Source organism: Macaca mulatta, chromosome 1, assembly GCF_049350105.2.
Source record: "Macaca mulatta isolate MMU2019108-1 chromosome 1, T2T-MMU8v2.0, whole genome shotgun sequence".
In the NCBI taxonomy this organism is placed as follows: domain Eukaryota; kingdom Metazoa; phylum Chordata; class Mammalia; order Primates; family Cercopithecidae; genus Macaca; species Macaca mulatta.
The window spans coordinates 193,668,889-193,740,977 of NC_133406.1; the positions used below are offsets into that span (position 1 = coordinate 193,668,889).

Below are 72,089 nucleotides of genomic sequence, written 5' to 3' on the forward strand. Positions count from 1 at the left end.
TCATCTTTCGTTTCAAGTGTCTCAGCCTCTCTCTTTGTATCTCACACTGGATGATCCTGGTTTCCTTCACACCTCTCTGCTTGCCTCTTTTCCATCTCCTCTAGAGGTTCACACTTCTCCACCCAACATTTTAAAAACTGGGTGGAGAAGTATGAGCCTTCAGAGGAGATGAAACAGAGTAACACTGTTGGATACATTTAAGGTTTCACTGCCCTGTCCTTCAAAGGAACTGGAAAGACCAGCACAGGTGGTATAGCTCACAGGTCACATGGAGAAAGGAAAGGTGACCTTGGAATTCTCAGTCTGGAGAGAAGGAGGTTAGGGGTAGCCTTTTTTTGTTTTTTTGTTTTTACTTTTGGACTTCATTTCCTTATCTGTATGATAGGACTAGATCCAGATAACCCATGTGGGTCTGTGCAGTTGTAGCATGAATCCGTTTTACCATAACACTGCTTTCCATATCTATCTGTCCTCTCCACCAGATTGTGTGTTGGCCTACCTTTGATACATTTTTGTATCCTGGTATTTCCCAGCATTGGCAGAGGGACAGTGCAACACAGTGAGAGTAAGAACTGGCTCTGTGCTTCCTTACTGAAACTTTCCATTCTCTTACTTCCAGGCTGTTGACTGGAGAAAATGATGGAACCATGTGCCAGTGGCCTTTTGCATGGAACTTACTATGTAAATTCTACTGGTTCCAAAGTCTTTTAACAGCTTGCTTGTCAATGCCCCCAGCAATAACCATAGCAGCTGTTCTGAATCCCTGCCCCTGCCATGACAGAAGAGGCCTTAGGATTCTCTAAAAAAACCTCAGGTTATTCAGCATCGGAGATATAATCTGCCTGTTTCCTCCTCCCATTCTTTCTCTTATGATTATGTGTTTGTGTTCCCAGTTGAATCCCTTCAAAACCAAAACTACTGTGTTAATTAGGGGCAGAATGAAGTGATCACTTTCCAACCTTGATGCTTCCATAAAAATATCTAGGACTACTCAGGAGGCTGAGGTGGGAGGATTGCTTGAGCCCAAGAGGTCAAGGCTTTAATAAGCTGTGATAGCACCCCTGTACTCCAACCTGGGTGACACAACAAGACTGTCTAAAAAAAATAGCTAGGACTGACCATCTATGAAGTTTCTGTGCCTCCTCCCTTCTGGCTCATCCATTCTATTCAATGCCCCATTCATCCCCTTCAGCCTCCCCGGCCATGTGTTTTCTCTCTTACTGCCCCTCTCAGAACCTTCCATCCTTCCTATTAGTGCTACCTCCATGAGGAACAAGCACCAGGCTCACTCTCTTGAGAATAACCATTATTTGACTTTACTCATTTTCTATTTACCAACCTTCCCACCCTCTAGCTTAAAACTTATTCTCTTAATAGACAAAACTCTTGACCTGGGATATCTCCATTTCTTCATTGCCCACTTGCTTTGTAGGTCATTGCTCTACGTTTCTCACCCTGCTGTTCCTTCAACCTCCCTCACCCCTGGTATGTCTCCTTAGTTCAAGTGAAATAAATGTTTATAAAACATTTATTGTGTGCCCAGCTCAAAGACGGGCACCAGGCAGAATTCAAGAAATAAAAACAAAAAACAAAAAAAAAACGTTTAAACCATCATGGTGTTTTAAAGACTAATTAGGAAGATAAGCTGAATATGCAAAGAGATAAGGTAGAAAGCTGTACAGGATTTTTTAAAAAATTTTTTTTTTGAGACAGTCTCACTCTGTCACCCAGGTTGGAGTGCAGTGGCACAACCTCGGCTCACTGCAAGCTCTGCCTCCAGGGTTCATGCCATTCTCCTGCCTCAGCCTCCTGATTAGCTGGGACTACAGGTGCCCGCCACCACGCCTGGCTGATTTTTTGTATTTTTAGTAGAGATGGGGTTTCACCATGTTAGCCAGAATGGTCTTGATCTCCTGACCTCGTGATCCACCCGCCTTGTCCTCCCAAAGTGCTGGGATTACAGGCGTGAGCCTCTGGCCACATGGTAGGTGTATGTATTTATGGGGTACATGAGATGTTTTGACATGGGCGTGCAATGCATAATAATCACATCATGTAAATTGAATTTATTGTGTTACAAATAATCCAATTATATCCTTTGGTTATTTTTAAAAGTACAATTAAATTGTTATTGACTACAGTCACCCTGTTATGCCATTAAATACTAGGTCTTATTCATTCTTCCTATTTTTTTGTTCCCCTACACCCCCAACTGGTAATCATCCTTCTATTCTCTATCTCCATGTGTTCCATCGTTTTGATTTTTAGATCCCACAAGTAAGTGGGAACATGTGATGTTTGTCTTTCTGTGCCTGACTTATTTCACTTAACATAATGATGTCCAGTTCTATCCACATTGTTGCAAATGACAGGATCTCATTCTTTTTTATGGCTGAATAGTACTCCATTGTGTATTTACACCACATTTTCTTTATCCATTCATCTGTTAATGGACCCTTAGGTTGCTTCCAAATTTTTGCTATTGCAAATAGTGCTGCAACAAACATGGGAGTGCAGATATCTCTTTGATATACTGATTTCCTTTCTTTGGGGTATATATCCAGCAGTAGAATTGCTGGATCATATGGTAGCTCTATTTTTAGTTTTTTGAAGAATCTCCAAACCGTTCTCCTAGAATTTCTGACTGTGGAATGAATGACAAATGAAAACAGGGTGAAGTATCAAATGAGAAGCATAAAAACCAAGGCTTTATTTGTTCATGAAATAGATTCCTGTAGGCTGGTGGTTAAAGAAATATATGAGAAACAGACAAAAAGTGTTTTTGAGGAACACTTTGAGAAGAGCAAAAGACATATAGGGCAGGGGATGGTGATGGGGGTGGGATTGGGGAAGATAGATTCTTCTTGCCTTTCCTGTCTCAGTGAACAGAAACTGTGAAAGGAAAATATCCTGGGCCCCCAAAGCACTAAGCTAAAGGGAAAATTCAAGCTGCGAACTGTTTAGAGCAAACCTGCCACCCAATATATTCAATGTCATCCCTCTGCTCAGTGAGATAAATGCGTATCTGATTGCCCTCTTCTGAAAGGCTAATCAGAAACTCAAAAGAATGCAACCACTTGTCTCTCACCTACCTGTGACAATCTGGAAAGTTGTCCCGCCTTTCCAGATTGAGCCAATGTTCAATTTTAGATATGTTGATTGATGTCTCATGTCTCACTAAAATGTATAAAACCAAGCTGTGCTCTGACGACCTTGGGCACATGTCATCAGTACCTCCTGAGGCTGTGTCATGGGTGCGCATCCTCAACCTTGGCAAAATAAACTTTCTAAATTAACTGTGACCTGTCTCAAATGTTGGGGGTTCACATAACATAGGGATTGTCCTAGACTTTCCTACTATGCCTACATCCAGTCATCAACTCCCATCAAAAACACACCCCAATGTCTCTCTCATTTGTTCTTGCTTGTTTGTACCACTGTCTTTGGACCAAATTGAGGGTCAGGCTGCTTATTCTTGTGGCCCAATAATGAGATGCAGATGAACTGAGGAGGAAGAGAGTTTTTATTTCTGTAACTGGTTACAGGGAGAAGGCCTAGGAAATATCACCAGAAAAACTCAAAATTACAAAGATTTTTCAGAGCTTATATGCCTTCTATAGAACTCTTGGTGGGCTTTTGTTACATTCCAGCCTTTGTATAAGGGCACTGGCTCTATCAGTTTTTAATATGTAACTTAACCAGTCAGTGCTGAAAGAGTTGTTACAGAGGCCTATGTTAGTAAGATCTGACTTGCCACAATCTCCACTGTCAATTTCTGCATGATTTCTATCATGTTTGTATATTTAGTCATCATGAGAATTTCAGTGAGATGGGGTGTAGTAATCTTTCTGGCTACACCCTGCTGAGAGGGAGTCAACATTATGGAGCGCTGAATGCAGCGTTGGAGTGGAAGAGGTTGACCTGTTCCCAGTAGTACTCCCTGTTTCAGGGGCTTAGAGGCAATACCTGCTGAAACATAACAATATGCAACAGCAACACATATAAATAGGTTGCTGCTGTTTTCTTCTGAAGTTTAAGTTTAAGTAGTCTTCAGTCTGCAGGGCTTTAATAAAGCAAGGTTTAGGTTTCAGTGACTTCCAGTTAGGAAAAATGGGGAAAAAGGAAAAAATTGAAAACATTATTTTAGAGACTTGTAGCCAGAAAAATCAGAATTCAACCCAAACTGTAGAAAATAACAAAAACTGAAAAACATTAGACAAGACTAGAATCTAACAACAAGTGCACTATAGTTTTGAAACATAATTTTCCTCTTTCCAGTCTCCCATTTTTACTAAAAACAAATCATGGTAAGACTGGTTTGTTTTATTGTACTTGACCTGGTTATTTGTATAAAGTGCAGAAAGAAGAATTATTTTTTTCACATAAGCTCTTTTGAAATTGGCTTTGATGGAACTCTGTTCCATACAAGGAATCTTAGATAAGACTTTTTTAGCACCAAGCTGTGCTGTTGATTTGTACCCTTAAATACCTACGAGTTGAGTAAATTTCTCTCCTTTTGGGGTTCCAAGATAACTTGGAACCTGTCAGAAAGTGACATTCTTTACTTACCACAGGTCAGAAACCCAGTACAGGGACTGTGGAGACAAGGTATGAGGCATTTCCTCTAGGGAATTTTATTGACTTTACAAGTCAAATTTGATTTCTTAAAGGAAAGCAGGCTATTACAGTCAAAGCCTTGGTAAAATAACTAGTTTCTCCAATTGTGTCTGTTGCAAAAGAAAACAGATTCTTATTGCCCTTATGCAAATAACTATAATTAAGAATATTCACAAATGGTTTTCAGATTCTGGAGAAATCAAGTAGAGAGAAACAAATATGTTCCAAATTTTGCTCATAGTAGTATACTTAGTATACTTTGCTTAATTGTTAAAAGCTGTTCATAGCTCAAAAGAAAAGTTTCCTTGACTCTGAAAAGGAAAACAAAAGATCAACAACATTTTAAGCAAAAAGTCAAAAAGATCACTTCAGTTTTTTATTAGTTTATGCAGTTAATTCTTGTTCTGCTTGATATCAATGAATATTTTATTTCTTCAAGAGTTCTGAACATTTTTCCTCTATTCAGATGTTACAATCTCCAAAGTTATCAGAAACCTGCATTCAAGAGCACCTGTTAGAGCTTCATAGCTGATTGCAAAACCACCTTCTAAAGAGGACCAAAACAAGACAACAATTGTTTATGGATGACAAAAAGTTTTAGGGTAGCCATAGTTAAAAACACAATTGACAAGGAAATCTGTTACCTCTGTGGCACAAAATAATTTATCATAACAATTATAATTATTACTGATAATTTACACTAAGATATAGCAGAATTATAGAAGTTTCCCATAATTTGGAACACATACCAATAACATATTTATACAAATATTGCCCAAAAAAGCCAAACACCATTTTATATTTGACAATGCTTCCTGTATGATTTTGTACCAAATAAGCCAAATTTTATGTTTACATTTGGGTACTATTAAATGTTAAGCCAAATTTTTAATAAAACCTTATAGATATATTTACCCAATTTTAATGTTTGACCATAAGGTAAGATTTCCATAAATCTTTTGTAATCCTTTACAAAAGATTCTTGTTAAAGAGCAGGTTAATGCTCTAAGAGAAACCTGCTGTGCATTTATTTTTATGTTCAATTTATGGAAAAACTGAAAAATACCACTTTAACATTAGCCAATATGTTTACACATAGAATTTCTTTTACAATTAATTTTCTCATAAACCTTCTGCAACTTGCTTAAACCCTTAGCTTTGTTTTATCTAACTTAAAACAATCCTTTAACCTTTTAATTTAGGCAAAAAATCCACATTCCCACACCTTCTTATAATCTTTTTACCAAAAGTATGTTTTCCTTTCTTACACATCTTGCATGTAAAACTATTTTTTTAGTAGTCTCAAACACATGTTACACTGTTAACTCTCAGCAACCTTTATTTTTGGTGAAAACTTTGGTAAGTTTGGGATTTTAATTATGTACTAGATGTGGAGCCTAGGACCCAGACAGGAGTGCAGATAAGGTCTGACTCTTTCCAGCATCAAATTCAATGTGTCCCAGGTCTTACCTAGCCATAAACCAGGCAAACTGTGCAGTTAAAAATCACAGTGGCATTCTATGAAGCATTTAGGAGGCCTAATTACCTTTAAATTGTACAACAATTTTACATAAATTATTTCATGACTTACACAGACCATCTACGACATGCTTGGACTTCTTGACTTGTTCTAACCATCCCTCTTTCTAAAACAACCTGTCATTTTATTCTAGCACTAAGTTTACCACACAAGATTCTCTTTCATATAAAATTATTTTTCTTTAAGCTTTTTTACTAAAAAATACCTTTTTATTTTTTATAACTTTCTTTATATCTCTCTTATTTCCTGGTTCCTTTTGCCTTGTTTTCTAGATAACCTTTAAATAAGCTTTGAATTAGACAAAAATTATTTACCTTTAAAAAGGGATACCATCTTAGAAAGAATGTTTTCCCACAATATATTTTTATTGGAAAATATCCAAATAAATATCTATTATGTAATTTAATATAAGTTTAGATTCTAAATTATGACAAGTTTATTTGTGAGTATTTATTCCATTGCATTTACCTCATTAATTTAATTGTTTACTTAGATTATTTATGAAAACTGTGATAGCCATTATTTAAAGTTATGAAACTGCCACTGCAAAATTATAACTGAGACAGTGAAAAGGTTCTGACCTAACTGACTTCATCTTGCTTCTAACCTCCAGGAAGTTCTTGTTCATTAACTTAGTTTTTATTTATCTTTGAAACAATATGGTAGCAGTCCTTTCCCAGAACAAACCTCCTTCATGCCTGTGGACTAGACTGCCTAAAGCCACAAGATTGGGAGTTATGGCATTTTACCAAAGAATTTAAGATGTATCTATATTTATTAAAACAATATTAATGTTTTATCTATTAAAAATTACAAAAGCAAAGATCATTCTGTTTGGGGCTGAGTTTATAGTTTTGTAACCTCTATGCCAAGTTTTGACACCTTATAGTATTTGGCAGGGATAAGTATGAAGTTTCTCGATCAACAAATGCAAACAAAAATGTATGCTGGCAATTCCTAAGACATTTCTATTATTACTTTACCAATACTTTTAAAGTCAGCTTATTTATTAAAGATTTTACTTAAGTCACATAATCTTAAAAAAGCATTCGACTAGTCTTTTTTCTGTTAAAGTATTTGATTTAAGCACCTTTAATTTTCCTTAATCCAATTAATTAGAGCTTTTTTATATTTTCAGTAGTGAAACATTGTGTATACAACACATAAATACATAGACATATTAGGCATGACAATAGAAGTACATTTTATAGATGCCCTAGATCTGCATATTGAAGGAAACAACTTTTAGGTGAAAAATCAGATGGCAAGATTTACATCTCAAAGTAATGAGAAAAAGCCTGCTGGTGCTAGAGGGAGATTAAAGATGGATGCCAGATCAAACATAAAATTATAGAAATGTATTATAGGACTATATTAGGAGATCAATTTTATTTAGACAGGGACTGCCTATCTTTTAACTGGATCTTTGAGCTCTGGCCAGAGCCCACACTGAATCTTGGGTTTTCAAAAAGGGAGAATTACTATCAGACTAGACCATGTGATGCTTTTACAGTGCATTAAACTTTTTTTTTCAAACAAAGACATTTCTAAGTGTCTAAATGACACCTTTTTAAAAAAAAAAAAACCAAGAGTAGCCTCTGTTGCAACAGCTGTTAATAAGAAAAACACAATTCAGACAACCGAGAAGAAAAAAACTTTTGCTCAAAAAAGACAAGGTCCCAGAAGAGAAAAAACAAAACTATGAAGGCCTTTTAATACAAACACATGCACATGCACACACACATATACACATCTTAGATGTTACCTTTTAATTAAGCTGACTTTTAATCATTGAGCTCCTTTAAAAAAACCTTTTTCCTTCCCAGAGGGCTCCCAGCAGGGATGGACCTGACACCTCTTATATTCAAGCTTACATGGTATCAAAAGAGACAAGACAGATACACAAACAAGTGGAGACAGAATTCAGACAAACACCAGGGGGAGTGCATTCAGGCAGAACAGACTCAAAACCAACACAAAACCTGATCTTAACCAAAATGCAAAGTGGGTGTATGAGCAAGCCTTATTGCTCCCCTGGCAGTACCAGACAAGTGGCTTAACAAGCCCAGATAGGAAAGCAACAGACTCCTGGCATACAATCCAATTAACTAACCCTTCCAGCACGTTCACCCCGATCTCCAGTCTTCCCCAACAGTGGGAGGGACATGCAATTTTTCACATGGGACAGCCCTCAGAAGGGATCCCTGGGAAACTCTCACCCAACAGCTGCTGGGATCCTCCTGAAGACTGTTTCATCACAAGCCGCTGACGGTTGAAAACAGCACCGTCCCAGTGGCTCCTGGCTGCCTCACCAAATTTGTTCCCAGACCAAACTGAGGGTCAGGTTGCTTATTCTTGCAGCCCAATAACGAGACGCAGATGAACTGGGGAGGAAGAGAGTTTTTATTTCTGTAACTGGTTACAGGAAGAAAGCCTGGGGAATATCACCAAACTCAAAATTACAAAGTTTTTTCAGAGATTATATACCTTCTAAGCTATATGTCTATGTGTAAGTGTGCATTCATCTAAAGACATATGTGATTAACTTCTTTTAATCTATAACTGAGATCTGAGTCCTGAAGACCTTCCTCTGGAGCCTCTGTAAATTTACTTAATGTAAATGGGCCCAGGTGCTGGGGTGATTACACTTATCTTGTCTCCTGCTAAATCATGGAGGTTTGTGGAGTTCCTTTAGACCCCCAATAAACTTGTTTGTGGAGGCCTGGGGAGTTTCTTCAGATTCCCAATAAAACTTGTTCAATCCTAAATGGGTCCTGATAAGAATTCTTTCATTATCTTGTCATGCTTCAAAGCCCAGGAAATGCCTAGGCAAAACTCTTGGTGGGCTTTTGTTACATTCCAGCCTTTGTATAAGGGCACCGGCTCTATCAGTTTCTTAATATTTAACTTAACAATTCAGCCAATGCTGAAACAGTTGTTATGGAGGCCTGTGTTAGTGAGACCTGGCCTGCCACACCACTGCAACACCCCAGTCCAGGCCACCATCATATCTTATCTGAATATTGCAATAGCATCAGAACTGATCTCCCTAGTTCTAGTCTTACCACTACCTTCCCCATCCCAATTTATTCTCATAAATGTTAAGGTCTCAGGACCTAGTGTTAGACTGCCTAGATTCAAATCCTGACACCATTTTTTACTCTCTGATGTCCTTGGACAAGTTGCATAATCTGTGTCTCAGTTTTCATACAGGTAAAATGGAATAATGGTAACATCTACCTTGATTATTATGAGGAAGAAATAACTGAGTGTATATAAAAATACTTTAGAATTGTACTTGGCACTTAGTGAGGATACAGTAACTATTTAACTGTCCTTATTATATTTCAAGTAGCTTTCAGAATAATCTACTGGTTAGCTATGTCATTTTCCACCTTAAATCCTTTCAGTGGATTCCCATGGCCTTAAGTAAAGTCTGAATTTCTTTACTGGGCCTACCAAGCTCTCATGATCTGACTTTCAACCTATATGTGGTCTTAGCACCCATCCTTCTCTCTGAGACTTGAAGCTCTAGCCATGCTAAAGAGCTCCCACAATCCAGTTAGCTCAGGCCGTTTTACTTTCTGTTCATGCACTCTTCCACCATGTAGAATGCCCTTTCCCACCTTGTCCATGTAGAAGACACTTTCTGACATTTTAAGACACAGCTCCATTAGACCCTAAGCCACATGAAGGCCGGGCCAGGTTGATTTTGTTCAAGGCCACATCTCCAGGGCTCAGGGCGATACATGGCACATGGTCAGTTCTCAATAAATATTCACTCAGCAAATGAATGAATGGATAAAAGCATCTCCTCAGTTATAAAACTTTTTTCACATTTTCTCCTCACCTGCATCTCCCCTAGCCTGGACAGATTTCGTTACTCTCTCCTTTGTCTGGCAAGGATATCAGCATCACTTTCTGTGATAGCTACCTTAAAAGTACTTAAGTGACCCTTGTCTCCCCTGTGCATTGAGCTCCCAGCAAGTGCCCAGCACAGTGCCTGGGACACAGTAAATGTTCAGCCCATGTTTACTAACTGAGCACATGAGCAAATCAGAGAGCAGTAAATCTCTGGAACCCCACATTGGTGGGCTGCATTGCTATCCTGGGATACAGTTCCACAAACTTCTAGACTTTTATCCCCATGGTTCCATTGTCTTAAAATTCATTCATTATTAAGTAATAATATACTTCCACATTTTAATGGATCAAAGACATAGGTTGCCATACTGAGTTATCATAATTTCAGTCAAAGGTTACCTTGCACTGCTGTTTGTAGACAAATGTATGGTTTTCTTTGGGCTGTGTGTAGGATTGAAGCAGCCCCTCAATGACCTTCATTTCTTGTCTCTCGTGTCTGACATGGAAGTAGCCATCAGATGAGCATTGGTAGAGGCACAGGCCTCCTTCTGGGAGTCTCATGGGGCTTATTTCCATCTAGAGGCACCACTATCCATGTTGATGGGATTTTTTTGGTATCTCCAATTTCCTGTACTGTAGCCAAGAAAATTCAATTCAGTAGATATTTGTGCAGGAATGCCAAAAAAGGAAGGAGGCACTGCTTTGTTTTTGGTCTCCAGAATCATATCTTTGAGTTGTAGCAAGTATCAAAAGTTAGTCTTTGGCCAGAATAAATAATTTTCTAAATTCCTTTCTCTCCCATTAGCATGCCCTGTTGGAGTAGATTACAGAACTTTATTCTCCACCAGGGATAGCAAAAACACAAGCAATAACATAAGGATATTTTCTACCACATGAAATGCAGGTTGTGGGGAAAACCCACCTCTTGCAGCCTGGTGGACTGAGGCAAAAAGTGGCAGAGGTTGGGTCATCAAGAGAGTATCTAATTTTTCCCCTGTAGGCTAAAATCCTGGGATTGGGGTTTAGATAGAGTGAAGGGAAACTTGAGAGCACAGGGGATTTTACCTTGCGTCTTTTTTTGGGGAAACCAGAGTGAAAATGGCAGTGAAGCAGAGAAGGCCTGAACTTCAAGCCTCTTTAACACCTTCAAGCCTCTCTTAGGCTCCTAAATATAGTGCAGAAGTTCCAGAGTTCCTCTGTTATCCCTGGAAGCACATGGAATGGTGCTGGACAGGGGCAACTGGCCCTGGAGCAGAAGAGTAACTGCATGGAACTGTCCAAGCCTCAGAGGGAGTCACACCACCAGCAAGAACCTGGGTGGGAATAGGTGAGCCAATGGGTCCCCAGGCTCTGACCCTGCCAAGAGAACTCACTAGAAGGTCACCAACCACACATACTATTCCTCAGTCCCATGAAGAACCCAAGGACCAGACCAGGCAAGATATCACAAAGCTGAAACCAGCTCTGGGGCAGAGCATGGATCTGAGGTCTTCAGCCCTATCACCATGAGATCATATGAGGGCCACCATACAACCATCATAATTTGGGGAGGGAATAGGGCATAAAGGAATAATATGCAAAGCCGAAATGCTATGAGTTACGCAGAAGAGGCTGTGTAAGCCAAAGGATTCTGAGACCCTGTCAAATAACAACATCTAGTTGAGGGTTGGAATTAGGTAGGAAGTAGGGAAGTCTGGGAAAGAAGGAGCAGAAACACTTGTTGCGTGTGGCTTAATGGAACATGCAAGGGGCCAGGACAAACTTGGTCCAGATGAAGTCACCACCCTCGGAGCCTGCCTTAATCACTTACCTGACAAATATAATCTGACTCCAGAGAGTGGAGCATAGGCTTAAGGAAATGGGGGCGGCGGGTGGGGAGGTAGGGGAGAGGCAGTGATAGGGAGAACAGGGAATTGTAGCAGAGATTGGGTTTATTGTTCAGGGCTGTCAATCAACACCTAACATATCCCTGTCTTAGCCTAAATCAATGAATAAATGAATCAAATGTGGGCAATGCCTATAAAGATTGCTGGGACAGGGAGGTGGGGGGAGACAGCAGCTTGGGAAGTCAGGCCTGTTAGGTCCTACTTCACCACCTAATAGATTACACATACTAAAACCATCACTTCCAAATTATTTTTACTACATTTTTCTGTTATCTGTACTCGAGTTTATGTCTCTGGCATCTAGAGGCAGCCCTTCACGGGCATGGGACCCGAGCAGCCACACGAGGCTGTGAACCCAGAAGGGCATATGCTCGGTTTAATGCTCTGTCATCTTAGAATTTTTAATAAAGTTTTCATCCCACATTTTCATTTTGCATTGAGATTCATAAATTATGTAGCAGGCCCTGACTCTACCTGTATAGTGGAATTACTAGATAATGGTACGCTACTGTGCATATCTTCCCCGTTCAGTGTTCGGTGCCCTCGTATTGGCAGCTTGAACCAGCTCATGGTGGATGTTGGTACACGCTGGGAATCAGGGTGGAAACTAGTTGTAAACCATTTACCGGAACACCACTAGGCAGGCCACAGGATAAAGGAATAATGATCGTACACCTCCCGCAGCCTCTACCCCCTGGGAATTTTGGTAGAATGCGAGAATGGAAAAGAAAATCTCTTGCACAGCCATTTATTAATTTTGATAAGGAAGAAAAACAATGACCTCAGCTTTGGTATTATTTTACAATATAAATTCAGATCCCGTGACTGAAAACTGTTCTACTTAAAAGAGAACGCTCCAGGAACGCAAAAGCAGTTGGGCTGAACCAAGCGTGCGTGCTTTGGTAACGGGCTAGAAATCCCGCACGCGAGCCTGCCTCCTCTCCCCAGGCCTGAGCTGCCCCTCCCACTGCCCTTCCCCTCCCGCGAGTCAGAAGCTTCGCGAGAGCCCAGAGAGGCGGTGGGCTGCGCGACCCTACGCCAGCTCCCGGCTGGAGAAAGCGCACCCTCTCCCGCGCCCCCGGAAGCCGCCGGCGTTCGGCGCTGCGCAGAGCCATGGAATTCTCCTGGCTGGAGACGCGCTGGGCGCGGCCCTTTTACCTGGCGTTCGTGTTCTGCCTGGCCCTGGGGCTGCTGCAGACCATTAAGCTCTACCTGCGGAGGCAGAGGCTGCTGCGGGACCTGCGCGCCTTCCCAACGCCCCCCACCCACTGGTTCCTTGGGCACCAGAAGGTAGATGGGAGGGAGGAGGGAGGAGGGAGGAGGGATGGGCGGAGGAGGGTGCGGCAGAGGAGCCCGACCTGCGGAGAGACGGCTGCTTCCTTCCATCCCTGGGGACCCTCAGGCTTGCACTGGCCTTTCCAGCCCGGCCTGTGGCTCTCAGCATCATTTTTCCTTGCTCTGGAGACTTGCTTTCCCGCAGCCCCACAGGGAAAGGTCACTAAAGAGGAAGCCTTGGGGGCTGGGAGAGACCTATTTAAAGAACCTGAATATGGAAAAAGAAAGCGACGTGTACCTCAGGTCTGTCTCTCCCTGCTTCACCAAACCTTCCACATGTGTTGCTTTAAAAATAGCATGTTATTCTAAATAACTTATTAATTGCAGAAAATATGCAAAATCGATCCCAATTGTTGGCACCCTTAGTCCATTTTAACCAGAGACAATTTTCTTTTCCTAAGATTCTTGTGAAGTAAGGAGCAGCCCCAGCCAGCCGCTCAGGAAATACTGATTGATGGAAATTTGTAAAGGGAGACTGTTAGCTTTTGGTCTCTCCTGTCTTTTAAATCCACTCCCACCCTAATTGAGGTTTTTATTCATTCAGCCGACTCTGAGTGGCAATTGTGTGATAGGTACTAAGATTACAAAGAGAAGCTAAATGCCTTCGCTGCACCTCCCAAGTCAGGTGCAGACTTAGGCCACAGAGAGAAAATGAAAATTTAAGGCAATGGGTGCTTTACTGGAGGCCCAAAGACAAGGGAATATCCATTGCAAGAAAGTGTACATCTCCGCCTAGAGGAGGAAGGAAAGTCTGTGAAGGATTGAGCAGTCTTAAAGGATGGTCGGGTGGTGTGGGGAAGGCATTCCAGCAGAGCTACTGCACGATGCTTTGGTTTCCCCCACTTTCTAGTCTTTCTTATCTAAAGCAACCACTTTCAACTCTTTTATCGTTTTTCTCTGGTATTTAAATCTTTATTTGTAAAATAATATTACTATATTGCATCTATTACTTTAATAAGTTTAGACATCTGCTGTGGTTTAGATATGGTTTGTTCGTCCCCACCAAGCCTCCTGTTGAAATTTGATTCCCAGTGTTGGAGGTGGGATCTGATGGGAGATCTTTGGGTCATTGGGATGGATCCCTCATGAATGTCTTGGTGCAGCTGTCTCCTTCATAAGTTTTCACTCTAAGGGCCCTCTTCACCCCCCAGAACTGATTGTTGAAAAGAACCTGCCACCTACTCCCCTCTCTCTTCCTCTGTCTCACCATGTGATTTCTGCACACAACTGCTCCTGTTCACTTCCACTATGAGTGGAAGCAGTCTGAGGTCCTCCTCAGATGCAGGTGCCAATGCCATGCTTCCTGTACAGCCTGCAGAATTGTAACGCATATAATCATCTTTATGAATTATCCAGCCTCAAGTGTTCCTTTACAGCAACACAAATGTACTAAGACAACATCCACCTATGAACTTCTTTATGACAGGCAATCACACCTCATCTTCCACTGTCCCAATAATTATATTGTATTGTATTTTTTAGTTAAATAGAAAAACCTCTATTTGTATTATTTTTATTATGCAAATGTTATTTACTGCTGATCTAAATGGTCCTCTTGCATTTTATTTATTTTTTCATAGAACTTTCCCCCACCTCCACAATATTGTTAAATTCTTCCTTTTCTAATCTGCTTCATTTTTCCATATCTGTCAGTATTTTTTTTCCAAATGCTCTAATAGATCTGTCAAACACATCTAAATAATATTTCCAAGAATGCAAACATGCCAAATAATCTGTTCGTTTTTCTGGAGATATTTTTCCCACAGACCTCTCCTCCTTTTCCAGTCTGGACTGGTTGTTCTTTAAGCTTGGTATGGAGATACTGTTCTAGGACTCCCCATTGTTGCTGTCCTGTGTTATGTATCTCTACTGTGTCATGGATACTATGTCATCTGTTGTTTCCATTGAATTGTTTTGGCATCCTTGTCAAAAATCTATTGATCATAAATGTCAAGGTCTATTTCTGAATCTTCAATTTTAATCCATTGATCTGTATGTCTGTCCTAACTCACAGACAGAGAGAGTAGAAGGATGGTTACCAAAGGCTGGGAAGGGTAGTGGGGAGCTAGGAGAGGAGGTAGGGATTGTTAATGGGTACAAAAAAAATAGAAGGAGTGAATAACACCTACTAGTTGATAGCACAGCAGGGAGGCTATAGTCAATAATAACTATACATTTTTAAATAAAGAGTGTAATAGGATTGTTTGCAACTCAATGGATAAATGCTTGAAGGGAGGGGATGGGTACCCCATTCTTCATGATGTACCTTTTTCACATTGCAAAAAATCTCATTTACTCCATAAATATATACACCTACTATGTATGCACAAAAATTAAAAATTATAAATAAATTATGTGTCTATCCTTATGCTATTACCACACTGCCTTACTGTTGCTTTGTAGTAAGCTTTGAAATCAGGAAGTATGAGTCCCCCTACTTTGTTATTTTTTAAGACTATTTTGGCTATTTGGAATCCTTGGGTTTCTATATAAATTTTAGAATTAGCCTATCAATTTCTACAAGGAACCAGCTAGGGTTCTGCTAGGGATTACATTGAATCTGTAGATCAGTTTGAGGATTATTGCCACCTTAACAATATTAGGTCTTCTGATCCATGAACACAGAAAGCCTTTCCATTTATTTAGGTCGTCTTTTTTTTGAGACAGAGGCTTGCTCTGTCGCCCAGGCTGGAGTGCAGTGGTGCAATCTCGGCTCACTGCAACCTTCGCCTCCCGGGTTCAAGCGATTCTCCTGCCTCAGCCTCCTGGGCAGCTGGGACTACAGGCACACGCCACCACACCAGCTAATTTTTGTATTTTTGGTAGGGATGGGGTTTCACCACATTGACCAGGCTGGTCTTGAACTCCTGACCTCATGATCCACCCACCTTGGCCTCCCAAAGTGAATGGATTACAGGGGTGAGCCACCACGCCCAGCTTTCTTTAATTTTTTTAACGATGTTTTTGTATTTTTCAAAGTACATTTCATTTTGCATTTCTTTTGTTAAATTTATTTCTGTTTCATTCTTTTTGAAGCTCTTGTGTCTTAATTTCATTTCAGATTATTTATTGCATTCATAGTGTTTTAGAGTCCATATTCCCTCTTGACTGTCACTAAGTTATTTTTTCTGTTGAGAGGTTTCTATCAGAATTTTGCAGATTAGAGGTGACAGGCCTATCAAACTAATATTACCAACCCTCCCCATTTACTCAGATCTGGGTCCTTGTGGTGATTCACCTAAGTCACAAGGAAATCTAGTCTCTAAGGCTCAAAAGGTGAAACTATTTTACGTAGTCAGTAACATTTTATTGCTACATAATAACTGTACGTATTTATGGAGTACCTGTGATATTTTGATACGTGCATATAATGTACAGTGATCAAATCAGGGTGTTTAGGGTATTCATCACTTCTAACATTTATTATTTATTTGTGTTTGGAACATTTCATGTCTTCTCTTCAAGCTCTTCAGAAATATGCAATAAATTATTGTTAACAGTGCTATTGAACACCGCAACTTATTCCTTCTGTCTAAAGACAGTAACATTTTAAGTATAGTCGTAAAGTTACAGAAGGATAAAGTGTGTGTAGGGAAAATTCCATACAAGATGAGAAATTTCATTCCTTACTCTTAATAATACAGGTCTTCTCACTATTCTTCAAACATGCCAAGGATATTCCTCCCTCAGAGCTTTGAACATGCACGTCTGTGGTTGTATTACTCTCCCTGCAAGTTATTCAGGCCTTTGAACAAATGTTACCTCCTAAAAGACGCTTGCCCTGACCATTCAGACTAAAATAGGACTTCTAGTACTCTCTATCTCCAGCCCTGTTATTATTATCTTGGCCCTTATCAGTCTCTGACACTATACTGTGTACTCTTTTGCTTGTTCGTTTATTATCCACCACTAACTACAGTATAAAATCTGTGAGAGGGAGGGTCTTTGTTTGCCACTATAAACCCAGTGCATGGTACAGTTCCCGGTGTATGCACCGGGTGCTCAGTAAATCCTTTGTTGAATGCATAAATATATTAGGTGCTGAGAAAATTCATTTATTCAGAGATCAATTTACTACATAGAGTAGGCCAGGTAAGGTTTGACATTTATTCAATAGGTCACTGAATCTCAGCCAACATATGGGACCTAGGATGTATATATGCAAGTGTGTGTGTTTGTGTGTGTGTATGTGTGTGTGTACTTGGATGTACTGCAGAGAGCATCTTTGTAGCTAAGTAGTATAAAGCACTTGGGCTCCAGAGTTAAACTGGAGTTTGAATCCTCATTACTGGTTGCCAGTTGTACACACTTGGACAGATCATTTAACCTAGTCTGTAGGGCTCAATTTCCTCATCTGTAAAATAGGGATTGTAATTATATCTACTTCATAGGGTTCTTGATGTAAATATTAAATAACATAAAACATGGAAAGCATTTAGCAGTGCCTAGTTCATAGCAGTGCTTGATAAATGTTAGCTGTTGCTATTTGGGGGCACTGTGCATTTTCTGAACATTTCTGAACAATGTTTACTAAATATATGTAGTACCCATTTTCAAGTATATTTAGATGCTTCTCTGGGGATGAAAAAATAGAAATTAAATATAGTACAGGATTCACAATAGTTTTCTGTCCTTTTTGTCTAGTCAGGAGTTTAAAAAGTATAATGAAATACTTCCATGTGGCTGGGGTATTTATGAAAGTTTTTTACCTAAACAAACAATTGTCATATTAGTTTATAATTTCCATGAGGGCAAAGGCCTTGTCTTTCTTACATTTCTCTGTATCTCCACCACATGGTACATGTGATAGACACTCAGTAAATACTTGTGTGTTTATTGTTTGTGAATGAATAAATGAAAAAATATTCACATTGTTGAAAACCACTATGGATGGTGGGCGCTTATCACTGGCTTGATTATGGCAACATTAGCAAAAAAGAGTGCAGTATTTTAGAAACTAGATTTCAAGAGTCTCAACCTTTCAGTGGCCTTGAACTATCCAGAGAGCACTTTATGGGTTAAAATTGCTAAATGATAACAGAGAAAAATGGGAGCCAGAGTTGTCCACCTCTCCTGAGGATGAGAACAAACAATCCTGCAGCAGATACCGTGTGATTGGTTACATGAGGAAAAATCTGGCAGCCTTCAGATTACTTTGCAGCTGGGGACTCCCATCATCATGCTCAAGTGTATAGATGGGCACACCAAAACACACACGCGCAGGTGCCCTCCACTTTACACAAGAAGCAAATGTAAATGAATCTTGTTTTCAGTGATTTAGAGAAACAATGTAAATGACCCGTTACTCATCTGCTTCTAAAAGCAAAAAGTCCTTCTTCGGTGGTAGTATTTGCACTCTCATTTGTAAATGTTGGAAGCTGAAAGTTTTGTATTTGAGTTGGCTTTAAGCTTCACACATCTGTGTAAACGGACCTTCTGTTGTTGGGAGGAGAATTTGGATTTTCTTTGTAGATAGAGTTGGCAATTTTTTAGAGAAGCATTTACTACTAAGTCATGAGAAATAATCAGTGGTGCATAATTAGAGAGGGGAACAGGGAGAAGAAATGGTGAGCTGGATGTAGGGTCATGCCCCATTTAGTAACTGTTAGTTTCCCACTTAGGAGATACATCTTTTAGCTTCCAGATCCCACTCCAGTCTGAGTGTGTGATGTTGGCAAGTGAGGCAGAGAGTGTGACTCAGCTTACCCTCTATTGGGACAAGAGTTCACAGTAAATGTCGTTCAACAGTGACTTGGTCTGGCGGTACAGGTTATATTAATATTGAGAAGATAACTACACTAACTTTGTTTAGAGAATTATCCCCCAAGTTTAGAAGTTCCAAAGAAAGCATGTTATGTCACTTCCAGAAAAGTCTCAGGCTCCTCTGCTTGTGTGACCTTATCACTTGAATTCAGCTTGTGTCTGTAAGAGGGGACAGGTCCAGCCTGGCTGGCTGTCTAATTACTTTTACTTTTTTCACTGCAGTTTATTCAGGATGATAACATGGAGAAGCTTGAGGAAATTATTGAAAAATACCCTCGTGCCTTCCCTTTCTGGATTGGGCCCTTTCAGGCATTTTTCTATATCTATGACCCAGACTATGCAAAGACATTTCTGAGCAGAACAGGTAAGAAGAGGGGGAAATCTCTGGGACCTATTCCTCCTAGAAGTGAAATGCTTAAAACCCATAGGCAAGATTCCAAAGCAAAGATTGGTTGGAGGTCTTTAAGAGACTCAGGAGCAAGTATGGGGAGGTGACAGGTTTCCTACCAATACTGAAGGGGATTCCCATGTCCTCCCCAGTCCCTTGTCTTATTCAGGACTGCATGGGCATGTTGAGGTCAGTGTAACTTAAAACCCAGCTGGCATTACCAGACTTGCCAGGCAAGGCTTCCCTTGCCTTCTCTGGGTTTGTTTTGTTTTGTTTTGAGATGGAGTCTCACTCTGTCGCCCAGGCTGGAGTTCAGTGGCGCGATCTCATCTCACTGCAAGCTCCGCCTCCCGGGTTCACACCATTCTCCTGCCTCAGCCTCGAGTAGCTGGGACTATAGGTGCCTGCCACCATGCCTAGCCAATTTTTTGTATTTTTAGTAGAGATGGGGTTTCACCATGTTAGCCAGGATGGTCTCGATCTCCTGACCTTGTGATCCGCCTGCCTCGGCCTCCCAAAGTGCTGGGATTATAGGCATGAGCCACCGCGCCCGGCAGCCTCTGTGGATTTTATGACTTCACTGTCAGCAACACTTCCCATTCCTACCGCTGGTTTCCAGCATAAGTCTCAAGAGGGTGGGAAATCAGCAGTAACTCTACCTCTGGTGGTTCAGTATGTAAGCCTGAATGTTAGGTCCTTAATTTACCCATCAAACCTTTTGATTATGATCCAAATTTTAGCTTTCCTCTCCACATATTTCTTAACTACGTCCCCTTTTCAGGTATGAGTCATCTACCTCCCCCACCCAATCCTTTTTTAAGGCTTTCATTGAGGATTATTTCATAGCATAATACTAAAATGTCCAGTTTTTGCCCTGTCAACTTTGTAAAATGAAGGTTTTTATCTTTCAGTGTTTCCTGTGCATTGTATCCACCACTCCTAATGAAACCTAATAAAAGAAGAGCATTGTCCTGACTATCTCCATGTTTCCAGTCCCCCTGCTCTGATTTGTCTCATGTTCACCTGTTAAGGACAAGAACAGTAGAACACCTCCACTTTGGGGTTCACAAAAACACCAAGAGGCATTGGCACCTCAGTACCTGGTGTCTGCTGGCCTCCACTCTGATCCTTAATTTGCCTTCTGTAAAGGATATATGTTGTCCCAACTCTGGTTATGGAAACTTTGCAACCTTCAGGCAAACTCTCTTTCTGTTGGAGGAAGTGTAAACGAGGGAAGAATCAGGGTTTCTGTACTTGCCTGCCTCATAGGGCTGTTCTCTGAAACTGAGCCAGGACTAACACAGGTCTTTCCCTAGGCTGCCAAAGGCAGCAGGAAGTAAGCCCTGGGCTCTCTTTTGCTCACTATTTGTGGTTGGTGCAGGGAAACGCAGAAAACCAGAAAACCGTCACCAACTTGAACTGATAATGAAAGCTCCCTCTAATGATGTCTTTTGTTTCTTCTGCTTGACTCTGCAGATCCCAAGTCCCAGTACCTGCAGAAATTCTTACCTCCACTTATTGGTATGTATGTGCAAATGAGAGGTATAGCCCACTCTCATTCAGAGTCCCCTTTCCATAGTAGAGCATGCCAAAGGAACTGAAATCTGAATTCAAAAGCATAAAGAGTGTAAGGTAGAGCTATACTGTTATCTAGGGGAAAGATTGAAGGAGAGCTCTAAGGTCAACACAACACCACTTCCCAGAAAACTTCTTCATCCATTTCTCTCCCACAAAGTCTTCTTCTCAAGGCAGCAAATATGTGAATCTGTCCCCTCTCTCTTTAAAACTGCAGCCTCGGCCGGGCATAGTGACTCATGCCTGTAACCCCAGCACTTTGGGAGGCTGAGGTGGGAGGATCACTTGAGGTCAGGATTTCGAGACCAGCCGGGCCAACATGGTGAAATCCCATCTCTACCAAAAATACAAAAATAGCCAGGCGCGGTAGCACGTGCCTGTAGTCCCACAACTTGGGAGGCTGAGGCATGAGAATTGCTTGAACTCAGGAGGTGGAGGTTGCAGTGAACTGAGATCGTGCCACTGCACTCCAGACTAGGTGACAGAGCAAAACTCTGTCCACAACCCCCACCAAAAAAAATCTACCCAAACTGCAGTCTCACCACCCCATTCTTGTTTTCTTTATCCTTCTCTCTCGTTTTCTTGGATGTTTTCCTTTCTTTTTGGAGTTCCTTTATTTCCACATGTAAATCAGTAAAATTTTGCTCTAGAGTTTGGCAATATTCTGTCAGCTGATAAATTAAGCTCTTTAATTACATAATTGGTATTTATGTTAAACAAGACATGAATTAAAGAAAAGAATATAGGCTTGTATTAGGAACCACTTAGATTTGAATCTTGCCCCCTCCTGCACTGACTGGTTAAATATGATCTTAGGGAAGCCATTTAATCTCTCCCTATCTTAGTTTCCTCATCTTTGACAATAAGGTTGAGAGTCACTTTGCTGGGCTGTTATGAGGATTAAATGAAATACATATTTTTAGCACTAAATGTAATGGCTACCATTGTATGAGTGACAGATCATGCATCATGAGCCTGGCATGTTGTAAGCACTCAATGAATGGTATCAATTATGTATTAATAAACTTTAAAGTCCTTTTAAAGTCAAATCCTAATGACCAGTCTGGCAGTAGAAGATTGTGAAGCATTAGCCTTAATTAAGTATTTCCACATAGTATCATTCCCAGACCTGCGCTCAAGGAGGGAATATCAGAAGACAGAGTGGACACTCTTGTCTATTTCCTTGTGAATTTATGTTCATCATATAGTTTATGGATTGGTTTGGAGTGGAAAGGAAAGGAATTTACTTGCTGTATTACTAGTGTGAGCTAGGGAGAAGGTTGGCTACCTTAGGTATTCACTTTCAGTTAACCTCCACAGCAACACAGGGAAAAAGGTATTTAGTATCATAGTTCGTTGTTGAGAAAACTAAACCTCACGAAGTTGAAGTCACTTATTCAGTTACTACATAGGTAGCAACTGGTGATTTCAGAATTAGCATGCTCATCTTATAAGGCTTTGAAATTTATTAGACTTTGAAACTTTTTCTCACAGTATTAAATACATCCATCCCAGAAGTAAGCTTCTAAATTCACCTTCATCTATTAAATTGCATTGTATATTAATACAAGTGCTACTTTGATATTCCACTATTTCATGACTGCCTGTAGGTCATGGTTACTCCACACTGCCTGTGTTCCTCATCTCTCCTTCATCTCATCTGATTAAATGGCATAAGGTTTTCCGCCTTTTATTTCTCAAGGGAAAGGACTGCTGGCTCTAGATGGACCCAAGTGGTTCCAGCATCGTCGCCTGCTAACTCCTGGATTCCATTTTAACATCCTGAAAGCATACATCGAGGTGATGGCTCGTTCTGTGAAAACGATGCTGGTAAGTGAAGGGGAAAAGTGCTCTGGTGCATTGCAAAATGCTCCCAGCAATGGACAATATTAGGTTAATGTTTCGTGGGCCATGAAAATTAAAATTCAGTTTCTAAAAATTTAACAAATGTACAAGTACTCATTGAACAATAGGTGTCTAAAAATTTGTTATGTTCTTTGGGTGATAATATTAATAAAAAGAAGATCCGGTCCTCTGTCTTAAATATATTTTGAGATTTTATGGCAGCAAACCAGGTACCAAATGGTGACAGTTAGATAGTAAGTGCTATAGGTGTGTTTCATGGACAGCAGGTCTGTACAAACTTACCCCAAAGTCTGAGGAAACCGAGAGGCTGAAGAAAAAGGCTGACAGATTATTAAAAAGAAACATTCAATAGAGGCTTTCAAACAGAAACCTTGGCTGTTTCACACAGTGGTGACACAAGATGTTGGATCCCTGTGCCATTACCCTCCAGACCCAGGAATTATAGACCATGGGGAGGGGCACACATGCTTCAGAGGAAATTATTAATAGTAAGAACTTGCCCTGAGGGCAAGATTTATTGTAAGTACATGCTCTTACACAAGGAACAATAGATAAACTGGAAATCTCAGAGCATTCCTGGAACTAAAGTTAATTGGAAGTCAAGAAGGTAGATTAGCTTCCAAGATGGAGTTGTGTTAACCTCCGCAAAGTGACAGGCAAGGGTGGCAGAAGCAGCTATAACAGCTTCAGATTCAGAGGAAACTCAAATTTGCCATGAAATATAAGCTGGACTTGAATATGTAGGTAATATGAATGAGAGTATTCAAGGCAGAGTGAGGGAGCATGAACAAAGGTTTGGAGATTGGCATAGACTTGCAATGGCTATAAAGAACCAAGCAAAAGAGAATGTCTGTATTAAAGTTGCAGATGTGAATTTCCTCTTGTAGTTGGTGGAGGATCACTAGGCCCTGACCTACACCTTTCAAAGGGGCGGAAGAACATTATAGGGAAACATTCCTGTGAGTGGTCTCGGATTTACAAATGAGTTCCACTCCAAAACTCTATTTATACAATGGCTTTGATTTTTAAATCTTATTTATTTTGAAATCAGACAAGTTATTCACTAATACACTTTCATCATAGACACTTCAAATACCACAAACAAAAGCAAAGTTTTCCTCTCACTTCATGTGCAAACCCATCCCTGTTCCCATACAAACCACTGTTAACAGCTCAATGATTGGGTTCTCAGCCAAACTCACAGAAGCAGTTTGAACCCGAAGTCAGCCAGGATTGTGGTGAAAACATCAGTGTGAGTTCTCAAGGCAGAGACCCAGAGACTGCGGCGCAAGCTAGTGAGAGAGTAGAGCATCCTTTTCTGATTCTAGCGCTGTTCAGCTGCAGCACAATTTCAGATCCTCCAGTGATTGCACTGGAGCTGCACTGGAGTTTTCTCTCTATTTCTCGGAGCGCTTCCTCCCCTCCTCATTTCTCAGCCACATATTTCTGTGGGATTTTCCTCACACTTCCTTCCTCTGCTGAATCATTCCAGAGTTTCTCAAGCTTGGAAGCCTCCCTCCTGTTCTCATTTCTTCTAAATTCACCATTTGCTCTCAGTAAAACTTACATAGTTGAGATAAAAGCTCTTTGACTAGACAATTTTTTTCTTAGGGAAAAGTTTTTAAAATTCTCTTTGCCTTTGTGGTTGCTGCGTCTCTGAAATTTTAAAAGTTCAGGTTGACCGATAGGTCTTAAGCTAGGGGCTAGGTGCTTAAGACCTATTGGTCAACCTGAACTTTTAAAATATCAATTTATTTGAATTTTTACAAAAAGTATGCTTATTATACAAATACATTTTCAACCAAGGACTTTGTGACAGTTTTAAAATGTCAGGCAAAGCATTTCAAGCAGTATGAGTAGGTCTTTTTGCGGGGAAGTTAAACTAGGTCAGGCTTCGCTGGGGGCAGCTCCCTGTAGCACCTCCTCTCCACACTTGCTCCATTTCCCACTTTTGAATCCAAAATGTTTTTGAAAATGTTCTGAGTTTATTTTAAATGTGGCTATGGTGGTTGAGAGCAGTGGCAGGGCATCTAGCAAGTTTGGAATTGAAGATGGAGGAAGCCCTGGGGTAAACCCCTTGGAATTATGGGTCTTGTGTCAATGATTGTTTTAATGGAACTCTGGTCTGTTTGAAAGCAGAGTTATGGTAATAACTGAAAAGCCACAGATCTTTAACTCAGCCATTTACCATATATGCAGGTTTCTCCATGCTCCTTCTCACTCCGCTGGGTGTATTTTTCCCTTCCTCATGCCCTGAGTAAGCACATAGCTTATTTACTCATGTGACCTTTGGTTCCTGCTGGGTCAGGTTTGTCTGCCTTAAATCATAAAAGCAGGGCCAGGCAGGAGCCTTCAAATGCAGGCAATTTGGTCATGGTGGTGGTGATGATGCTGACCTTGACCTCCTGTACCAGGATAAGTGGGAGAAGATTTGCAGCACTCAGAACACAAGCGTGGAGGTCTATGAGCACATCAACTTGATGTCTCTGGATATAATCATGAAATGCGCTTTCAGCAAGGAGACCAACTGCCAGACAAACAGGTCAGTGGTGGGAGAGCAAAAAAGATATTTCTACACATTTTCTAAGTTGTTTATTAACGCATTATCCCAACTTTCTCTTCTAGCACCCATGATCCTTATGTAAAAGCCATATTTGAACTCGGCAAAATCATATTTCACCGCTTGTACAGTTTCTTGTATCACAGTGACATAATTTTCAAACTCAGCCCTCAGGGCTACCGCTTCCAGAAGTTAAGCCGAGTGTTGAATCAGTACACAGGTATTTGCTGGGTTTGGGTTGCCCACATCCATATGCTGTCATGATTGTACTGTGTCTGTCTAGAGGGATAAACCTTAATGTAACGAGAGAAAGAATCTTTGTTATTAATGGAGCTTTTTTATAGACACTGCTCCAAAGAAATTTGACTTGAGTCCTTTATAAGGCTTTGCTTCAACCATAGCAGTAAGTCTTATCAGAATTTTCATATATATATATATATATACTATTTTTACTGTGGATAATTATTATTAATAAAAATATAGGTAGGCACTTAAGACTTGAAAATATACATGGAATATGGCTTTTTGCACAGCGATTGCAGTAATAATAATGACAGGCTAAAACCATGCAACATAGGAATGGAGAGAGGAACAGCGTAAACATGGACGTGGACCTGAAAGAATCTTGATTCAAAAACAGTTTTAGCAAGCATAAACACAAAAGTTGAAATAGATTAAGCTTTTTAAGCAATTCAACATTACTTGTCATGAATGCCATAGTGGAAAATACTTATCAAGCAGTGAATTAATCCTTCATCAGCTCCACCACTTACTAGCAGTTACTAGTAAGTTACTTACTGCTTTGTTTCAGTGTCATCTAGAAAATGGAGATTAAAAAGCAACCGATCTCACAGGTTTGTTATGATGAGTGGGTTAATATATATAAAGCATTTAAGACAGTGCCTGGCACTGAATAGATGTTAAATATAAAGTATAATTATGTCAAATGTCTTTGCTTCCAGGAATTTTGCAAGACACACCAACATATGCACATTTACACATACATATATGCACACATGCACATAGATATTATAAAGAGGACACTCAGAGAAGCAGGTTATTGACAATTTAAAGCATAAATGGGCATTATAAATAGCAACTATTCCCAAGTCTTTCTGCGTCATGGCACACACAGAAAATGTTAATGTTTGTGTGCTTCATTGGAGTAAAGAGGAATGGATCTGGGGGAAGCTATACAGAACTTTGTAAAAAAAATCTTTACTTTTTAAATATTATACAATTATGATGAAAAAGTAAAATGCAAAGTATTCAGGAAAATAATATTTAAATGTTAAATTTATTCAAAATTTAAAACCTTTTCAATTTTTTTTTTTTTTTTTGAGATGGAGTCTCTCTGTGTCACTCAGGCTGGAGTGCAGTGGTGTGATCTCAGCTCACTGCAGCCTCCACCTCCCAGGTTCAAGCAATTCTCCTACCTCAGCCTTCTGAGTAGCTGGGATTACAGGCACCCGCCACCACACCTGGCTAATTTTTGAAAATTGTTTATTTTTATTTAGTCAAATTTATCAATATTTTATTTTATTGCATCTGGATTTTTAGTAATCACAAAAGCCATTCTCTATTCCAGGGTTTCTCAACCCTCAGCACTAATGGCCTCTTGGATTAGATAAGTCCGTATTGTCAAGACATGTGCATTATAGGATGTTTAGCTACATCCCTGACATCTACCCACTTGATGTAGTAGAGCTCTGATAGTTGTGGCAACCATAAATAACTCCAGACATTATTAAATGTTCCCAGGGCCAAAATTGCCCCCAGTTGAGAACCACTGCCCTGTACCCAGGTTGTAGAGAAAATTATTTATATTTTCTTGTGGTACTCGTATAATTTCATTCTTTTCGTATTTAAATCAGAGATCTAAACTCCATTTAGAATTTATTCCTATATATGGTATGAGGTATTGATCTAATTTTTCCAAATGTTTATCTAGTTGTCCCATCACCATTATTCAAAAGTTTATCTTTTCAAGTGATTTGAGATAACCATCTTTATCACATTCTAAACAGATACATGTACTGGTATCTATTTTGGATGAGAGTATATTTGGATGTTCTCTTATATTCCATTGATCTATCTACCAGTGTACTAGAATCACACTGTTTTAATTAAGGAGATTTTGTGGTTTTTTCCAACATTAATAGACCTTATTTTTAGAAAAGTTTTAGGTTTGCAAAAAAGTTCAGCAGAAAGTACAGAGAGTTCTCATATTACCCATGTAACAAACCTGTACATGTACCCCTGTATCTAAAATAAAATTTGAAATTTTTAAAATAGTAAATAAATATTACCTCTGTTCCATATTTTTGTTTTGTTTTTTTCTTTCAACTCCTTCAATTATAAATATATTGGCATTTCATTTCCTGCCTTCTATTTCATTCCATTTTATTTAATTAACTTTTCCATGAAGATAAAATATTAGACGGAGGAAGAAAAGAATGATTGGTCACTTGCATCTAAACTTGAAATCATCTTAATTTTATTGCCCACATACTGATAGAAACTATGTTTTTGATCTGTGTTGTTATCTTTGGAGCTTTGATCAAAAGTCCCTTTGATGGGAAAATAAACCATCTGTGAAAATGACATCTATTTAAACATCTGGAAATCAGGCAAGATTTGGAGCCATTAACCATTAACCATGGCTTGCTTTATAATTTATTTGACTTTGCTGTCACTTTGGTAATTGGAAACTATTTTTCTACCCAGATGCGATAATCCAGGAAAGAAAAAAATCCCTCCAGGCTGGGGAAAAGCAGGATAACACTCAGAAGAGGAAGTACCAGGATTTTCTGGATATTGTCCTTTCTGCCAAGGTGACTCTTCTAAATTTCTAAGCCTGCTCAAGTGGCCAGTTAATTATGTAAATAGGTGGGTAAGTGAGAATGGGATGGGGAGACAAGAATAAAACCGATTGACTAAGTTTAACCATACTTTGAATTGATGAGTGGCTTCATGCAATTTGAGACAAAGAGAGAATTCTGCAACTCTATCACTAGAGGAGGATTAGTAAAGACTAAACGAAGGATTTGACAAGTTTTGGGGATTGTCATATGGATACATGGATTTTAGGGGATCATGTAAAATGGTCACATGGTTAAACATACAAAATTGTGATGATAAGGTCCTGGGGAATCTGGGAGTTGAAGAGAATTTCTAGGGCCTACTGATTGAGGGCCCTCTTTGTAAGGCCTGCTTTTCTTATCTAACCTTGGTTCTCCTTTATTCTTTGGGCAGAATATGGTTTATATCACGTATTCGTCAAACTGAATTAAAATTTAAACCCCTATTGACAACTGATTTTTTTCCCTAAAATCATGATTGTGGTCGTATATCCAAACATTTATAAACTGGCATCTTATTTAAAATATCTGTATTGTACTTTCTAGGATGAAAATGGTAGCAGCTTCTCAGATACTGATGTACACTCCGAAGTGAGCATGTTCTTGTTGGGAGGACATGACTCCTTGGCAGCAAGCATCTCCTGGATCCTTTACTGCCTGGCTCTGAACCCTGAGCATCAAGAGAGATGCCGGGAGGAGGTCAGGGGCATCCTGGGGGATGGGTGTTCTATAACCTGGTAAGATCTGCACCCCTAAATTTTTCATCCTAGTTTTCCCCCTGAGATTTTGCTTTATTTTTTGCCCTGGTACCTTAGTGACCCTAGTGCCTCAGGATATGTATAGGTGAAACAGAAGAAGTAGGCTACTTTTCTGTTCTTTCTAAAGAGAGCTCCCTATTATTCTCTTTTGTCTTTTGGGCGGGGGGAAGTTTATCCATAAATTCTCTGTCATTGTTTTTCTAATCAATGGTGTGTGAAATGTCTTATTTCTTTATTTCACCTTGGCTGTGATGCATTGGAAATGAGGACTTGATCCCTATGCTGACACTTAGAACTTAAACAGTAGGGTTCAAGTGGAGTTCCTCTTCTGAGAGAGCTGAATGAGTAGCTACATTATCTAAGGCTCATTCTCAACATCTCCCATCCGCTTGTCACCAATTTTATTCCTTAGGATTGATTTTAGACTTCAGACATAATACTAGATGATATATACTATAGCTGAGTTGAGCAAATATGGACTGAGGACATTTTAAATACTGAGACTTTTTTTTATGACTATGATTTATTGTGGGCCCTGTCTTCGATGAGCTCATGGTCTAATACAGGAGACAGGAGACAGACCTCCAGATTGCAGTGTAGCATGATGAGGGCAATGACAGAGATATGTGCTGGCTAACACAAAGACACAGAAGACAAGTACCTACCCTGGCATGGGAGCTCAAGGAGATTTCCTTGGGTATATGACACTTAAGCTGACTATTACAGGGTAAGTAGGAGTTAGCCGGGTGGAAACTGTCATCTCTATTTTGCTAGACTTTAAGTATATCTTGCTGTTAATAAAGCCCAGGTTATGCTGTTTGCAAAGATAAAATATGTTCCTGACATAATCTGGTCAAAGGGACAGGAAGATGGAAATGCTAAGGACAACTCAGCAGCATGACCAGATAAAAAACACCATATTTCATATGCAGAAGTCAACTCAATTGGAACATTTGTAAAACCAAATTTGACATTATAAAAGTATATTAGAGATCTCATTTTATAAGGAAATAGAAGCCCTTTCCTGCCATAAACTAAAAGGTTTAATCTATATAGCACAAAATACAATGTTAAGTAATTATTTTTAATTTTTTTAACTGACAAAAATTGTGCATATACATGTTATATATATGTGTGTGTATATATATGATATACAACATGATATTTTGATATATGTACACATTGTGGAATGACTAAATCTATCAATGGACGTGTTCATTAACTCATACTTATTTTTTGTGATGAGGACATTTAAAATCTACCCTCTTAGCAATTTTCAAGTATACAAATTTTTATTAACTCCGATCACATATTGTACCATGCTTCTCCTAAACTTATTCCTCCTGTCTGACTGAAATTTTATATCCTTTGACTAACATCCCTGTAATCCCCCATTCTCCCACAGCCCCTGGTAACCACTGTTCTACCCTCTGCTTCTGTGAGTTCCATATTTTAGATTTCCACATGTGAGATCACGTGGAATTCATCTTTCTGTGCCTGGCTTATTTCACTTAGCATAATGTCCTCCAAATTCATCTCTGTTGTCATAAATGACAAGATATCCATCTTTTCTATGGCTAATGAATATTCCATTGTTTATATATATGCCACATTTTCTTTATTCATTTATCCAATGATGGACACTTAAGTTGATTCTGTATCTGGGCTATTGTGAATAATGCTGCAATGAACATGGGAATGTAGATGTCACTTCAACACACTGATTTCGTTTTGTTTGGTTATATATACAGAAGTGGAATGGCTGCATCATATGGTAGTTCTATTTTTAATTTTTTGAGGAAACTCCATACCATTTTCCATATGGCTGTACTAATTTACCTTTTTCTCCACATCCTCACCAACATTTGTCTTTTTGGTGATAACCATTGTAATGAGCATGAGGTGATGTCTCATTATGGTTTTAATTTACATTTCCCTGATGATTAGTGATGTTGAGCATTCTTTTATATACCTGCTGGCCACTCATATGTCTTCTTTTTAGAAATGTTATTTTAGGTTTTTCTGATTTTTAAATCAAGTTATTTGTTTTCTTGCTATTGACTTGTGTGAGTTCCTCATATATTTTGAATATTAACCCCTTATCAGAGATATCATTTGCAAACATGTTCTCCCATCCTTTAAATTGTCTCTTCACTATGTTGATTGTTTCCTTTGTTGTGCAGAAGCTTTTTAGTTTGCTGCAAAACCATTATCTATTTTTTCTTCTGTTGACTATACTTCCAGAGTGGTATCCAAAAAATCATTGCCAAGAATAATATCAAGAAGCTTTCCATATGTTTTTTTTCTAGTAGTTTTATAGTTTCAGGTCATGTGTTTAAATCTTTAATCCATTTTGAGTTGATTTTTGTATATGGAGTGAGATAAAGGTCCACTTTTATTCTTCTACTAGTGCATATCCAGTTTTCTCAACAGCATTTATTGAAGATACTGTCCTTTCACCACTGTATGTTCTTGGCACCTTTGTAGCTCAGTTGACAATAAATGTGTGGGTGTATTTCTGGGCTCTTCATCCTGTTTTATTAGTTTATATGTCTCTTTTTTTAGAAACACTGTGCTGTTTTGGTGACTACAGCTCTGTAGTCAATTTCAGATCAGGTAGTACGATGCCTCCAGCTTTGCTCTTGTTGCTCAAAATTGCTTTGGCTGTTTGAGTTTTTTTGATTCCATCAAATTTTAGGGTTTTTTTTTTTTTTTCAATTACTGTGAATAATGCCATTGGAATTTTGATGGATTGCACTGAATCTTTGGGTAGTGTGGATATTTTAACAGTATTAATGCTTCCAATTCATGAACACAGGGTATTTTTCAACTTGTGTTTTCTTCAATTTCTTTCACCAGTGTTTTCGTCTTAATTTAATTGTTTTATTTCCCTAGATTTTGGGATTTGGGGGTAACAAGTGGTGTTTGGTAATGAGTAAGTTCTTTAGTGGTGATTTGTGAGATTTTGGTGCACCCATCACCCAAGCAGTATACACTGTACCCAATTTGTAGTCAGTCTTGTATCCCTCACCCCCCTCCCACCATTTCCCCCAAGTCCCCAAAGTCCATTGTATCATTCTTATGCCTTTGCATCCTCATAGCTTAGCTCCCACTTAGGAGTGAGAACATATGATGTTTGGTTCTCCATTCCTAAGTTACTTCACCTAGAATATTGGTCTCATTTCCATCCAGGTTGCTGCAAATGCCTTTATTTTGTTCCTTTTCATGGCTGAATAGTATTCCATTGTATATACATCCTACAATTTCTTTATCCACTATTGATTGATGGGCATTTGGGCTGGTTCCATATTTTTACAATTGTGAATTGTGCTGCTACAAACATGCAGGTGCAAGTGTCTTTTTCATATAATGACTTCTTTTCCTCTGGGTAGATACCCAGTAGTGGGATTGCTGGATCAAATGGTAGTTCTACTTTTAGTTCTTTAAGGAATCTCCACACTGTTTTCCATAGTGGTTGTACTAGTTTACATTTCCACCAGCAGTGTGGAAGTGTTCCCTGTTCACTATATCCACACCAACATCTATTATTATTTGATTTTTTTATTATGGCCATTCTTGCAGGAGTAAGGTGGTATTGCATTGTGGTTTTGATTTGCATTTCCCTGATCATTGGTAATGTTGAGCATTTTTTCATATATTTGTTGGCCATTTGTACATCTTCTTTTGAAAATTATCTATTCATGTCCTTTGTCCATTTTTCATGGGATTTTTTTTTCTTGCTAATTTGTTTGAGTTCCCTGTAGATTCCGAATATTAGACCTTTGTTGGATGTATAGGTTGTGAAGATTTTCTCCTACTCTTTGGGTTGTCTGTTTACTCTGCTGATTATTTCTTTTGCTGTGCAGAAACGTTTTAGTTTAATTAAGTCCCACCTATTTATCTTGTTGTTGTTTTTATTGTTTGGGGTTGTTTTGTTTTGTTTCAGCTTGGTTTTCCATCTGCTTTTGGGTTCTTGTCATGAAATCTTTGCCTAAGCCAATATCCAGAAGGGTTTTTCTGATCTTCTAGAATTTTTACGGTTCAGTTCTTAGATTTAAGACTTTGATCCATCTTGAGTTGATTTTTGTATAAGGTGAGAGATGAGAATCCAGTTTCATGCTTCTACATGTGGCTTGCCAATTATCCCAGCACAGTTTGTTGAATAGGGTTAATATTTGCTTTATATATTTAGGTGTTCCTATTTGGGGTACATATTTATTTACAACTATCATATCCTCCTGATTGATTTACCCCTTTCTCATTATATAATGGTCTTCTTGTCTCTTTTTACAGTCTTTGTCTTAAAGCCTAATTTTTCTGATAAAAGTTAAGCTACCTTTGCTCTCTTTTGGTTTCTATTTGGATGGAATATTTTTTCCAACCCTTCATGTTCACTCTGTGTGTGTTCTTAAAGATGAAATGAGAATCTGTAGAGGCATATGCTTGGGTCTTGTTTTTTTTTTTTTTTTCATTCATTCAGCCACTCTTTTGATTAGAGAATTTAATTCATTTGTATTCAAGGTAATTATTGACAGACAAGGACTTACTACTGCCGTTTTGTTAATTGTTTTCTTGTTGTTTTATAGATCTTTTGTTCCTTTCTTCCTCTCTTACTCTTTTCCTTTGTGATTAGGTGCTTTTCTCTAGTGATGTACTTTGATTTTTACTTTTTATCTTTGGTTGCTCTACTGTAGGTTTTTGCTTTGTGGTTACCATGAGGCTTACATGAAGCATAGTTATAAAAGGCTATTTTAAACTGATAGCAGCTTAACTTTCCACACTTAAAAAAACCTATACAGTTTTACTCTGCCAACTGCCCTCCATTTTAGGTCTTTGATGTCATAATTTACCTAGTTTTGGAGATGTGTCCCCTGATTTTGTATCCCTTAACAAATTATTGTAGCAACAGTTATTTTTATAGTTTTGGCTTTTAACTTTATACTAGAGACAGAAGTAATTAACATACCACCACTACGTTATTAGGGTATTCTAAATTGACTATGTATTTACCTTTACCAGTGAGATTTTTGTTTTCAGTTTTCATGTTGTTAATTAGTATTCTTTCATTTGAACTTGGAAAATTCATATTAGTGTTTTTTTGTAAGGTGGTTCTAGTAGTGGTGAACACCCTCAACTTTTGTTTATCTGGAGATGTCTTTACCTCTCCTACATTTTGGAAGATAACTTTTGTTCCATGATTGAAATGGCAAAATTGGTTTTTTAATTATGCAAAGTGCCAGGGTAAACAGAATTACTCTTTTTTTTTTTTGAGACCAAGTTTCGCTCTTGTTGCCCAGGCTGGAGTGCGGTGGCATGATCTCGGCTCACTGCAACCTCTGCCTCCCGGGTTCAAGCAATTCTCCTGCCTCAGCCTTCCTGAGTAGCTGGGATTACAGGCACGTGCCACCATGCCTGGCTAATTTTGTATTTTTAGTAGAGACGTGGTTTCACCGTGTTGGCCAGGCTGGTCTCAAACACCTGACCTCAGATGATCCACCCACCTAGGCCTCCCAAAGTGCTAGGATTACAGGCGTGAGCTACTGCGCCCAGCCAGAATTACTCTTATTTATCCTGAGCTTGAGGAAGAAAGAATTCAAAATTAGAATTTCACATTACCTAATGGCCAAAGCCTGCATTCAAAATAAGTAATCCGAAAAACATATAAAAACACAGTAAGGTAAACAGACTATATGCAGTCATTTTATTGAACCAATCTAACTAGGTAGGATGCAAATTTAAAAAAAAAAAACAAAACTTTATTCTTCTCCCACTTACAAACTTTAAACTTGCTTTGTAGAGCAAGTCTCTGGGGAAAAATCCTGAGTGGGTCTCATAGAGTTCTCATTCATTTAAATCACAAGAACAGTCTTGTGTCAGTAATTAAACTGTCTGGCCCAGTGTGGTAATGAAACTTTCAAATGCTTATCCACTTGAGCTTTTCTTTCCATCCCGGCTTGGTACTTCTTTGGGCCTAGAAGCCAGCAATGGGCAAGGGGTTTATCGTTGACTTATTCTTACTGACCAGCTCCCCAATACCCAGCAGCTGCTGTTTCTGGCCCTTCCAGGAATAGTTTTAGGAGGAAAGGGGATAAGGAGTAAAGGGCTGGTAATATTGTGATCATACCAAAGGGCTTGGTGGATATTCCATGCTTCCCTTTCTCTCAAGGAGAGACACCCTTTCTTGGAGACTCTCTCACTAGAACTTTCCAGTGGTGATTCAGGGAACAAGAGAATCTTTGTCCTTAGGCAGAGTCTTTTTCAAGCTGGTCCCAGAGCTCTCCCTCTTGCCAGTTAATTGGTTCAAGGGCACAGTTGCACATCCTTGCCTTGCCTCTGCTACTGTCCTCTGCCTTTCTGTCTGTTCTGAGTTACAGCCTTTCACGTTAGTCCTGTACTCCCCAATCTCCAAGGAGCACAAGTCAAATCATCTAAGTGATTCTCTTGAAGCCTCTTGTTTAAGATGGGGGAAGCACCCTTCCTTTTCCATGGCACTCTGGCATTCCAACAACACTTTAAAGAATTTTTTCTCTCAAAATTCTTAAGCGTCTCCTCTTCAATCCTTCGCCATTTTTTTTGCATTATTACTTTATATGATGAACTAAGAGTTGCAAAACTGGTTTTCAGAAATCTCCTTAGCAAATGTTTTACTGGTAGTTTAGCAGCTCACTTTATAATAAAGATATATGATATATGTATTTGGTTCCTCTGCCTCTGGGGCCTCAGCTCACCCTAAAACAGAGAGTCCCATTTTAAAATTCTGTTACATAGCCCAGTGGCAAATTGGCTTTGACCTGAGGGTAATAATGACCAGGAACAAACATAGAACAGAAAAAAATTAAACTGGATATGATATCTGAGTCCCTTCCCTCCCTCATCCTCACAGGGACCAGCTGGGTGAGATGTCGTACACCACAATGTGCATCAAGGAGACGTGCCGATTGATTCCTGTCGTCCCATCCATTTCCAGAGATCTCAGCAAGCCACTTACTTTCCCAGATGGATGCACATTGCCTGCAGGTCTTTATGTTCTTTTCCTAAGCAGTTCCTAGAGGCTGTGGGATCCTGGAGACCACAGTGACAAAGATTAGTGAGTCTCTTAACACTTGGAGAAATCAAAAGATAATGCTAACGAGTGGCTTAGGTTTAATCACCTATGAGGAGCTCAGAGGATAATGCTTTGATCAGATGTGAATTTCAATGACTTTCCCAAAGGCACATAGCCAGTTGCAGCAAAGCTAAGCCCAGAATCCATGTCTCTGGAATCCAACCCAGGGTCTCTTCCATTATGGGACATCATTTCTAAGATAACCTTTGTTTGACTGAGTTTGAAACCCAGCTGAAATTTCATAGAAAATAGCACCAGTATCTTTATCTGAAAGACCAAGGGGGATCTTTGACCTCATAATCATATCACCTTTATAAATGTGCAACATTTAATAGTTCATATAGAGCCTTTAAACCCATTATCTCATTTTTCCCCTTGGAATCCAGTGTTAACAGATGCTTATACAATGACTTACAGTTTACTGAACACATTTAAATACTTTTGATGTGGCCAGAAATCCAAAGGGAGCCCCAGTGTATAGATGAGGTTAACTGATGTGCAGAGCTAGAACTCGTGCAGAGGCCCTGAGTCTGGAGCCTAGAGCTCTTTGGAACAACACAGGTTTTTGACCAGGGCTTATAGGAAGCAGAGGGGCCATGTGAGATATATTTTCACTTATCTGATTCAATGTTCTGTTAATTCATGTCTTAGGAAGCAAGCCAACAGGATTGCTTGTGGCAAACACCTACAGCCTGTTACTGTAACTTTGCTGACAGACCCAGAATTAATTTCTGGAAACTAGAATTATTTCTGGAAACCAAATAACCCTAGGATTCTCTCTCCTTTGTTTTGTACTCTGTTTCTCCCCAAACCACATGGATATTTGCCAAAATTCTCTCTACTTTCCATATGTGAACGGCACGAGTAGAAATTTGTCACTGTATCTGCATGATGGAATCACAGTTCTGTGCTTTTTTTTTCTTTTTTTGTTTTCCTCTCGAGATGGACTTTTGCTATGTAGCCCAGGATACAAGATAGTGGCATCATCTCTGCTCACATCTACCTCTGCCTCCCAGGTTTAAGAAATTCTCCTGCCTCAGCCTCCCAAGTAGCTGGAATTATAGGTGCACACCACCACGCCTGGATAATTTTTGTATTTTTATTAGAGATGGGATTTCACCATGTTGGCCAGGCTGGTCTCAAGCTCCTGACCTTGAGACCAGCCCTCCTCAGCCTCCCAAAGTAGTGGGATTACAGGCGTGAGCCACCGCGCCCAGCCAGTTCTGTGCTTTAATACCCAAACTGTCTCCAGGAGGAGCTTAATAGTCCATTAAGAGGTATTTAGGGCAGGCACAGTGGCTGATGCATATAATCCCAATATTTTGTGAGGCCAAGGTGGGAAGATTCCTTGAGGTTAGGAGTCTGAGATTAGCCTGGGCAACATAGGGAGACCCTGTCTTTACAAAAAAAAAAAATCACCAGGCATGGTATTGCATGCGTGTATTCCTGCCTACTTGGGGGGCTGAGGCAAGAGGATCACTTGAGCTCAGAAGTCGAGGTTACTGTGAGCAATGCTCACACCATTGCTCTCCAGCCTGAGTGACAGAGCCAGACCCTGACTCTAAACAAAAACAAAAAACAAATATTTAAGTAATTTCCAAACATAGCAGAAAACATAAGCATGGTTTATCACTTCGATATGACACCAACAGCTACTTAAGATAGAATCATGAATTAAGTAAATTGTTGTGTGGAAAGCTAAGGTGCCAACCCAAGCCGCATCTTCTTAGGTGTTCCTCACTGGTGTCATCAGCTACAGCAGGCAGAGCATTGCCAGGAGCTAGCTCTTCCCTTCAAGAACCAAAGTCTTGTTTAAGAGCAGTATAACAGTAGCCCACAACTTGCTGTTTCTCCTGCAATCTCTTTTATTTCCCTCCTTTCTCAGGGATCACCGTGGTTCTTAGTATTTGGGGTCTTCACCACAACCCTGCTGTCTGGAAAAACCCAAAGGTATGATTCTCTCTTGTACGTAAATACTTCCAAGAACTAATGCTGTGCAAGTCACTTTTTGGTAGCTAAGCACAGAAGTGGCTATATAATTAAGGGAAATGACACAAAGTAAACAAAAATAAACATAAAAGCCAAAAGAAATGTAGAACTATTCTATGTTCTTGAAACACTCTTGACGCGTATCAGTGATTTCTTTCACAAAAGCCACTAAGGTTTAAGATCTATTACATGTAATAGGAAGCTGGGGTGTATGTCTCTGTAACAGTTGGCCACATAATCATTTAGGCTTGATTTCTAAGTGGATGCACATCCATTTCTAGGTGGATGTATCTCCATAGTGAAAATAATACCACTTGCCATAGTACTTTTGTTTCCCTGGGTATCAGACAAATCAACTGGGAGGCTGTAAGGTCTGCAGGTATGAAGGTGCACTGCCCAGTGTAGTAGCCACGGGCCACATACGGCTACTGAGCACATGAAATGTGGCCAGTTGGAATTGAGTTGTGCTGTAAGTGTAAAATACGCGCTGGATTTTGAAGATGTAGTACCCTAAAAAATGTGAAACATTTCCTTTTAGTAATTATTTATATTGATTACAGGTTGGAATGAAAATTTTTGATTAAATAAACTCTATTAAGATTAATTTCACGTTTTAAAAATGTGGCCACCAGAACATTTTAAATTACACATGCAGTTCACATTATATTTCTCTTGATCAGTGCTAGGTAGTAGGTGAAGAAATGTGTTCATGTTGTTTTGGGGATGGTGGTGGGCTTGTCCTCTCATTTCAGGTCTTTGACCCCTTGAGGTTCTCTCAGGAGAATTGTGATCAGATACACCCCTATGCCTACTTACCATTCTCAGCTGGATCAAGGTGAGAACAATTTGACGTTGCTCAAAGTATCCAAAGATGTTTACTTGAGAGTAGTTTATTCCTATCAGCTCCTCAGCTCTATAAATTCTTCCAGGGAACCATAGATCTTGGTGCCTATTTGAGCCCCAAAGGATCAGTTAGTTTTACAAAGGACAATCCTATTCTCTGTCACCTCCTTTTTGGCTATGCCTCGAAAGCAGTCCCACAATGTAAGCTACTGCTCATAGGCTCAATGCAGTCCACCTTCAAAGCGAGATAAATAATTTCATGAGTAACTCCAACTGCCACCTTGTTATAGGGAAGGCATCATGTTGGAGCCTCCCAGCTCACATTCTCACAGTAAACAATTTCAGTCTAAAGTTCAAAAGTTTCAATGGCATTAAGTGGAAAAATGTCGCTTTACTGTGTACTTTAGACTTCTTGTGCTAGTATTTTAATATAGTCAGAAGACACATCATTTTTTCAAGTATCACTTTCTTTCCCTCTTGTCTTCAGGAACTGCATCGGGCAGCAGTTTGCCATGATTCAGTTAAAGGTGGCCATTGCTTTGATTCTGCTCCACTTTAGAGTGACTCCAGACCCCACCAGGCCTCCTACTTTCTCCAACCACTTTATCCTCAAGCCCAAGAATGGGATGTATTTGCACCTGAAGAAACTCTCTGAATGTTAGATCTCAGGGTACAATGATTAAATATACTTTGTTTTTAAGTTAAATTTACAGCTAATGATCCAAGCAGATAGAAAGTGATCAATGTATGGTGGGAGGATTGGAGGTTGGTGGGATAGGGGTCTCTGTGAAGCTACACATGATCCAAAATCATTTATAGGTACACAGTGTGTCAGCTAGATCTGTTTCTATATGACTTTGGGAGATCTTCAGATCTTTTCTGTTAAACTTTCACTACTGTTAATGCTATATACACCAATAGACTTTCCTATATTTTCTGTTGTTTTTAAAATAGTTTTCAGAATTACGCAAGTAATAAGTGCATGTATGCTCACTATCAAAAATTCCCAACACTAGAAAAGCATGTAGAATAAAAATTTTAAATCTCACTTCACATAGCCTAGATTCTATGCCCTGACCAATCCTACTGCTTTTCCTGAAAACAGAATAATTTGGTGTGCATTCTTTCAGCTGTTTCCTATACATTTTTTATGTAAAATACAGCAATGTGTTCATATAGATGTGATCATTCCTATATTGTTATTGATTTTTTCACCTAATAAAAATTCACCTTATCCCTTATCATGGCTTTATGGTATTCTGTAGTATGAATGTACTATAATTTATTTAACTATTTTCCTTATTGGGCATTTAAGTTATTTCTCGTTTTTTTAAAAACAGGTTTGTTGGCCATTTATGTTTATATTTGTTTTGTTCTCTGTGATTTGTCTGTACACTGTATGCTTGTTTTTCTGTGGAATTGTCTTTTTCTTATTGATTGTTATGGGTTCTTTATATATTATGGATAATAATCCTTGATTATAACTATTTTTTGTAATTTTTCCCATTCTGTCACTTTTCATAAAAAAATGTATTCATGATGTCTTTTACTATATAAAACCTTTTAAATTTTCATGAAGTAAGATACTTATATTTTTTAAGGTTTCTGGGTTTTGAGCCCTGGATAAGAAAGCCTTTATCTAGAATATTATATATTCTGCATATTTTCCTGGTGGTAATCTTGTACAGCCTAAAGGGGAATGTCTTCATAATTTCCAGATTCATCACTCATTTGAGCCTAATCAGAAATTTAGACTTGTCTTTAAGTGCAGGAGGAGGCCTTTGAAGGGCTTTCATCAGGTGAGATACGAGGTGAAGTACATTTTAAGCAAGTTTTACATCCATTATACGGAGAATAAGTAAGTGCATTAGAAGGGGCAAGAGTGGGGAAACAGGGAAACCAGTTAGGAAGCTGTTGCAATGTACAGAGGAGAGATGGTGGTGGCTTGGCAAGGGTGAAGTTGAAGGGAAATGAATGTGAAATGGATTTGGGTGGCATTTGGTAAAGAAGCTAGGACTCATTAATTGGAAATAGGTGGTTAGGGACTGGGAGAAATCTAAGATTAGGAAGACTAACCAAAGATATCCTATTTGATTATAGGAGCAGTTTTGACAGTACTTGTGACTGGTTTGCTCTCACTATGTAGTCATCAGTACTTTGCCTTGCTGGACATTTTGGTTATGACTAAATCCTATAGTAAAAGTGGTGTAGGCCCCTGAGGCATCTAATAAGGAGAGAGGCTAAGTATGAGAAAGAAGGTAGCTTGTGAGACCAAGAATTCCCTTAACCACATAGAAGAGTCACCATGCTTAGTGTGACAAAACTCATATCCTGCCAAGAGTTTATGAGGGGATAGAGAGGATTCAGTTCTCAAAGGTAGTGGCCTCAAATACCCCATATAAAAATATCTGGCAGGGTTCAAATAACTGATATAGATCCTATTTTCCTGTTGCCTTCTCTGTGTCCATATGCACTATTTGGAAAGATAACTGTATTAGCCTATTTTCACACCACTATAGAGATACTACCCAAGACTGGGTTATTTATAAAGAAAAGAGGTTTGACTCACAGTTCGGCATGGCTGGGGAGGCCTCAGGAAACTTACAACCATGGGAAAAGGGGAAGCAGGAACGTTTTACATGGCAGTAGGTGACAGAGCTAGCATTTGAAGAAGGAACCATCAAACACTTATAAAACCCTCAGATCTCCGGGTACTCACTATCACAAGCACAGCATGGAGGAAACTACCTCCATGATCCAGTCACCTCCCTCCCTCCACATGTGGAGATTACAGGTCCTTCCCTCAACACATGGGGATTACAGTGAGATTTGGGTGGGGATACAGAGCCAAACCATATCAATCACCAATAATTGGGGGCAGCTTTCCCTGACCACCAGTTTAATTTGTAACCTATGTCCAGCGCTTTAGCATGGAGTAAGGGTAAGTGGAAGCGTACAGCCCCTATGGTCATGTGTGCTTGGTGCATTCTAGAACTTACAGCAATAATTATATTTGTGGTGAGCCTTGCCATTTTCTTTATAAATTAACTCAGATGGCCCGCGGGAAATTTGAATGACTCTTGATTACTGAACTGTAAATGATGTGACACCCTTCCTAGTCAATACTACCCTTTATACTGCTTCTATTTTAAAGGACACATCCCAGTCCATGTTTAAAACATAAGCTATTTGTGGCAAAGGTGACTCAATGTCCCTTGAACATCCTTTCTCCACTCCTACAGAAATAGAAATGTTAGCTGAGCTCGTGGTTGCCATAATTCCCGGCGTCTCTTTCAATGAGATGTGTCATGTGACTAGATTTTGAGCAGAACTGTGAGCAGAAGTGATGTGTACAACAGCCAGCTAATATCTTCAAAAGGAAAAGTACATGCCTTCCCTTTTGCTTTTATCTCCTTCCCACTTTCGTAAAGGCGACTGGTGGTAGGAGCTAGAGCAGCTATCTTAGATCTTTCACTGAAAGCCATATATTGAAAAGAGCAGGACAACAGTGTAGAAGGAGCCTAGGTGCCAGGATGACCTTGTAGAGCAAACTACTTGACTACCTCTGGACCATCTAACTTCAAAAGACGTTTATGTAGGAGACAAATGAATTATTATCTTGTTGAAACTCCTCTATACAGGACCTTTTTGTTAAAGTAAGCTGTCAGCTGTTACTGGTGTGATCAGTGCTTTCTTTTCATTTCCTGTCTATCCTGATAATCAAGATCGGTTTGCTTTTACTTGGTACAAACAGTATATTTCTACTGTTTGTTTCAGGGCTGTTTAAAATAACAATGGAAAATTGCTGGACAATACCTATATTGTTACTGATTTTTTCACTTAATAAAAGTTACCTCATTCCTTATCATGGTTTCATGGTATTCTGTAATGAGAATGTACTGTAATTTATTTAACTATTTTCCTTATTTAATATTTAAGTTATTTAAAATTTTAAAAACATTTGTTGGCCATTTATGTTTATCTTTGTATTGTTCTCTGTGATTTATCGGTACACTATGTTTGTTTTTCTATAGAGTTGTCTTTTTCTTACTGATTTTTATGAGTTCTTTATATATTGTGGATAATAATCCTTGGTTATAACTCTTCTTTGTGATTTTTTCCCATTCTGTTACTTTTTATAAAAACCGTTAAGAGGTTCATGAGAAAAGAAAGGAGTAGTTTTCATTACCAAATATCCAGTTGTAAACCAGAAATGGAGGGGGTGGGCAAGCATCCTGAAGGAGCCACATAGGCTTGGACAAAATACTGTGACTCTTTCTTCTTGTTCCCTCAACTGGGAGGTGACACAGAAGCAAAAAAGAGTGCTCAGTTTCTTGAACAGTAACCTTAAACTTTTTCCATAAAGTATAATATGTCCAACCAAGTTGCCAGTTATATCAAGTGTTGTTTTTATTTTTTACCTTTTCTGAATCATAGACATTTTCCCAAATAGGAAGAATATCATGAATCTTTTCCAGAAACTTGTACATGCTCCTAGCACCAACAATGTGTCTATGATTTCATGGCATTGGTCAAGCATGAACCCATGTCTAGACCCAATTGAGAGCCCTTCCTCTGCCTAAGTATTAAGAACTTTGGCAATGTCCCTGTCTAGTAATGGAGGCACCCATTAGCTCAGGAAGCAAGTCATTTCATCCTTAGGCAGCTATCATTCACAAAAGTGTTTCAGAATACTGAACCCAAACCTTTCTTATGACTTTTGCCCATTGGCACACTCAAAATTTCTTTATAAATTGATAGTTTTCAGAGTTCTTTTATTACTTTTATATAATTGAATCTGTACCACCCGCCATGTGATGTATGTAGTATTATTGTTACACTCAATTCCAGATGAGTAAAGAGGAGTTCAACGAGATCAGGTGACATACCCAAGATCTCTCAGTCATTGAATAGCAGACCCAAAACTCTTGGAGCCTTGGCAACTATTTATGTATTTAGAGACAGTTCTCAGGTCTTTCTAAGTCCCCAGTGTTTTGGGTCTATGGTGTTGGCAAGTCAGATGAAGGCTTTCACTAACATCCACTACCACAGAGTCAACATGTGGAGACCTGAGGGTGTTCATGGCAGTCACCCTGGAACCAACTGTCTTCTGCAGCTACTCCCACAAGCTAAATTTTAGAAAATTTGGGTTTTAGGGTTCAAGTCACATTTGATTTCAAATCCTGGCTCCACTTCCTAGTAGCTGAATAATCTCCATGAGCTGTAGTTTTCTCCTGTCAAACTGACCATAGCAACACTTCCTTCATAATGTTATTGAGAAGATGAAAGGAGAGTTCTTATGTAAAGGCATAGTATAGTGTCTGTTATAGAGTAGACATTCAATAAAGTTTTGTTTCCTTATGGGAGTCTGAGACATATCCTTCTGGCTTTATTTCCATATTTGTGGTTTCCTGTGTTATTTGCTATTTGAAAACAGCATCTTTATTGTTCTGATCTCTTTGGGGACCAGGGAAATTTCTCTTTCTATTGGTTTAGAAGATATCATGGACAACTGTGCTCTTTTCTGCATCCAGAGAGACAAGATGGTGTCCCTTACCAGAAGGCATAGCCTTGATGCAATCTTTTGTCCAGTCTACCGAATTTGTTCAATTCCTCAAAGAAATTTTAAGTCTCTGGATTAGCATACATTTGAATGCTTAACATAATATTATAAAACATTTTAATGGAAATCATTCAATAGGAAAATAAAATAATCTAGAAAGAGTGTGTCAGTAAATGGGAAATCAATATTTAATTTTCAAAGATTCCATTCATGTGCATTTCCGAAATGCAGGGCTGGGATGGGGAAAGAACAGGAAGAGCTGCTAGTGATTGGTAGACACAGGTTATTTTATGTATTTTTTAAAAGAAGATGAGTTTTGTCTTCTTTACATGACATTCACTGTGGGGTCTGTAGTAGTAATTTATATGAATGCAACTCTTACATTTAAGGATCAGTGAGGAAAACGGAAACTGCAGTAGGTAGTTCAAACAGAGGAATATAACACAAGGAATTGTTTCTATAAGTGTTGGAAGACTGAAAAAGAAAAAAAAAAAAAGCAACTGTGCTCAGCTATCTAAGGAGGGCATCCTGCATGGCAGCAACGAAACCATAAACAAAAACAAAGAATGAATGTTATTAAAGTCAGGAAAACATTCACATCTTGGAGAAAGAGGGGGTTTGTGATAGGAAGGCAGGCATGAGGTTTTTAGCAGTGCTAGTCATGTGCAATTTTTTCTTTTAAACCAGGTAGCAACTATATGGCTGTTTGTTAGACAACATTTTAAGCTGTACATCTGTTCCCTGTACTTTTTGAATGTGTTCTATGTTTCACCATTTTAAAAGTTTTTAAAACATGATCAGTTTGGTTTTATTAACACCATAAATACGCAGCATCTCAAGGATAATCATAATTGTGGGGTGGCAGTGTTTAAGGTTCAGAGATGGTGATAAGGAAGAGGGGTGTGAATTCTCTTTCATGTCAAGTGATTGAACATCTTACTTGGGCAATCTAAGGTGGTAAAAGCTGGAGTCCTAAGAAGTCCATTTGCATCTTGGAGAAAGAGGGGTTTGTTATATTCCTGCCTTCCGTGACATAATTAAGGCAGGCAGACTATTCCTTCCGCAATTGTACCATTGCCTGAAGTGAGGAAAGGAATAAAATAGGGCATACTGAATACTGTGTGACTGACACAATGTTTTTCTATATAAGAACTAGTGATAATCTTTAAATAACATAGGACTCTAGCCTGCACCCTTACCCTCCCAAATGTACACAGACTATCTCAATGCACAATAACTCACTGATACCAGAAGAGAGAAATAATCAAATGTATAAGAAGAAAATTCAGGATGAAATAGGCATACAGATCTTACCAGGTAATAGAAGATCTATCCCCTAGGAGTTCCCTGATTTCATCTCGGCATCTCTGCTGATGCTCAGGTACTTTGCCAAGCAGTAAAGGATCCAGGAGATAGCACTGGATGTGGTGTCATGTCCTGCAATCATGAACGTTTTCACTTCAGCCTGGAGATCTGCTTCAGAGAAGTCTTTGATGTTTTTGCTCTAAAAAATTACAGTGATGATCTTTATCAAAGCTGGCTATGGATTGTTATCTTTTTCAATTGTAGCAATGATGATACAAAAAGTGTTTTAAATTCAAAATTAATACAACTAATTTGGCATATATTTTTCTATTTTACTTTTTTTCAAACCTTAACAGAACACCAGGCAATGTAAAAAGAAATGACTCAACAGAATTCCACTGGCAGAATAAATTGAGAGTCCCACTGACATTCATATTTTTTGATTTATTAATTCTACTTAAAGGAATAAACTCTAAGAAAATTTTTAAAAATTGCACAAGAGATTTATGTACAAGAATGTTTAATACCATAGTCAAAAGAAGGGAAGACCGTAAGTGGCCAAAAATAGAGAAAGGTAAAATAAAGTATGGACCGCCCATAAAATGGGACGTTATGTAGTAACTAAAATTAAGTCTTTGAATAACTTCTTAATGATAAGGGAAAAGCTCATGATTTCATATTAGGTGAAAAGAGCAGTATTAGAAATGTATTACATAGGTATATGTGAGATAATAGTAATTTAAAAATATACAAGTTGAATAGACAAAATATTGAAGGAAAATAGTAGTATTACCAAATGGGATTGCAGGCAGTTTTAATTTCCTTTACTGTCTGTTTAATTTTGTTTAACAATTAATGTGTACTATTTTTCCACCAACAACAGGCAAGCCAAGAGCCAAATCATGAATGAGCTCCCATTCACAACTGCCACAAAAGAATAAAATATCTAGGAATATATCTAACAGGGGAAGTGAAGGACCTTTTCGAGAAGAACTACAAACCACTGCTCAAAGAAATCTGGGATGACACAAACAAGTGAGAAAACATTCCATGCTCTTGGGTAAGAAGAATCAATATCATGAAAATGGCCATATTGCCCAAAGCAATTTATAGATTCAATGCTGTTCCCCTTAAAGTACTACTGAGATTCTTCATAGAATTAGAAAATCTTTTAAAATTCATATGGGACTGGGTGCAGTGGCTCAAGCCTGTAATCCCAGCACTTTGGAAGGCCGAGGCAGGAGGATCACTTGAGGTCAAGAGTTCAAGACCAGCCTGGCCAACATGATGAAACCCCATCTCTACTAAAAATACAAAAATTAGCCAGGCATGATGGCTGGCATCTGTAATCCCAGCTACTCGGGAGGCTGAGACACAAGAATCACTTGAACCCGGGAGGTGGAGATTGCAGTGAGCTGGGAGCACACCACTGCACTCCAGCTTAGGCAACAGAGTGACAGTCAGTCTCAAAAAAAAAAAAAAAAAAAAAAAAAAAAAAAAAAAAAAAAAAATCATATGGAACCAAAAAGAGCCTGAATAGCCAAGACAATCCTAAGAAAACAAACAAACAAACAAAACAAAGCTGCAGGCCTCTTCAAGTTATACCACAAGACTACAGTAAGTAAAAAAGCATGGTACTGGTGCAAGAACAGACACAGAGACCAATTGAACAGAATAGGGAACCCAGAAATAAGACTGCATGCCTACAACCATCTGATCTTCAGCCAAGTCAACAATAACAAGCAATGGAAAAAGGATTCCCTATGTAATAAATCATGCTGGGAGAACTGGCTAGTCATATGGAAAAAATTGAAACTTCCTTATATTATGTGCAAAAATCAACTCAAGATAGATTAAAGACTTAAATGTAAAACCCAAAACTATAAAAACCCCAGACAAAAATCTAGGCAATACCATTCAGGACAAAGGCGTGGGCAAAGACTTCATGACAAAGATGCCAAAAGCAATACCATTTGACCCAATGATCCCATTACTGGGTGTATACCCAAAGGAATACAAATCATTCTATTATAAAGATAAGTGCACACATATGTTCACTGCAGCACTATTCACAATAGCAAAGACATGGAATCAACTTAAATGCCCATCAATAACAGATTGGATAAAGAAAATGTGGTACATATACACCATGGAATACTATGCAGACATTAAAAGGAATGAGATCATGTCCTTTGCAGGGACATGGATGGAGCTAGAAGCCATTATCCTCAGAAAACTAACACAGGAAAAGAAAACCAAATACCACATGTTCTCACTTATAAGTGGGAGCTGAATGATGAGAACACATGGACACGGGGTGTAGGAACAACACACCTGGGGCCTGTTGGAGGGTGGGGGCTGGGAGGAGGGACAGCATCAGGAATAGCTGATGAGGCCAGGCATGGTGGCTCATGCCTGTAATTCCAGCACTTTGGGAGGCTGAGGTGGGCAGATCATTTGAGGTCAGGAGTTCGAGATCAGCCTGGCCAACATGGCGAAACCCAGTCTCTATTAAAAATACAAAAATATTAGCCAGGCCTGGTGGCAATGCCTGTAGTCCCTGCAACTCGGGAGGCTGAGGCAGGAGAATCGCTTGAACCCGGGAGGCAGAGTTTGCAGTGAGCCAAGATCGTGCCACTGTACTCCAGCCTGGGTGACAGAGTGAGGCTCCGTTGAAAAAAAAAAAAAAAGAATGAATGCTGGGCTTAATATCTAGATGATGGGATGGTCTGTACAGCAAACCACTATGGCACACGTTTACCTATGTAACAAACCTGCACATCCTGCACATGTACCCCTGAACTTAAGAGTTGGAAATCAAAAAGAAAAAAGATATTAACTAAAAATAAAAACAATGTGTGCTATTTTTTCTAATCAGAAAATGTGATTTTATTTTATTATTATTATTTTTAGAGTTGATGTCTTGCTCTGTCACACAGACTGGAGTGCAGTGGCATGATTAGCTTTGAATTCCTGTTCAAGTGATCCTCCCACCCCAGCCTCCAGAGTAGTTAGGCCTACAGGCACTGCTGCCACACCTGGATAATTTTAAAATATTTTTTAGAGATGGGGTCTTGCTATGTTGCCCAGGCTTGTCTCAAACTCCTGGCCTCAGGTGACTCTCCCTCTGTCTCCTGAGTCGCTGGATTACAGGTATGAGCCACCACGCTCAGCAGAAAATAAATTTTTTTTAACAAGTCATTAGTTCCTGGCAATTCTAGGTCACTTCCAAATCCACCTTATTTTGCAGTGCCCTGTTCTTAGTAGTCCTGGTTTAGGAAGACTTGTGTTTCACATGATAAAGGTAGCCAAAACAATGAAAGTTGAGTTCACAGAGTATTTATTTTTGTTCCCTCACGGAGTATTTATTTATTTTTGTTCCCTCACATAATTCAGCACAATTAAATTCAGCAAATATTTATTGAACACTTGGAGATGATGAAGGAAAATGATGATGTGAACACCATGTTCACATGGTGTCATCTGGTTCAATGGAAACGGCATGGGATTTGGACTGAACCAGAATTGTCTTAAATCCTGGCTTTGTTAGTTTTAGGCATGTCATCTTGAGCAGTTGACTTCACTTTTTGAGCCACCATTTCTCTTCCTTAAAGATATTATTTATAATAAAGGTTGAAGGTGCTTGGCACACAAGTTCTGCCTTTAGCAGTTAGGAGTAAAATGTCTTCCATAGCCAAATTTTAGTCTCAATATCGTCCCATCAGCAGGAAAATAGCCACTCAGTTCCTTTGTTCTTTTAAGGCATCTAGTCTGTTTCCTATTAAAATGGTACTAGTAAGGGGATTCTAAGTTTAGAAATTAATCAGAACCATTTTTCTAAGGTAAATGCAATTTGGCACATTGCCTCCATTAAAGGACGCTTGTGCAAAAATGACACAGTCTCTCATTTTTGGGGGAGCCAGGCAGATTACACAGGGCGTAGGAAGGCAAAAGAGGAAATACACAAGGTGGATAAGCTAAGGTTGTGTGGGTAAAGCATCACTTAGTTCATCCGGTTCCATAGCTCGGAGGACCACGCCTTTAACCATAGATGGCATATTTAACAGGGCACCGGGACCCAAGAACCAGGGAGGGAAAACAGCCAGAAGGATGCTCCCCTGTCTTGTCCTCCACCCTGGGTCATATGGAAAGGAAGGAGACTAAAAGAACTCTCACATCTTTTTCTAGATGGGTAACAGGTTATCTTCAGCTTGCACCCCTCTGGAGTGCACTCTGAGACACTGGAACTTCTTTAACCTCAGGACTTCAAGAAGAAAAGCAACTCATTTTCTTTTGCACAAGTGCATGGCATTTTTACTAAACCTTTGCAAACATTGTAAGACCAACCCAACTCTTTTAACAATCATATCAGGTGGGCCCAAAAAAGAATAGTTCCCCCAGATTAGAGAAGTAACCTCCAGGGAAACTAGACACGGGAACATGACTTTGAGATAAATTGTAGATTTTACCCTTGTTGGATTTGTTTGAGAAAGATGTATATAAATGAATCAGAAGAAAAGGTAAGGGACATAACCTTGGTTTTACAGTTTTTGGAAAACAAGAATTGGTATCCTTCATTCATGCCATCAATGTCTTTATGTGGGATAAAGACAGGGAAGTAAAAATGGGGGGGAAAACATATGAACATCTAGGAAAAGAGAGGACTGTTAATATGAGATTCACTTTCTGCAGAAGTCCAGGTGAAATGAACCTGTAAAATACCTTGAGTTCTAAGGGTAGGAAGATACCTTACGGCATTCATTCTCTCAGGCCCTAGTGTATTCTCTCTGTCTTTCTCTCTGTTCATAGACTTCAATATAAAACAACTGCCCTCTAGACATTTCCCTTTGTGTACCACACAGACACCTCAGGACCCCAGCAAATCCAAACCTGATCTATCCCTTCAACACCAGATAGCCTCCTCTTCCTCTATCCACTTAAAGACATGACTATATTCCCTATTCCCTGTCAAAAGTTGGGACCCCTTCTTAACTAATTCCTCATTCTCGTCCTCCAAATCTACTTGTTGGAAGATAATTCTGGCATTTCTTCGGAAACTGTTAAAAGAGACTGATAGAATTGTTAAGGATGTTTCCAAAACTATTTTGGGAAGAATGTATGTATCTTTACATTTAGGGCTAATAAGCATGAGCCTTTCTACTCTAGACATTCCAGGGTCCTAAAAAATAATGTCTAGGAGTGACATCAGCAAAAATGCTAGATTAGGAACTGTCCAGGGCCATCCCTCCCCAAAGCAAAAACAAAAATTATCTGGCAAAAAAACTGTTATAGTCAACTTTAGCAGAATTCTGGAAGACAGTTAGTTGTTTACAGCAACCAAGTGAGCACTTAATCAGAAGAAAGGCCACTGAAAAAGAATAGAAAAGATTGGTGGCATTGTAATTTAGCCTTGCCCCACATCCCTCTCCAGTACCATGGCAATCTTGAAGATGGCAGCTTGCATTCTCAAGGGGTTCTGATTCCTGGATCCTAGAGAAAGCAGAGTGGTCCTTGTTCTCAAGGAATTTTGTTTGTTTTGACGTCTGTGTGGGTTTTCTAAAGGACTGGGGCTTGCCTATGTTTTACCTAACTCAGAATTCTCTCAGGGCAGGGAAGTGTTCCTCAAAAACATTGAGAAGCAAAAGAACTATCACTGCTTCCTGGGACAAAAAAGAATAATTGAGGCAATAATAAACACACTGAAACCTAGAAGGAAAAGCCGGGAATGGGAATTTTTTTTGGAATCAACGCCTTAAGATGTTCTCACATATAACAGGGTACCTACACATACACAGGGTAGACTGCATGCTTGGAAAAGACATGATAAGACCATAGGCTTTTAACTTTGACTAGTCCTTACACAAAGTGCAAGAAGAAAGAGAAAGCTAAAAAGGCAAACTTGTAAATGCCCTGATTAAATACTAAAGGTGTGCCCCAACACAGAACCAACCAGGAAAGACCTGGAGAATATTTTTATTTTCTTTTCTACTTTTTTTCTTTTATTCCTTTTTTTCTTACATGACATTTAAAATGTTCAGTTTTAAACAAAAAAAATTACAAAGCATATAAAAGAAACAAAGGATGTATGACTTATGCACAAGAAAAATAAATGAAAAGAAACTGTTATTGAGGAAGCGTAGATGTTGGACTTACTAGACAACTTTAAATCAACTGTCTTAAATATGCTCAAATACCTAAAATAAACCACAGCCAAAGATGAAACAAAACCAAAATACTAATGTATGAACAATAGAGAATATTAACAGACATAGAAGTTGTGAACAGAAACAAATAAAGTTCCGGAACTGGAGTATACAGTAACTGAAACAAAAAGTTTATAAGGTTTCAGCAGTTGATTTGAGCAGGGAGAGAAAAAATTAGCAGTTGGAGATAGGTCAATTGAGATTGTTGAATCTGAGGAGCAGAAATAGAAAACAGAATGAAAAAAATGAATGGTTCTAAGAGACCTGTGGGATACCCTCAAGCATACTAACATATGCATAATTGAAGTCCCAAAAGAGAGAAGAGAGAGAACTAACACTGAAGAAATAATGACTGAAAATATCCAAAATTTGAGGAAAGACATGAATCTATAGGAAAAGAAGCCCAATGAACTACAAGCAGGATAAACTCAAAGAGATTCACCCTGAGACACATTAGAATCAATTTGTTGAAAGCCAAAGATAAAGAGAAAATCTGGAAAGCAGCAACAGAGAAGGTGACTCATCTCATACAAGAGGTCTTCAATAAAATTAACAGCCTATTTCTAATCAGAAACCATGGAGGTCAGAAGGCAGTGAGATGAAATATTCAAACTGCTGAAAGGAAAAAAAGCCAACTAGGAATTATATATTTAGCAAAATGATCCTTCAAGAATGAAAGAGAAATTATGACATTCCCTATAAACAAAAGTTGAGAGGGTTTGTTTTTAATAGACCTACTCCACAAGAAGTACTAAAGCAGGCCTTTCAGGCTGAAATGAAAGATCACTAAGCAGTAACTCAGAGCCATGTAAAAAAATGAACACTGGTGAGGGTAACTACATAGGTAAACATAAAAGTCAGTATTATTGTATCTTTGGTTTTTAATTCCTCTTTTTGCTTACATGGTATACATACACATGCATAAAACAACAGTTATAAATCTATGTTATGGGCACACAATGTATAAAGATGCAATCTGTGACAATAACAATATATAGAGATGGAGATGTATAGGATGAGAATTTTTGGATACTATTGAACTAAATTTGTATTAATTTAAACCAAGTTGATATAGCTTTAAGATATTAATTGTAATCCCACATTAACCACTATGAAAATAACTAAAAATATACAGATAAGGAAATGAGAAGAGTAACATAAAAATGTCACCATACGAAAAAACAAAAATTAATTAAACACCAAAGTAGGCAGTAATGGAGGAAGTGAGGAACATAAAATATATATGACAGGCTGAGCACAGTGGTGACACTTGTAGTCTCAGCACTTTGGGAGATGGATGGGGAAGCATTGTTTGAAGCCAGAAGTTTGAGACCAGCCTGGACAACATAGTGAGACCCTTGTCTATACAAAAGAAAAAATTATCCAGGCATGGTGGTGCAGGCCTATAGTACCAACTACTCAGGAGGCTGAAGTGGGAGAATTACTTGAGCCCAAGAGCTAGAGGATGCAGTGAGCTATGATGGCACCACTGCACCCTACCCTAGGTGACAGAGCAAGATGCTATCTCTAAAAAAAGGTATAAGACATATAAAAAACCAACAGAGAAATGTCAGAAATAAGTGCTTCCTTATCAGTAATTATTTTAAATGTAACTGGGTTAAACTATTCAATTAAAAGGCAGAGATTGGCAGAATGGACTAAAAAATGGGATCCACTAATATGCTGCTTACAAGAGACTCACTTTAGCTCTGAAGAAACAAAGAGGTTAAAAGTGAAAGGGTAGAAAAGGTGTTCTATGTAAACAGTAAGGAAAAGAGAGCAGGGTGATTATCAGTTAAATATACTTTAAAATATTGTGACATAAAGAAAGACATTATGTATTGTTAAGGAGTCAATCCATCAAGAAGATATAACAGTAATAAATATATACATATATACCTAACAATAGAACCCCACAGTATATGAGGCAAGCTGACAGCATTTAAGGGAGAAATAGACATTCTAACATTATAATTGGAGAATTCACTACATCCCTTTCAATAATGGACAGAACAATAGAAAAAATTAATAAGGAAATAGAGAACTTGAACAACACTATAATTATGCCAAACAGACATGTTCTAAATGCTCCACCTAACAACAGCAGATTACATGTTCTTCTCAAGAGTGCATGGGTCATTTTTCAGCATAGATCATATGGTAAGTCACAAAAAAAGTCTCAATAAATTTAAAAAGATCGAAATCATACAAAAATACCTCTCCATAGAATAAAAGTAGAAATAGAATAAAACTAGAAATCAGTATCAGAAGTGAAACAGGAAAATTCACAGAACATGAATATTAAACAAGACATGCTTAAACAACCAAAGGGACAAGGAATAAATCATAAGAGACATTAGAAAATATTTCAAGGCAAATGAAAATGAAAACAATATACCCAATGTTATGGAAGTCAGCAAAAGCGGTGCTTAATGAGATTTTTATAGCTTAAATATCTTCATTTAAAAAATAAAGTCCTTAAATCAATACCCTAACTGTATACTTTAATGAACTGGAAAAAGAAGGGCAAATGAAACCCAAAGCTACTGAAGGAAAGAAATAATAAAGATTACAGCTGAGATAAATAAAATAAAAACAGGAAAACAACAGAAAAAAATCAACAAATAAAAATTATTTCTTTGAGAAGATTAACAAAATTGACAAAACTTTAATTAGATTATCAAGAAAAGTGAGAAGAATCAAGTTACTACAATCAGAAATGAAAGTAGGGACATTACTATCAACTTATTATTACAGATAATAAAAGGATTATAAGAGGACACTATGGACTACTCCCTTGGACTCCGTGGTTGTCTGTTAGTGGGAGATCCTTGTTGCTGTCCCTTCACCTCCTTCAACCTTGCAGAACCTCACAAGTCCCTGTCATATGTGAGTGCAGCTCCACATTGGCTAGGCTGATGTCCAGATTGGCAGTTCCTGCTAGGATCTCTACTGCCTGGAACATGGCCTCTAGCCTGATGGCAAGGCCAAGAGACAAGACTATTGTGGGAAGAAATGACTCCTTCAGTACCTTCTTCAGTGAGGCAGGTGCTGACAACCATGTGACTAGGGCAGTGTTTGTAGATGTTGAACCTGGAGTCATTGACAAAGTTCACACTGGCACCTACTGCCAGTTCTTCCACCCTGGGCAGCTCATCACAGGCAAGGAAGATGCTGCCTATAACTATACTTGAGGGCACTATTGCATAGGCAAGGGGATTATATTGACCTCATCTTGGACTGAATTTGCAAGATGGTTGACTAGTGCACAGGTCTTCAGAATTTCTTGGTTTTTTACTGCTTTGGTGAGGGGACTTATTCTGGGTTCACTTCTCTGCTGGTGGAATGTTCTTTCTGTTGATTATGGCAAGAAGTCCAAGTTGGAGTTCTCCACATACCCAACCCCCCATTATTTCCACAGCTATAGTTGTATAATTCTATCTTCATCTCCCACATCACCCTGTGGCACTCTGATTGTGCCTTCGTGGCAGACAATGAGGCCATCTATGACATCTGTGGAGAAACCTTAATATTGAGTGCCCAACCTACACTAGCTTTAACTAGGCAGACTGTGTCCTCCATCATTGCTTCCCTCAGATTTGATGTAGCCCTGAATGTTAATCTGACAGAAGTCTAGACCAAACTGGTGCACTGCCTCTGCATCCACTTCCCTGTGACCACATATGCCCTCATCATCTCTGCTGAGAAAGCCTATCACGAACAACTTGCTGTAGCAAAGATCACCAATGCTTGCTTTGAGCCAGCCAACCAGATAGTGAAATGTGACTCTTGCCATGGTAAATACATGGCTTGCTGCCTGTTGTACCATTGGTACATGGTCCCCAAAGATGTCAATGCTGCCATCACCACCATCAAGACCAAGCCTACTATCCAGTTTGTGGATTGGTATCCCACTGGTTTTAAGGTTGGTATTAATTACCAGCCTCCCCGTGAGGTACCTGGGGGAGACCTGGTCAATGTATAGAGAGCTGTGTGCATGCTGAGCAACACCACAGCAGTTGCTGAGGCCTGGGCTTCCCTGGACCACACGTTTGACCTGATGTATGATAAGCATGCCTCTGTTCACTGGTATATGAATGAGTGGCTAGAGGAAGGAGAGGACATGGCTGCCCTTAAGAAGGATTATGAGGAGGTTGGAGCAGATAGCACAGAGGGAAAGGATGAGGGTGAAGAATATTAACCCTTTTCCTACAATTTTATACTCTGTTGTCTTGAGACTGTCCTATTTCTGTTCGGTGAAACTGTCTGTTCATTGTGGCCCTAAACTGTCAATAAAAGTGATGTTTCCATGTTAAATGTCAATAAAGAGGATACTATGAACAATTGTATGCTGACGAATTGTGTAACCTAGATGAATTGGACAAATTCTTGAAAGCACAAGAACTACCAAACTGACTCAAGAACAAGTAGAAAATCTGAATGGACCTACAGCTGGTAAGGTAAAGAGAATGAATTAGCAATCAAAAATCGCTAATAAAGAAAAGCACAGGACCTGAGCGCTTTGCTGATGAATTCTACCACACATTTAAAGATAAATTAGGGCCAATACTTCTAAAACTCTTCTAAAAAACAGAAGAAGGAGAGAAGGAGCACTTCCTAACTCCTTCTATGATGCCAGCATTACCCTGATGCCTAAGCCAGACAAAAATAGTACAAAAAAAGAAAAGTATGGCCCAATATTCCTTATGAATACAGATAAAAAAATTCTTCAAAAAATACTAGCGAAAGGAGTCCAGCAGGATATTAGGCAATTTTACATAATGACCAAGTGGGATTTATTCCAGGAATGCAAGAGCACTTTAATAGAATGAAGAAAAAAACCACATGATGATCTCAGTTGTTACAGGAAAAATATTTTACAAAACACAACACCCTTTCATGATAAAAACTCAGTAAACTTGGATTACAGAGAAAGTTTCTCGACATGCTAAAAGGCATATATGAAAAACTTACAGTTAGTATTACACTGAGTGGTGCAAGACTCAAATCTTTCCCCCTACGATCATGACAGAGACATCTACTTTCACAACTTACATTCAACACTGTAACACTGGCTAGAGCAATTGGGCAATGAAAAGGAAAAAAGCCATCCAAATTGGAAGGAGAAAAACTACAGTTATCTGTATTCACAAATTACATGATCTTAAATATAGAAAATACTAAAAAATCTGCAAGAAAACTGTCAGAGCTAATAAACAAATTCAGAAACTTTGCAGCATACAAAATCAACACACCAAAATCAGTTGTATTTCTGTACACTAGCAATGAACAGTCTGAAAAGAAAGTTTAAAAAACTCTATTTACAATAGCATCAAAACATAAAATACTTAAGAATAAATTTAATAAACGAAAAAAAGACTTGTATACTGAAAACTAAAAAACACTGCTGAAAGAAATTAAAGAAAACGTACATAAGAAAAAAGACATCCATGTTAATAAATTGAAAGACAATACTGTGCAGATGACAATACTCTCCAAGTTGATCTGCAGATTCAATGGAATCCCTGTGAAAATCACATTGGCCTTCTTTGCAGAAATGGAAAAGCCAATTCTAACATTTCTATGATATTTTAAGGGAAACAAAACAGTCAAAACCACCTTGAAAAAGAACAGCAAAGCTGGAGAACTCATACATCTTGATTTCAAACTTACTGCAAAGTTATAGTCACCAAAACAATGTGGTACTGGCATTAAGTGTAGATATCAGAGTCCAAAAATAAACCCATACATATGTTGTCAATTCATTTTCAACAAGGATGCAAAGGTGGTGATTCTGGCAGAGTGACCTGTGACATGAGAGAGCCATAGGCTGCTTGAAATTTTGCAGAAGCATGAAGAGAGGTGTGGAGGCATTTTATAACTGAGTGAGCCATCTAGGTAGCTGGGAGAATGAGGCAAAGGTCAGCCTTACATGCCAACAGGCAGTTGAGGAAAGCCCAGTAGGGGAATCCTACATACATCTTGCCACGGCCAAGAAGCAGCTTTGCAATTCCATGGAATTCCCACACTAGGGACCTGACGGAGAACTGGTGTCCACTTGCCAGAGCCTCCACCTGGCACTGGCCATTCCCAGAGGACAGGCATCATTGGTGGGCAAAGCATCTATGGTGAACACTCATCTCTGTGCAACACTGGCATTAAGCCTATTGTAAGCAAACCACCTCTGCATCCCCAACCCACTGTATGTTCACAGTGGTGGTAAGTGGTAGTCCTGGGGGTCTGAGGTAAGTAAATGTGATGGAAGCATCAGAAAAATTTTCGATGTAGGGAGAGACGGTTGCTTGGAAATGGATCAGAGAATTCTCTACAACAGCCCTCAATAGAGTCCTGACTATGATGTCAAGGAGGACATGGAATCTTTCCTTCTACATATCAAATGATGGATTTCCCTTAAAAATGCTTCAAGCTGTCCTTCCCTAATGCAATAGACAACCTTAGACTCTTTTGTTGCTGCTCTGTACTGGAAGCCCCTCTTGGTTTTTACCTTGTCTTTTCAGGAGAATCTTGGCATAGTGTGGGTCATGGACACTGAAGAACATCGTAAAGGGTCCAACCCACAAGGGAGCGGCACATGGGTATTTTTCCATCAGTTCATGATACACCTCAAACTCCTGTACTGGGTAAAACTGTCATAAGATAAGTCATGACTGGTTAGTAAATGTTGTCACCCCAGGAGAACCCCTTTCCCTTAGATGGACCACGTGCTAAGTTGAGGGCCTGTGGACACCACCCCATCAGACAGGTTCACAATTGCTGAAGGCATTGTTTTTTTCTCCATGTGTCTCCAGCACCTCCACAGAATCTTCCTGGCACAGGGCAAGTACTCAGGACCTGTTGCTGAGTGATTGGTCTTCTCACTCCAGCGTCAGTTTTGGAGATTTAAGTTCAAATCCCAATCTGACACTTATTCATTATCTAGGTCATCAGGGCCATGATTTCCTCACATGTATAATAGGAAGACCAAATATATTTCACAAAGCTGCCATGAAAATTAAGTGAGATTATAAACATAAAATTCCTGGTACAAAGTAAACCCTTAGTCACCACCGATTCCCTACCTCGTCTTTGCTCTGGATATGCCCACTCGTGCTTTATCTGCCTCCAAAGCAGCAAAGTCCCACATGCCTTTTACTAATTTGTGGTTGCTGCTCATCTTTCTACTTTCCTTTCTAATTTGCTACATGTTTTCCTATTTCCAGCTTCATTAGAAGCTGTAGCATCTTTGTATATTTCCTGTTAACAGTTGGCTTGGTCTATTTCTCTGTAGAACACCCAGAGTCCTGAAAGTAGTAAAGACTTTGGCCTTCAATCAGAAGACCAGGGTTCAAGTTTCATTTCTGTCATTTATGAGGTGGGTAGCACAGGAAAGTTGCATCTCTATTTTTGGCTTCAGTTTTCTTACCTGTAAAATAGGAATAACAATATCTTTCTTCTTCATATCATAGAATTTTTGTAAAAATCAAAATGAGATTGGTGTGAAAGCATTTTGCATATTACATAATGACCCACCAGTCTGTGCTGTTGTTTTTTTTTTTTTTTTTAAATACCTCATGTTTCTGTCCCTTAACCTCCCCAACAAATTTTCTCATCTTACCTCCCTGTGGCCATAGAACCAGGTGCAGGAAACTGGTGCAGGGCTCTGATCATCCATCTCCTCTTCTGGTACAACCTGATTACCTGAAAGAGCAGCAGAGACATGCAGAAGAGGAACAGCAGCAAGAGGGGGTGAGCCATGAGTTCCTGAAGGCAGAAGGGCTCCATTCTTCTCAGAGGTCCTGAGTTCTAGAGAGCCTGAGAGAACAGAGCCAGGGAGAATGCAGGTCTCTCACAAATACAAAGGAGATGTCCCCTGGGCAACACTGGGCTTTCAAAATGAAAGGGACATAAGGAAGAGGAAGTCTAATTAAGCCTGCAGGGTGAAAACTGCTAAGATGTTGACCAGAAGGACTAGATTTTCAGATAGGAGCCATGTGCATGACACCTCATACCCATATGAAAGCTTTGAGGCACTGCTGTGCCCTTCCAGAATCTAAAAGTTCCCATCTGGTCATCCTTTGTAGCACCTCTATACATTCTTGTAAAAAATCTCCCTCTCTCTCATTCTCTGTTCTTTTTTGTTTATGTTTTTGATAGAATTTATTTTATTAGAGAAGTTTCAGATTCACAGAAAAATTAAGCAGAAAGTTCAGGGAGTTCCCATATATCACCCCTCCCTTCCAGCTTCCCTGATTATCAACATCTTCTACCAGAGTATAACACTTTTACATTTAACGAACCGACAATGACACATCATTGTTGTCATGTGGGTCCATGTGAAGAGACCACCAAACAGGCTTTGTGTGAGCAATAAAGCTTTTTAATTCACCTGGGTGCAGGCGGGCTGAGTCAGAAAAGAGAGTCAGCAAAGGGAGATAAGGGTGGGGCTGTTTTATAGGATTTAGGTAGGTAAAGGAAAATTACAGTCAAAGGGGGGTTGTTCTCTGGCCAGCAGGAGTGGGGGTTACAAGGTGCTCAGTGGGGGAGCTTTTTGAGCCAGGATGAGCCAGGAAAAGGAATTTCACAAGCTAATGTCATGACTTAAGGCAAAGACCGGCCATTTTCACTTCTGTTGTGGTGGAATGTCATCAGTTAAGGTGGGGCAGGGCATTTTCACTTCTTTTGTGATTCTTCAGTTACTTCAGGCCATCTGGGCTTATACCTGCAAGTCACAGGGGATACGATGGCTTGGCTTGGGCTCAGAGGCCTGACAATTGTCACCCAAAATATGTAGTTTATATTATGGATCACTCTTTGGTGTTTTACATTCTATGGGTTTTGTCAAATATATAATGACATATATCCACCGTTGTGATACCATATCATTTCCCTTTCCTAAAAAATCCTCTGCGCTCTGACTATTCATGCCTTTCTTTCTCCATCCCATGGCAACCACTAATCTTTGTACTGTCTCCATAGTTTTGCCTTTTCTAGAATGTCATACAATTTGAATCATATAGTGTGCAGCTTTCTCACATTGGCTTCTAGAAATCTCTTTTGAGCAAACATGAAGGGCCAGATTGAGGGGTTGAGAAAAGGGTGTCTTAAGCTTAAAAGTTTTTAAAAATTAAAAGGCTGGGGAAAAGCTTTCTATTTATCTTGGGGAAAAAAATCTATCAAAAAAATCAAAGAATTTCTATTGGCTGCACGTGGTGGCTCACGCCTGTATTCTTAGCACTTTGGGAAGGTGAGTGGGGAGGATTGCCTGAGCAACATTGCAAGACTTTGTCTCTACAAAAAAGAAAAAAAAATTAGCTGGGCACATTGGCACATACCTGTGACCCCAGCTCATTGGAAGGCTGAGGTGGCAGGCTCACTTGAACCCAGGAGGTAGAGGCTTTAGTGAGCTGTGTTTGTGCCACTGCACTCCAGCCTGGGCAACAGAGGGAGACCTTGTCTCAAAACAACAACAACGACAACAAAAATTTACATGAAAGAGAAGGCACAAACAATTATTACCTGTCAACTAAAAATTTAAAAAAAAAAGGTAAAGAGGCGAGGTGCAGTGTCTCATGCCTGTAATCCCTGCACTTTGGGAGGCCTAGGCGGGCAGATCACTTGAGGTCCGGAGTTCAATACCAGCCTGACCAACATGGAGAAACTCCTTCTCTACTAAAAATAAAATACAAAATTAGGTGGTCGTAGTGGCTTATGCCTGTAATCCCAGCTACTCGGGAGTCTGAGACAGGAGAATCGCTTGAACCTGAGAGGTGGAGGTTGTGGTGAGCCGAGATCGCACCATTGCACTCCAGCCTGCATAACAAAAGCGAAATTTCATCTCAAAAAAAAAAAAGTAAAGAGAAAAAGAGAAAAGGTACAGTCCCAAGACAGAGCAATACTGAGGAAAAGCCCTGGTCTTGAAGTCAGAAACTTCAGGCTCTGATGTTCATATTCAGAATGCAACGGAGTATTCTAATGTCTTCCTGAGGTTGTTGGAATGGGAGATTTTTATACCATCATCTTTAACAATATACTTGCCTGTGTTTCTGACCTGTGTCTTTAAGGGTAAGAACTGATCTTTTCAAACAAGACCCAAAGTGTCCTTTATGTTTTTAAAACAGTAATGTTATTATTTTTGGATTAGATAAATGTTACTTGGGAATTATATACAACTGTTAAAAATACAGAAAAAGTATGAAAAATTACAAATCACCTAGAACATCTATTACCTTAATCACACTTCCGTGAACCTGAGTGGGAGTGCTTTATGAAATTTTACACCCTAGGTGTTTTAGTGGCCCTAATATGTAATGCTTATAGTTTTTACCATTTAAAATAAAGGGAAAATGTCCCCTAATTAGTATTTTTATGCAGATTGTCTGATATTCAGGAAGATTGCTGACATTAAGCAGAAAATACTTGTGGTATTTTGATATGGGATAGAGCACAATCTTTTTCTGTTGCTTCTGTTCAAGTGATGGGACTTTTCTTGTACTTTTGGGGGGAGTTTACTATGCAGGGGACTGGGAGTTTGTCAGGATAGTTTACCTAGCTTCAGGGCTCAAAGACTCTCTCTTCTTTTGTAACTCAGGACTTTTCAAAATTATGGCCTCATAGTGATTTTTGAAATCTACTTCCTGTTTCCTACTTTCTCACTATTGTAGGACTCATGTACTTCCTTCACCTCTCTTTTTTGGATTCTATTGCTCACAATTGTTCCCAATGTGGGACTCTGCCCTGGAAAGGAAATTTTCCTGATTAGTTTTCAGGGTTCTTAGGCCCAAGAGAATCTTATAATCACTAATCTTTCCCCTCCCACTTGTCATCCACCTTTGTTGAGTTGTCCGTAGCTCTTTTTTATTTCTATCCTATTTGCTCTGCTTGTTTTGTGAAGGGATCAGGATTTTTAAAAAGTATACTTTAAGTGTATCATCCCATGGTTTTTTGGCCTCTATGGTTTCTGATGAGAAACTAGTTATTAATCTCAATGAGGATTCCTTGTGATGCAGGGCAGGTGAACTCCAAAGTGGAGCTTAGCTTACTAGGGTTCTTGGCTTTGTCCAGGAAAGAATTCAATGACAATTCAGAGGCAGAAGAAAGCAGTTTTACTGAAGAGGCAGTGTTATAATTCTGGCAGTGTTACAGCTCCATGACTGCTCCTGCAGAGCAGGGCTACCCCATAGGCCGAGAGTAGCAGCTTAGGGCAGTTTTGCAGTCATATTTACACCCACTTTAATTGCATACAGATTAAGGAGTGGTTATGCAGAAATTTCTAGGGAAAGGGTAGTAACTTTTGGGTCATTGGATCATTGCTGTAGAATTGGGCAGTAGCTCCTGAGTGTTGCCATGGTAATGATAAATTGATATGGCACACTGGTAGGTGTGTCTGATTGAAAGCTGTTTTCTTCCCAGCACTGTTTTAGCTAGTCCTCAATCTGGTCTGGTGCCTGACCCCCACCTCCTACCTCATTTGTATGTGACAAATCACTTCTTTCTTGCTGCTTGCAAGATTATTTCTTTTAACAGTTTAATTGTAATATGTCTTGGTGTAGGTCTCTGAGTTCATCCTTCTTGGATGTCATTGAGCTTCTTAGACACTGAATTTCTTAGATCTGTAGATTTGTGTCTTTCCTCAAATTTGGGAAGTTTTCTTTCATTATTTCTTTAAATATTTTTCCATCCTTCCCCCAACCCTCTTAGGGGGTTAAATGTCACATATGATATTCGTTATCATATGTGATTACTGATGTGTCTGTTTCTTTACCTCTGTGTTCAGCCAGTGACTTGAAAAAAATTTCCTTAAATATCTGGATAAAAAATTAAATAAAGAAAAAGAAAAGAAAAAAGTGCTATCTATTTCTTTAAATTCTTTTAAAGGTTCTACCTTGGTGACAGATGCCACCAGGGAAGCCATTCTTCCCTGAAGGTGTTGAAACAATATGAAGCTTCTGTGCCAGTCCTTCAGTGAGCTACTAGACAGATCAAAACACACAATCCCGGTTTTTGGAGGACAAAGTCCTTATTGCCAATGCTGCACAAGTAAGCCATAGCAGAAATGTCGATCAGCATCCTCATGGCTACCATGGGACAAAGGAATAAGAGATAACAGCTGCTATGCAAAATGCCAAAATTGACCAGCCTCATTTTTCACTAAACATTCCTGTTTGCTGTAAGTTTTTGGTTAGATTCCAGCATTACAAAATAATTGATTTTGATGGTTTTTGGTAGCTGAATAGTTGCTTTGATGGAGGGAATGATTCTTGGAAATTCCCTTTTTTCCAAGAATTCCCTACCATTTTCCATGAGGTCATGAAAATTTTATGCTAAGGAAAACAAAGTCAGACAATATTGTATAATTTCATTTATATGAAAGAAATCCAGAAGGTGAATCCACACACACAGTAAGAAAATTTGTGGTTACAGGAATTTGGAGGAGGAGGGAATGGGAAGAAATGGATAGAGGGTGTTATATGAGGGTGATGAAAAAAATTAAAACTACAGAGGTGGTGGTCACAAAACACTGTGAAAGCACTAAGTGCCACTGAAATGTACACTTAAAAATGTAATTGTATATTATGATATTTTCATTTCACTTAAGAAAAAACAATGTTGCTATCTTGCAAAATAGAACCTAGTTGGCAGTTACTTTTTTTCAGCATTTTGGTGACATCACTCCATTGTCTTCTAGCTAATACTGTTTCTATTGACATGTCTGTTAGTTAATCCTTTATTGGTCTTTTAAAATAAATTTGTTATTTTTTCTTTGGTTACTCCCATTCTGTAGATTGTCTGTTTACTCTGTTGATAGCTTCTTTTGCTATGCAGAAGCTCTTTAGTTTAATTAGGTCCTATTTGTCAAGTTTTACTTTTGTTGAGATTACTTTTGACATCTTCATCATAAAATATTTGCCTGTTTCTATGTCCAGGATGGTATTGCCTAGGTTGTCTTCCAGGGTTTTGTAGTTTTGGGTTTTTACATTTCAGTCTTTTATCCATTTTGAGTTGATTTTTGTATATGATATAAGGATCTTCTGCATGCTATGTATGATGTTTGCAATCTTCTGCATATGGCTAGCCAGTTATCCCAGCACCATTTATTGAATAGGAAGTCTTTTTCCAATTGCTGTTTTTTGTCAGTTTTGAGGAAGATCAGATGATTTTAGGTGTGCAGCCTTATTTCTGGGTTCTCTATTCTGTTCCATTCATCTACGTGTCTGCTTTTGTAACAGCACCATGCTGTTTTGGTTTTTGTAGCCTTGTAGTATAGTTTGAAATTGGGTAACATGATGTTTTTAGCTTTTCTCTTTTTACTTAGAATTGTGTTGGCTATTCAGGCTCTTTTTTGGTTCCATATGAATTTTAAAATAGTTTTTTCTGGTTTTGTGAAGAATGCCTTTGGTTGTTTGATAGGAATAGCATTAAATCTGTAAATTGCTTTGGGCAGTAGGGGTGTTATAATGATATTGATTCTTCCTATCCATGAGCAATGAATGTTATTCCATTTGTTTATGTCACCTCTGATTTCTTTGACCAGTGTTGTATAATTAACACTCAGTGTTAATCATCACAGATGCCTTTTATTCATTAAAAAACCTTTTTTTTATTTCAATAGGTTTTTGGGGGAACAGGTGGTGTTTGGTTATATGAATAAATTCTTTAGTGGTGATTTCTGAGATTTTGGCGCACCCACCACCCAATCAGTATACACTGTACCCATTGTGTAGTCTTTTATCCCTTGCCACCCTCCATCCTTTCCCCCAAGTCCCCAAAGTCCAATGTATCATTATTGTGCCTTTTTGCATCCTCACAGCTCAGCTCCCACACATGAGTGAGAACATATGATGTTTGATTTTCCATTCCTGAGTTCCTTCAGTTGAAATAATAGTCTCCAATTCCATCCAGGTTGCTGCAAATGTCATTATTTTGTTCCTTCTGTGGCTGAATAGTATTCCGTAGTGTGTGTGTGTGTGTGTGTGTGTGTGTGTGTGTGTGTGTGTGCATAATCTATCCTATTACTATGTGTATGTGATATATATACACACACATATATATACACACATATATATCATATATATCACATGGTATATATACACACATACACACACACACCACATTTTCTTTATCTACTTGTTGACTGATGGGCATTTGGCTGGCTCTATAGTTTTGCAATTGCAAATTGTACTGCTATAAACATACATGTGCAAGTATCTTTGTTTTGTATCATGACTTCTTTTCCTCTGGGTAGATACTTAGTAATGGGATTGCTGGATCAAAGGGTAGATCTACCGTTAGTTCTTTAAGGAATCTCCACACTGTTTTCCATAGTGATTGTGCTAGTTTACACTCCCACCAACAGTGTAAAAGTGTTCCCTTTTCACCACATCCACACCAACATTAATTATTTTTCAATTTTTTGATTATGTTCATTCTTGCAGGAGTGAGATAGTATAGCATTGTCCACTTGATTTGCATTTCCCTGATAATTAGTGATGTTGAGCATTTTTCCATATGCTTGTTGGCCATTTGTATATCTTCTTTTGAGGTCTATTCATTCCTTATCTCATTTTTTGATGAGTTTTTTTTTCTTGCTGTTTGTTTGAGTTATTTGTAGATTCTGGATATTAGTCCTTTGTTGGATATCTATAGATTGTGAAGATTTTCTCTCACTCTGTGGATTGTTTGTTAACTCTGATGATTATTTCTTTTGCTGTGCAGAAGCTTTTTAGTTTAATTAAATCCCACCTACTTATCTTTTTGTTGCATTTGCTTTTGGGTTCTTGGTCATAAAGTCTTGGCCTAAGCCAATGTCTGGAAGGGTTTTTCTGATGTTATCTTCCAGAATCTTTATTGTTTCAGGTCTTGGATTTAAGTCTTTGATCCATCTTGAGTTGATTTTTGTTTAAGGTGAGAGATGAGTACCCAGTTTCGTTCTTCTACATGTGGCTTGCCAATTATCCCAGCACCATTTGTTGAATAGGGTATCCTTTTCCCACTTTATGTTTTTGTTAGCCTTGTTGAAGATCAGCTGGCTGTAAGTATTTGGGTTTTTTTCTGGGTTATTTATTCTGTTCCATTCGTCTATGTAACTGTTTTTATACTAGTACCATGGTGTTTTGGTGACTACAGCCTTATAGTATAGTTTGAAGTTGGTAATGTGATGCCTCTAGATTTGTTCTTTTTACTTAGTCTTGCTTTGGCTATGTGGGGCTCTTTATTTCCATATGAATTTTAGGATTATTTTTCTGGTTCTGTGAAGAATGATGGTGGTATTTTGATGGGAATCACTTTGAATTTGTAGATTGCTATTGGCAGTATGGTCATTTTTACAATATTGATTCTACCCATCCATGAACATGGGATGTGTTTCCATTTATTGTGTCATCTATTATTTCATTCAGTAGTGTTTTGTAGTTTTTCTTGTAGTGGTCTTTCATGTCCTTGGATAGGTATATTCCTAAGTTGTTGTTGTTGTTGTTTTTCTATTTTGAAAGGGGCTGGGTTCTTGATTTGATTCTCAGCTTGATTACTGCTGGTGTACAGCAGAGCTACTTATTTTTGTATATTAATTTTGCATCCTGAAACTTTGCTGAATTTAATTACCAGAACTAGGAGCTTTTTGGATGAGTCTTTAGGACTTTTTAGGTATACAATCAAATCATCAGCAAACAGTGACAGTTTCACCTCCTTTTTACTGATTTGAATGCCCCTTATTTCTTCCTCTTGTCTGATTGCTCTGGCTAGGACCTCCAGTACTATGTTGAATAGAAGTGGTGAAAGCGGGCATCCTTCTCCTGTTCTAGTTCTCAAAGAGAATGCTTTCTACTTTTCCCCTTTTCAGTATAATGTTGGCTATGGGTTTGTTGTATGTGGCTTTTGTTACCTAAGGTATGCCGATTTTGTTGATGAGAGTTTTAATCATAAAGGGATGCTAGATTTTGTCAAATGCTTTTCCTGCAACTATTGAGATGATCATGTGATTTTGTTTTTAATTCTGTTTATGTGGTGTATCACATTTATTGACTTGGGTGTGTTAAACCATCCCTGCATCTCACTTGATTATGGTGGATTATCTTTTTGATATGCTGTTGGATTTGGTTCACTAGTATTTGATTGAGGAGTTTTGCATCTATGTTCATCAGAGATGTCGGTCTGTAGTTCTCTGTTTTTGTTATGTCATTTTCTGGTTTTGGTATTAGGATGATACTGGCTTCACAGAATGATATAGGGAGGATGCCCTCTTTCTCTATCTTGTGGAATAGTGTCTATAGAATTAGTACCACTTCTTTGAATGTCTAATAGAATTCAACTGTAAGTCCATCTGGTCCTGGACTTGTTCTGGTTGGCATTTAAAAAAGTACAATTTGAATCTCGCTGCTTGTTATTGGTCTGTTCAGGGATTCTATATCTTCCTGGTTTAACCTAGGAGGGTGGTATATTTTCAGCAATTTATCCATCTCCATCTCCTCTACGTTTTCTAGTTTATGCAAGTAAAGTCATTCATGGAAGTCTTGAATAATCTTTTGTACTTCTCTAGTATCTGCTGTAAGAGCTCCTGTTTCATTTCTAATTGAGCTTATTTGGATCTTCTCTCTTGTTTTCTTGGTTAATCTCGCTAATGGTTCTTCAATTTGATTTATCTCTTCAAAGAACCAGGTTTTTAATTTCATTTATTTTTTGTATTTTTTTGTTTCAATTTCATTTAGTTCTACCCTGATCTTTGTTATTTCTTTTCTTCTGCTGGTTTTGAGTTTTGATTGTTCTTTCTCCAGTTCTGTGAAGTGTGACCTTAGATTGTCTATTTTTGCTCTTTCAGACTTTTGATGTAGGCATTTAAGGCTATAAACTTTCCTCTTAGCAGTGTTTTTGCTCTATCTTAGGGGTTTTGATAGGCTGTGTCACTATTATTGTTCGGTTTAAAGAATTTTTAAATTTCCATCTTGATTTCATTGTTGATCCCAAAATTATTCAGGAGTAGGTTATTTAATTTCCATGTATTTTCATGAGTTTCAGGGTTCCTTTTGGAGTTGATTTCCAATTTTTTTTCCATTGCGATTTGAGAGAGTACTTGATATAATTTTGATTTTCTTAAATTTACTGAACTTGTTTTGTGGCCTACCATGTGGTTTATCTTGGAGAATGTTCCATGTAAAGATGAATAGAATGTATATTCTGCAGTTGTTGGATAGAATGTTCATTAATATCTATTAAGTCCATTTGTTGTAGGTTATAGTTTAGGTCCATTGTTTCTGTGTTGATTTTCTGTCTTGATGACCTGTCTAGTGCTGTCCGTGGAGTATTAAAGTCCCCTACTATTACTGTGTTGCTATCTATCTCATTTCTTAGGTCTAATTGTAATTGTTTTATAAATTTGGGAGTTTCAGTGTCAGGTGCATATATATTTAGAATTGTAATATTTTTCTGTTGGACTAGTCCTTTTAACATTACAAAAAGCCCCTTTTTTTCTTTTTAAACTGCTGTTGCTTTAAAGTTGTTATGTCTGGTATAAGAATAGCTACTCCTGCTCACTTTTGGTGTCTATTTGCTTGGAATAACTTATTCCACTTACCTTAAGTTAATGTCAGTCCTTATGTGTTAAGTGAGTCTCCTGAAGACAGTAGAAATTTGGTTGGTAATATCTTATCCATTCTGCCATTCTGTTTATTTTAAGTGGAGCATTTAGGCCATTTACATTCAATATTGGTATTGATATGTGAGGAACTATTCTACCCATCATGCTATTTGTTGCCTGAATACCTTTTTTTTTTTTATTGAGTTATTGTTATGTAGATCCTGTGAGATTTATGCTTTAAGGAAGTTCTATTTTTATGTATTTTGAGAGATTTGTTTCAAGATTTAAGGATTTTAGCAGTTCTTTTAGTGCTGGCTTGGTAGTCACAAATTCTCTCAGCATTTGTTTGTCTGGAAAAGACTATCTTTCCTTCATTTATGAAGGTTAGTTTCGCTGGATGCAACATTCTTGGCTGATCATTGTTTTGTTTAAGGAGACTAAAAAATAGGACCTTAAGCTGGGCACAGTGGCTCACACCTTTAATCCCAGCACTTTGGGCATCTTAGGCAGGTGGATCACAAGGCTAGGAGATTGAGACCATCCTGGCCAACATGGTGAAACCCCAACTGTACAAAAAATAGAAAAATTAGCCAGGTGTGGCGGTGTGCCCTGTAGTCCCAGGTACTCAGGAGGCTGAGGCCGGAGAATCACTTGAACCCAGGAGGCAGAGGTTGCAGTGAGCTGGGATTGCACCACTGCACTCCAGTCTGGGTGACAGATTTAGACTCTATCTCAAAAAAAAAAGAAAAAAAAAAAAAGAAAAAAGGAAAAGAAAAAAAAGGACCCAAATCCCTTCTAGCTTGTAGGGTTTCTGCTGAGAAATCTGCCATTAATATGATATGTTTTTCTCGATAGGTTACCTGACACTTTTACCTCACAGCTCTTAAGATTCTTTCCTTCATCTTGACTTCAGATAACCTGATGACTATGGGCCTAGGTGATGATCTTTTTGTTATGAATTTCCCAGGTGTTCTTTGAGCTTCTTGTATTTGGATGTCTAGATCTCTAGCAAGGCCAGGGAAATTTTTCTTGATTATTCCCTCAAATATGTTTTCCAAACTTTTCAATTTGTGTTTTTCCTTGGAAACACCAGTTATTCTTAGTTTTGGACATATAACATAGTCCCAAGCTTTTTGGAGGCTTTGTTTATTTTTAAAAGTTATTTTTGCTTTGTCTTTGGTGGATAGGGTTAATTTGAAAACCTTGTCTTTGAGTTGTTAAGGTCTTTCTCCTGCTTGTTTGGTTTTATTGCTGAGACTTTCCAGTGTATTTTGCATTTCTCTAAGTGTGTGTTCAGTTCCAGAAGTTGTTTTTTATTTATGCTATCTATTTCACTGAAGAATTTTCCTTTCATATCCTGTATCACGTTTCTGATTTCTTTAAGTTGGACTTCACCTTCCTCTGGTGGCTCCTTGATTAGCTTAATACTCGACCTTCTGAATTCTTTTTCTGGCAATTCAGAGATTTTGTCTTAGTTTGGATCCATTCCTGGTGAACTGATATGATCTCTTGGGGGTGTTAAGGGACCTTGTTTTGTCATATTACCAGAATTGTTTTTTCTGGCTCCTTCTCATTTGGATAGACTATGTCAGAGGGGAGATCTGGGATTCAAGGGCTGCTGTTCAGATTCTTTTGTCCCATGGATTGCTTCCTTGAAATAGCCAAGAGCCAGCAAGGTGAGACAAAATCTTCCCAATGTGGGAAAGGATTTCATTTCTTTAAAAGGAATTTACCAGCACATACACGTGAGGAATTTATCCAATTTCTCTGGGAAACTGGCTATTTCAAAGAGAGATAATGAATGAGCCAAAATTTTACTTGGTTCTAATTTACACTCCCACCAACAGTGTAAAAGCATTCCTATTTGTCCACATCCTCTCCAACATCTGCTGTTTCCTGACTTTTTAATGATCGCCATTCAAACTGGTGTGAGATGGTATCTCATTGTGGTTTTGATTTTCATTTCTCTAATTCCTCTGGGAATTGGGTAAATTCCTCACATTTATGTGCTGGTAAGAATACCTGAGAAAGGCTGGGAAAGAATACCTGACAATATTAAAGAGAATAATGCCTAAAGTTTACACAATCTGGGAATACTTTGTGTTCCTATTAGTCAAAATGAGAAATTTCACAATTTATAAGCCATCAGGAAAAATACTCAGAAGGATTTTGTCACAGTAATGAGACAACCTTAGCCCTAGGCTAAATCCTGCTCTGGTGCAGCTTAACATGAAAAGAAGACTTTAAAGTTTTGAATTGTCTGTTAGTAACTTAGCTTTTCTCTAGAACAAACTTCAAAAATATTTATAGCTATACAAAAATATGCAGCACCCAAAAAGATAAAATTCATAATGTCTGGCATCCAATAAAAAAATACCATGCATGGCAAAAATCAGAAAATAGAACTCATAATGAGGGGAAAAAGTAATCAATAGGAAAAACCTTTCCAATAACACTAATAATAGAATCAATAGACTAGAATATTAAAACAGTCATTATAAA

General features: G+C 38.7%; 1 protein-coding gene, 1 long non-coding RNA gene and 1 pseudogene across 3 annotated transcripts; 2 read left to right on the forward strand and 1 right to left on the reverse strand.

Moving 5' to 3' along the window:
- Positions 1 to 3,505: 3,505 nt before the first annotated feature.
- Positions 3,506 to 13,318, reverse strand: LOC114672426 (uncharacterized). The gene is made up of 4 exons (XR_013402346.1): positions 13,266 to 13,318; positions 10,421 to 10,654; positions 8,377 to 8,541; positions 3,506 to 5,112 (listed from the first exon to the last, which is right to left on the reverse strand). It is a non-coding gene; the product is annotated as an uncharacterized LOC114672426 (long non-coding RNA).
- CYP4X1 (cytochrome P450 family 4 subfamily X member 1) lies at positions 12,898 to 40,191 on the forward strand. Of its 2 annotated transcripts, XM_015138942.3 has the most exons (12): positions 12,898 to 13,197; positions 19,228 to 19,369; positions 20,870 to 20,914; positions 22,671 to 22,798; positions 25,249 to 25,376; positions 25,460 to 25,614; positions 28,122 to 28,228; positions 28,802 to 28,992; positions 35,897 to 36,030; positions 38,004 to 38,068; positions 38,860 to 38,942; positions 39,438 to 40,191. In XM_015138942.3, exons 1-12 carry the CDS (start codon positions 13,021 to 13,023, stop codon positions 39,610 to 39,612), a joined length of 1,530 nt encoding a protein of 509 aa, XP_014994428.3. In that variant the 5' UTR covers positions 12,898 to 13,020; the 3' UTR covers positions 39,613 to 40,191. The 2 variants fall into 2 exon arrangements, with proteins under 2 accessions (XP_014994428.3, XP_077814326.1); XM_077958200.1 differs by lacking the exon at positions 20,870 to 20,914.
- Positions 40,192 to 55,515: 15,324 nt separating this feature from the next.
- LOC710788 (tubulin alpha-1C chain pseudogene) lies at positions 55,516 to 56,222 on the forward strand (annotated as a pseudogene).
- The last annotated feature ends 15,867 nt before the right edge of the window (positions 56,223 to 72,089 follow it).

Bases quoted from the DNA above. Each gene is read 5' to 3' on its own strand.
- CYP4X1 (XM_015138942.3), top strand. From the start codon at position 13,021: ATGGAATTCTCCTGGCTGGAGACGCGCTGGGCGCGGCCCTTTTACCTG. The intron at 13,198-19,227 runs GTAGATGGGAGG...TTTTCACTGCAG, and splicing joins GGTTCCTTGGGCACCAGAAG to TTTATTCAGGATGATAACAT. The intron at 20,915-22,670 runs GTATGTATGTGC...TTATTTCTCAAG, and splicing joins ATTCTTACCTCCACTTATTG to GGAAAGGACTGCTGGCTCTA.